Here is a 72,089-nt window from a genome sequence, read left to right as displayed (position 1 = left end):
CTTTACGAAAATAAATATGGTTATTACACAACTTCGGTGAGTAGAACAATAACCTAGATGTTTTACTTTTTTATGGCTAAGACTGCATACTGACGCCATTTTTTTCCAGTTGAACGTTACGCGCACACATTCTGAGGGCCGAATATAAATAATCTGCCTTAGGGCCGAATATTTATAATGACCCCGCAAAGGTGATGCTGGCATGAACAACTGTATAAATATGTTACTATATATAGTAAGGTATGTATTATTAATAATAAATATCTTATCGCAACCTTGCGTTCTATATAACCAATGTCAAAATGATGTATGCAATATTGCAATGTGTTATATGAAGTCTACAATTTGGATCATCGAATGCAAATGTTTGACAAATTGCTAAACTTGTTAGATCTGGGAATTCTGGCATGCTTGTTATACTCCTTTTACCCCCGAAACACAGGAGGTCACACATACAAATGTCGCAGTTAAGTCAAAGAAGACACATCATGAACGTAGAGTGAAGTCAGTTAGTTCCTTGTGTGAACGCCGCGTTTATGCGAAGAAAACTAATTTTCTTATTTAGTGGATAATCAATGTAGTACGATATTTGACGACCTATCGCGCAAGCAAGTTTATTGGAAGGGGTAGTGGTACGAAAACGTACAATGTATTAGTTTATTAATAGAAATATAATAACGATCGCTATACACAACTTCACCAAATAGCAGTACATAAGTGAATGTCAGCCGGAATAGCTCAGTTGGGAGAGCGTTAGACTGAAGTTGTTTACGCAACAGTCATCTAAAGCCCCCCCCCCCGGTTCAATCCCGGGTTCCGGCACGAACGGAACAGTTTGGCTGACAAAATTATTCAGTCAGGTTAATAAATATAATAAAGCTTTATTTTATGTAGACATTTTAAAATCCATTTTGCTACAATTCGACATTTTTTATTAAAATTAATGGATGCAACGTGGTGACAACGTTAATTAAAATTTCTTACATCACTTAAAATACACGTGTTTTTATATAAACAAATAAATGCAAACAACACATCTAGTATCCATGTATTTTTATGGTTGTCTATCATAGGCCTAACCCTTCCACATATAGGGCGCGAAAAGTGACACGTATTATTGATTGTAACAATGAGTTGCGATCAAGGAAGCAGCCGCTTATCAAGCAGGAGCTGTGTCCCAGAAACCCGTTTCCCTAGAGTCAAGCACTCTTCGGAGTTATTTTAGAACCACATATAGAGCGCGAAGCACGACACGTATTACTATCCAGGTGGTATGGGCCCTTTAAGCATTATCCGACCATTACGTCCATAGTTATCTTCCTTAGAAGTTGAGAAATTTTTGAAATCCTTGTTCGAAGTCCAAAATTTTCATCTGATTGTTCCTAAACTTTCACAGGTTTTTTTATTATCAATAACGACCCAACCCACACTCTATATGAGCAATATCGGACCATAAGTCCAGAATTATGTCTCTTTGAATTTAAAAATAAAAATGAAAAAACTGCTTGGTTAGGTGATTATGTCAACATTTTTCATCAGATTCTTTCCAAAATTACAGTGTCTTCATATCAATGAGCATTTTTACCTCATTTAAAATGAGAAACATCGGAACAATAAGTCCATATTTGTTCTATTAAATTTGACAAAATAAACAATTTCCACTTGTTTAAAAGATTTCACAACTTTCGTCTGAATCTTTCCAAACTTGTTAAGTGTTTTTATATCAGTATTACTCAAACCCTATTGAAAATGATGAATATTCGAGCAATAATTCTATTATGATCTTTTACTGAGTTTCACAGTTTTGTGAAATGCAGCTTCTTTATACAATTTACAGTTTTCATTCAATTTTTTCTCCCAAACTTTTACAATGTTTTTATATCAATGAGTACTCAACCCCTATCGTAAATGAGCAACGTAAGAATAAGTTCAGAATCATCTCCCCTTGAAGCTGAGAAAAATATGAAATAACGCTTACAAGATGAAGCAGATTTGTTAAAACCTACACAATTCTGTTCTATTAATGAAAACTGCACACGGATACCAGTAAAAAAGGAAATCAATGTAAATACAATGAACTATGAACTATTTGGGGGTTAAAACACAAAACATAGATAATGGTTATTTGGGGGTAATAACACAACATCATAAATAATGTTTATTTTGGGGTTATTACAAAAAATCATAGATAAAGGTTATACCAGTATCTTTTCGATTTTGTTTAAAATAATCGGCCAATATATTAATATTAATAGTAGAAAAAAATCGTTCCATGTAACTTCATTGAGTGCCTTTTACACTGAAATTACCGACGCCCTTTGATGATTTGCATCAATACTTATCTTGTATTATATATCTACCAGATGAATTACTCTACTGCGTCGTTTCGAACGTATTTTCCACTGTTCTTATTCAGGTAAAGGTTACTTGTTTAGTGTACTTGTTTATTAGGTAACTTGCAAACGAGTGTAATCCCCATTTCGAACGTTGAGTTGTCATTTGGTTTATGATTAAGGTTTATTTGAATTTAATGGATGTAATCTTGTTTTAGTTTGTAAACACGTCAAACGCCCCATAGTATTGTTGTAACGAAAGTGGGTTACGTAACGATGATCAAAACGTCTAACTGTTGGCTTGTTTGAATATAACTATTAATTTCATTCTGTTTTCATCGCATATCTTCGTAACACTGTCATTTATCTAATCAAATCGGTTGATACATAGGTTGGTAAAATTGTATCTTATTCAAATGCTTCTTTTAAATTGATTTTAAGTAGTTTATCCCCAATACGGCATGATCATTCAAACAAAGAGCTTATTAAAATGGAAAGCAATGTGGGAAAATAAGTATGCACAGTTACCTCATTTACGAACAAAAATAATTATTCTGGAATTAAATAGTTTCTCTATTTTATTAAAATTCAAATGTTTATATTTCGGATACTGTTTTATACTATTATCAATATATGTTGACCATCTTACAACTGTGTATGTATATTGGGTACGAGATGACTTTGGTTGACCAAAATGGGTTTGAGATGATCACAGTATGTGTTGAAGTTACCTAACAGGTGTCTTCAAACAGACACATTTAATGAAGATTTTTCTTGTATAGACTTAAATGGTAGATCGATCTTGTTTTTATTTGCATCTATAATGTGTAGGTCAGTGACCCAGTGAATGTTTATGGTTTGTCACTCAGGGGTCCTGGGTTCGATCCTCACGTGTGGTGCTGATTTTGTTCATGGGAGTTTCCTCTGGCGAGACTGCAGAGCCCTAGCCTAGTACTGATGAAACCCAGGAAGCATAAGTGAATCTTTGCCTTAATATAAGTTAAATACACGGGCAAAAACACCATACAAACAAACACATCAAGATGTTAGTACATGTAGGATAATGGGGGGGGGGGGGTGAAGATTTCCCATAAAGATGGTACTTAGATAATCAAAGCAGATTAGATCATATTTCTGTGAAAAATGTATAGAAACTTAGATCAGCAAGTGTAATATCTGACTAAGTAACAGTTATTATCTCTCGAATCTATGATTATACTACAAAATGGTGACTTTTTTATAAATAAAAAATAATGTACCTGAATACATTTGCAGATATGAGCCAACAACAAAGACCAGCTGCTCTTTTAAGGCAGGCAGCAGATGTGTTGAATGTCAACACATGTGACAGGAGAACACAATACCAGCACCTACACCAGTAACCTCTGTCAGAAGCTCTAGTACTGCAAAGGCAATTTTTGCATCCGACATTAAAAGCAGGAGGCATGGACATGCAAATACAAGAACTATGGCAGTGTCAACACTGGACTATTACACCTAGGTGTAATCAGGTAGGCATCACTAAAGAGGCCTGTGCTAGATATTTTGGAACTACAGTCTATACCACACTACTTCTTTTTTAATGTAAATATTTTTATTGTTTCATAATATTCATGCATATACATCTTATTTTACTGTGCAAACTTAAAGTAGTTGTTTATAATTGAATACTTCCTAATTATTGTTTACAAGACTTTCCTGTACTTTCAATTTGTTCTTGAAACTCCCTACATAATTAATGATTAGGAAAATGCTTTTAGCAGCGAACTCTAAAAAGGTTTATGGAATGAGTTCCATAGTTTAGGATATTTTAAGCACTTTTTAATTAAAACAAAATAATTCTTAATTGTACCCGTCCTTTTTCAATTGGGCAAAGACATTGGTGCAATACAGAAAATCAGATTCCACAAGACGGCACTTAAAAGTACTGTATACAAATTAACATGTGTATCTAGTTGAGTCAGGTTCAAACTGCACAGGTTATACCGGTAACTCTACTGGTATCAGTTATAGAATTACAATGTTTTTTTTGCCCTTAAATCCAAGTTTAATTACTATAATAAGTTGTCAGTTATACAATTGCATATACTTAACGTTTCTTAATAAGGCTTTAGCTCTTGCATAAATCAAGCTAAATATTAAATTATTTGAACCTTAACAAGACAAATGTGTTGCATTCACTTTCCTACTGTAAATGCAGGTTCCTGGTTACAACTAATGACCACCTGTTGAAGGAACACCAGCACAAAGGTGAATCAGATTTACTGAAGCTACAAGCAGCTTAAGAAAACCTTCAGGGACCAGTCTAAATGTTCTGATAATGATAATAGAGTATGTTATGTGTTTTATTGCTAAGAATTTTGGCTACTCTGTATCCAATATCTAAGTGGTATTTAATTAAGATTTAGAAAAAAATAAGGCTAATCTTAATAAGAAATATTCTGCTAGTTGGAACATATTGAACTGTTTATTCAATCATGCAGCAATTTGTTGTTTGCCATTTGAGAATTTGGCATGCTTAACCTCAACATAATATTAGAGAAATTGATTTATTTCACATACTTATTATATATATTTTACTTATATTGCAATGATTTTACAAGCATCTTTTTCACACATCTTGCAGATTAGTAAGCAGATATGTTTTTGCTAGATTTCAATGGTGTAGTTTTTTCTTGCCTTTCTATTTTGTTGTGCGGACATTTAGACATTAGTTATAGTTTGTTTGCAGTGAACAGCCTAGGTTAAGAAGACCTGGTACATGTATTCAATCAAATTGAGCCGCGTTCTAGGGAATTTTGCTTTATGCATGTGTATGAAGTGTCGTCCAAGATTAGCCTATGTGGTCCACACATGCTTATCTGGGACAACACTTTCGGCCTAGACTAGATTTTCCTTTTCAAAATACTTTCTTTGAACGAAAAATCTCATAAAACCAGAAAGTGTCTTCCCTGATTAGCCTGTGCGGACCGTACAAGTTAATATGCGACAACACTTTAGGAACATGCATCAAACCCCATTTTTCCAGAGCAAGGGTCAATTGTATTTATTTCCTTTCAATATTCACATGCCCTTTATTTTAGGATCATACAGATTGTAAATGGCTATTTATTGTAAGCTGAATATTCAGTGATAAACAAAAAGTGTCATAAGATCTTTGTTAAGACAGGACCCTGAATTCTAGCATTTAATGAGGTTATGTGCTTTTCCACACTTATTCTATGTCTTTTATAAGTAAAAGGTGAACACTAGCAACAATATAATTGGCTACCAAAAACGTTTCAATTTATATTACTTCTTTTACACGAAAGAAGTTAACATGTGCAAACAAAAGTTTGGCAAACACAATGACGGGTATTAATTTTTTGTGATTTTATGCATTTATTTTACACAAATTATATAACCATGATGAAGTATATGTAATTAACAAATATAAATCAGTTTATTTATTGTTCATTCAGGCATTTACATATAACCAGACAGTAGTGCAATCTCACATGTATATGTAGGTTTTTAACTTATATTGCACCAGTGTATCGATTGTTTTAAAAACAATTGTATGATCATGTTAAAGTTGCATATATCTAGTCATAAGCAGTATGTGTGGGATACACTAGCAACAGGACCAGAGTGATCATTTTGTTTTCAGATGATATTTATGTAATGTGTGTTTCATCCTCATATGTATTTAACCAGTATGTCATGTAATACATATATTTCCCAATAAAATTGTAAAAACGGTTTTTCAGTATTTAGATTATGTTGACACGCTATTTCATCATGGATTGCTTCATCCACAGTCATTACAAGACACACAGCAACAACATAATTGAGCCACGGTCTTGGAAAATGGGTCTTATTGCATGTGTGTCAAGTGTTAATCAGCGATGAAATTTTACCTAAATGAAATTGTTCGATAAAAAAGTCTCTGGCGGAAAGTGTTGTCCCTGATAGGCCTGTGCTGACGGTACAGGCTAATCTGAGAAAACATTTTGAGTACATGCATTGAGTCATATTTTCCCAGAGCCAGATTCAAATTTTAAAGAAATGCACTATTAAAAAACATATCCAATGATGAGCAGCAATAGTGGTTTGCAATTTATTGAAAATCTCATAATTGTTCAAATAAAACAGATTTATTCATTATTTACAACAAGATGCAATCATCTTTCCAAAACAACAACAAAGTTGGCATTTCATGTAAACTTTAAAAGTTTTCAAAGATAACAAGCTGGTTAATATTGTTTATAACTTGTTTGAAATGTGGTAGAATATACTTTTAAAGGGAAAATAAACCAAAAAACTACAAGAAAATTTAAAATCAGATGTACTTAAAGTAGAGGAATCGTTCGTAAAATGATTAAGGGCTAGTCTATAGATGCATTTTAACATTATTGTTTTCACAAGAATAGCTGGATGTGGATGTTCTTATATTGCAGTGATATATTGAATGCTTACTTAGGTGATCCTCACTCAATGCCGCATTGTCATGACAAAACCTCATAAACTTTAAAAACAAACACACATACAAGATACGCGCTCACCTTGGTCATAAGGGGTGTCCAGAACCCACTATTGGAGTTATTGCTGGACGGAGCCCCCTAAACGACACCATACAGGGCCTTGGTTTAACATTTTAGAAGATCAGCATCGCCCTGAACGCATGCTTAGAACATTGGCAAGCACCATTGGACACAGCCGGATCTGCAATAACACAGCAGACAAAGGATTTTTGATGGCATTCACAATTAGGCAAGAACATATCTAATTTACTCATCTCTTCAAAGTCTTTTTTCATGTTAAAGGGAAAAAGAAACAATACTTGACTGATTAATTCACTTGTTCAAATTTAAACATGTGGCATAGTACCTCATTTTTATGCTCCAGGATCGAATGATATATTGTATATATAGTATATTGTTTTTGGCCTGTCTGTCTGTCTGTCAGGTCTGTCAATACTATATAAATTGAACGCTGAAATTGCTTAAGCTAGTTTCAACAGAGACACGTTAAGCTTTTAAGTTCCAGTTATAGCGTAAATAAATCACAAAAAGTAGAACTTACCTGGGTATCATTTTTCTCAAAGCGTTGCATCATTTTTCTCAAAGCGTTTACAAAGGTGTCGATAGTGGGAATCCAAGCAAAACAATAGGCATTATGTCTACGGGTAAGTTGTTTACTCTATCACCGCTTTTTACGAAGGATTTCAGAAATAGTCGATGTATCACGGTTGATACCGGAGATTTTGATTTTGATGTTAAGAGTGATCTCCCGGCAATAGTAATTTACGCTAAAATTTTCGCTGGAATTAGGTTTTTTAATACTGGTTCCCCTTTCAGATTGTGAATTATTTATAATGGCGGTGTATGCAAAACCGAAGACTAATTCTTAATTAAAGACGCACTAGCAATCGACTTAAGAAGTAATATAGATCCTTAAAGATATTTACAGCTTGTTAAATTTAGTAGCAACATAGCCAAATGCACATAGCTTAACAAAGAACGCCGTTAGAATAAGCATAAATACAAAATCCAAAAGTTCAACTGCAGTTGTCAATAACACACACGAAGTAAAGATATATATTAATTAATTATAAACTTATCAACATTGAGATGAAATGTTTGCAAAGCAAATGTAACTAGGCAAAATGCAAAGACCGTGTATCAGAAAGCATATGACAGTAGTTAAGATGAGAATGTCATTTAACATCATGCATGGACTGGCGGATATTCCCTTCCATACAGTCCTGTATAACGCGGTGTTACTGAAACGTCGTAAAGGTTTGCGCTGATAAGCTATGCATTATGCGTAACATATCAATATTGAACAGTGTTTGGTGTATCTAATTAAACGTTATTTTGCATAATATCAACGTTCAGCTATTCTTTAATGAACGAACTAACGTCTTATTTATCGGTTGAAAAACATGCAAATAAATATTATTACAATAAAAATATGCTGTCTCCTTTGTATGTCCCCCACCACTATAGTGGGGGACATATTGTTTTTGTCCGTTCTGCACCCGATTGTATAAACAGTTAAACCGGCGGTTAACGACATACCGGCGGTTAAAAGTCGGTAACTTGTTGGTTACTGGTCGGTAAGCGTTTGCATAAAAGTTGGTTAGTTATACCGATCGGTTAAAACCCAGTTAAAACATACCCTGCTTCCCGAGGTGGGTAAGAACAAGTAACCGAGAGGTTACTTACACAAAATGGCCGCGGCGCGCGACATTATAAAAGCTAACCATCGACGACCTTCACAATTTCGACGAGTAAACAGACAATTGCAGCGACTGACACTTTATTTAACTTCATTTACAGGGTAATGCGATTTCCGACTTCGGGCGACGACTTAAGGACGCACAGAACTTGTTTGTTATATTCTGTTTTGGGTATGCCGTGTGTGATCCGATGCATCAATGGCGCCCATGTTTAAATCATTTCTCCGAGAACAGGGAACGACAAAAGTACAAACAAAAACCAAAACGCGTTCGAACTAGTCTAGCATCTTACCTGTAATAATTTAAAATCCATAAATAATCCATTTTATTCAATAATTGACGATTTTGCATCTAGGGTCTTTAATAATTATTTTAGCATAGTTAAATAAAGACCCTTATGCCATCCTTTCACTATATTCAAATGAATTTATGAATTCGATAAACTTTCTTCTTCGTCACACGCTACGTCATGTAGTCTACACAAATGATCCGGAACAGTTTATCAAATAATAGTCGTTGGTAAACTCGGTTGCATTTGCAGATTTCTGCATACAAACATATGTTTAAACTTGCACACTGTTTAGGCCTATTTGTCTATGGTAAATGCCCAAATTGTACAAGAAAATAATTTAATATGTAAATACACAAAGAATGGAAAACATTCCAGTACACAACAGATAAATGAGTGGATAATACCCGTGTACACAATGGGACATTCCGAATTCCAGTGTGGTGCTATTTTTACCATCTTATACTTGACACATCTCTATGCCTAACGTGAATAAAATCGGAAAGCAAATATTGCAGAGTATTACTGAATTGTGCGATATTTGTATGGCTTGTTGTGCATTCTAAAATGTAAAAAGTATATGCACGGATTATAAACAATGCACATAGCACGAAATGAGGAAATTGTGATAAATTGACAATGCAAATATGTCGATATACAGTACATGTACATGTAAAATAAGTCGCGTTTGTAATAAATCGTCAAAAACACTCGCACTTTTCTCAATTGCAATATGCAAGATTTGACTATAGGCAGAGTGATTTTCTGATGTAATTATAAGTTAATTATATACTCAGCGTCGTGCTTTGAATATGTAAAAATCGTTATTTGGCGAAAGATTTTATTTTATAACGCAGTCATTAAAACGGGCTAAAGCTAAATGAGAAAATAGGCTAGCATGCAACGACGACCATGTATATGTTACATCAATTAAAACAACAAGAAAGCAGGCGTCTTTGCAAACACTCTCTCGCCGTTGAAAGAACCTGGGATTCCAATAAATGATGCAAATCCCGACATCATCATATTTTTTCCCTGGTCATATGTTCGTAAATACTTTAAACAATTTAATAAACTCATAGTGAAATTGAACACTTTATTTTATTGTGAATTCATTTGTAAATGAATTTGATAAAACAATACATGTCGCTGTTTGTTTTGTGTGTTAACGAAATCGAAGCGTGACACTTCGCGCGAAAATTACGTCATTAGAAAATGCATTGTGGGAATATTTTAGTTAAATTTACCGATGGTTGAATTCAACTTTGCGCGGTAAGGTTACTTTGTAGTAGATATTGTTTATACAATCGAGTTACCTTGAAGGTTACTAAACCTGAATAACCGCAAACTTACCTAGCGGTAACTTTAACCATCGTTTATACAATCGGATGCTGTTGGTTTGTCGGTTTGTTGCTTTGTTTGTGTGTTTGTTTATTTGCGCCAACTTTAACATTTGCAATAACTTTTGCAATATTGAAGATAGCAATTTGATATTTGATATGCATGTGTATCTTATGGAGCTGCACATTTTGAGTGGTGAAAGGTCAAGGTGAAGGTCATCCTTAAAGATCAAAGGTCAAATATATGGGGACATAGTGTATCATAAACACATCGCTTTTTAAATATTAAACTTACAGAGATAGCTATTCAATTGACTTATAGTTCAGTATATTGCGCTTGACATGAAAGTAAATATATATTATTCGGTCTCATGTGAAAAACCGGGCTAAATGCATATGCGTTAAGTATCGTCCGATTTTAGCCTGAGCAGTGTGCACAGATATATCCTGGATGCTTATTTCCGCCTAAACTGGATTTTCGTAATGAAGAGACTGCTTTTAAATGAAAACTTCCATAAACGCCGAAAGTGTCATCATTTATCAGCCTTTGCGATCTTATTAGCCCAGCTCATACCCAAAATAAAATTTACGATTATCAAAATACCGTAGTATAATTTTCACCGAAGTCTAAGAATATGATAACTTAAAAAATTCCGGACATACACTTTAAGAGGCAATACAAATGCCCTGTAATGTTTTGTTCAAGGACATTCTATTGCGCCAATGTGATGCCTTTTCACCCGAGCGACCCAGCAGGACTGGTTGATGCAAGAATGACGATGTCTGAACATATCGGGCAATCGATCAAATAAGCCGGGCTCTGTGAAAACTGGGCTTAATGTGTTTGCTTAAATTGTCGTCTCAGATTGACATGTTCAGTCCGCACTGGCTTATTAAGGAAGAGACTTTCCGCCAAGACTGGATTTTTGTGAAGAAGAGACTTCATTTAAACACAGAATTCTAGAGCAGCGAATAGTTTCGTCCTTGATTAGCCTGTGCGGACTCAATTGGCCAATCTGAGACGACATTTTACGCAGATGATTTAAATCCGTTTTCTCAGACCGTTGCTTAAATAATCATAACAATGGAAATCAGCAATACAAACATTTAACTTCGTTTAATCATATTTCTAAGTAGCTTGCCGAAACTAATTTGCATCTTGTTTGTGACATTATTGTTATTGTGATACCCGTAAGCAAGGCTTTTGCAAAACGTTGCGCCCTGGGAATCGTGACTGTATGCATCTGCGCCTGTGCGGACAGCTCAGCCTAATCAGGACTGGCCCTTTCCGACTTCATGGTATTTTTCGTTCTTCTCAGCTAAATCCAGTTTCAGCAGAAGGCGTCTCACTTGATTTGCCTATGCGGACTGCACAGGTTAATCTGCGACGGCACTTTACACACATGCGTGCGGCCTAGTTTTCAAAGAGCGAGGATCACATATAATCATAGATGTTCCGGAAGAATTTTACCTCCTATAGAGAGAATCCAAATCATTACAATATCACTAATTATACTCCTTTAGTTGACGTTCCGGCATAATGCCTTTATCAAAACAAAGAAAATTATATGTTAACTACATTTTTACGTCTTTTTACTGCGCAATTTACTTAATAAAGAAAATGTTTTTAAACGTCAAATGACGTTGTACATCATAAATAACGTTATATAAATGGCGCCAAAAAATTAAAACAATTCGCCAAAAATGAAATAACTTTAAACACTCACATATTTTGTCTCAATCTTATGTCAAATATGTGCTTTATATATTTAATAAATTGATATTTAGCAATAAAACAATCATCATCATATTTAATTATAATTTACCTAAACTTGCTATCATCAATTAAATAGGGTAAACTTATTAAATGAATTTAACTATTTCAATCCATATCAACGTAACATATTATTATGATATTTGATTAAATAATCATATATATTTGCTATTCTATATATCATATACACATTATGGATAAGATTACAACATCAGCAATATCGGTTCTAAATCGTGTTTTTCCTCTCCTAATCCTCCACTTAGTCTGTTGTTAGAGATCAATGAATTATTTTTTTAGAATGTGTGGACTGGAAAACCACGATTTACAAAAAACTATTTAACTAAAATAATATACTGAAGGCGTTTTGAAAATGATTGATCTTTGTTCTTTGTTCTTTTTTCAGTTCACTTGAGTGAACAGTAAAATTGATACTGGGATTGGAAAATGGATACACACTCCTATTCACGAGGTTAATGGAATGATAGCACAGATGTTGTTTATAACTAAACATTTATCTCACGGCATTGTATAAATGCATGCAAAACTCAAAAATAGATTTCAATGAAATGAACCACTATGACCATCTTCGTATTAGTCGTCTTTTCACAGGTCATATCCTCAGCGTTTCTTTAACAATGTGAACACATTTTATCTCCTTAAAATGCCTAACTATCGAAGTAAACCATTTCGGTAGAAATGTTCTCTTTTGTATACAAAATATCAACGTTGATTTAGAAGGTGGTATAGAAAAAATCGGCGCATAATTGAACGCTGAGCATAGCATCACAATCTTGAGTAGTACAAGCATTGTCCAACATTTCATGTATACAATAATTTTCAATCGAATTTACACAGTTCCTCCGCTTTGAGCACTGACTTAAAAGTCGTTTAAACTTAAGCAACATATCGTAATTATTATTGTCTTATTAACACACTCCAATAACGATCGGTTATTGATTAACGATAACCGCTAGTAACATGAAGGTATGTTTAAACGGAAAGTGACAAATAGTGCGAAACGTAATGCTTGGAAGCTTATTTACTTCCGCCAGTGATTGTTTACTGTAGTTACTCAGGCGTTCAAACGAAATATTGTTTTATTTAAGAACTGAAGTGTTAAAATGAAGTCAAATAAATCGTCGGATGTTTCATAGTTGTAATTTTTGCTGAAAGAAACTTGCTCAAATCAGGGTGGATAATTGCTTCGGATGACTTGCGACCATTAGGGACAGTAATGTCTAGTACGGATTAATGAGAGCATGGTAAGACTATCTTCGTCTTTGATATAGTGTTCTATATTTTAAGGATTTTATAACTATCTAACCGGCACGGTACTATAACATATAATTTGTTCTGTGTAACGTTAACGGAAATCAAAACTACAGCGTAAATTTAATGCATTTTGAATTTAAATTTGATGTAAAGAGAAAAACATGACACGTTTCCAAAGTTGTTCAAGTCGTTTCGATCCGCTGTATGTGTAAGTAAAGAGAGCTGATATAGATGTATTCAATTAAAACTTAAAACAACTTTTTTCGGTAATAATTTGTGTGTAACTAACATTAGAAATTGCATTACAAATCTTCTTTGAAATCGCACAGGCGAGCGGTTGCATATTTTGTATCATTTATTATCATATAGTGGTTCACTACTTATTATTATGTTCGAAAACTTGGCCACGCCTCAAATGCAGCTCAGTTTTTTGGAGCAGGCCGCTTTCGCCCTCACTCAACATCCGTCTGTGGAATTGAGCATTGCATTCCAAAAGAATTCGTTTTACGTTGATGAACAATTGACATAAATAATATCCGTGTATATGCAAGATTTTCTCTTAACCCCCGAATTTTATTTTTTAAAGATGCTGTTTGGAACAGATTTTTCCATTTTAATTATTTTCCTTATTATGAATTAGAAAACTAAGATGGTTATGTTAAGTGATATTCAACTACAGACAGATGCTTAACTGTGACCATAGTTATTTGTTGATACTAACATTTAAGGACTTTCGATGGAGGAACTAATTGATTCAGCCACTTAAATCATAAGTGCTTGCAGTGTAAAATATGCTATACGTATGAATATTCTATTCGTTATCGTATATATTTGGTTCATACTTACTTAAATATTAAATACAATTTGTGTATTCTTCATTTTATAATATTTTATAAAATATATGCGATAATTGTTTCGTATGTATTTCATCTTTACAAAGTTTGTCGTTTTAACTCGGTGAAAAAGTAAAGTTAATTCATTACGTTTTTAAACTGTATCGTCATTGGGCGTATTTCGCGTCAAGTACTTCGAACTAGTTAAAATCTTATTAAATCCCCCTTGTCATGCTTTGCATTGATAATTCGTTTGGCAATTTTCCCATTTCCATTCATTGATTTTACCCATTTTTTATACACGTGATTAAATGTGTGGCTATTAAATTGCCTTAAATATAGGACTTCGTAGTGTTGATCATACTTATCAAACTGGAGCTTTGGCTTCGATCCGCTATATGATTGCTTGCTGATTTGTATGTCACAAAAAGGCCAATATGAAATTAACGATTTACTTGTTAAAACTATTAAACTTTTTAATTGTTGCTTAACATATAGTTTGACCTCAACGCCCGATGCAACAATCTTTGTGTAATGTTGGAAAGCACATCGGTAAACTTCAATCGGAATTATAAAAAATAAGTTTTATTTATCGAAGTCTTCTCGGTGGTTTAAAGCTACAAATGAGATCATATTCATCAATTCTTTATTTTCATATTAACGTGTTATTGGTAGTTTCAAAATGCCTGTATGTGTGCGTGCATGTGCGCGAATGTGCTTAAGTTTGAGAGAGACAACTGACTGCAATACCAGTCATTTCTTTGCAATATATGTATGTCCAGGTGGCACTTCACAGATTTCTGGTATAAAGTATACAAGACAACAATCACAACAGTTTCCAATTTGTTTGTAATATTCAATGGTAACGGACGTATCGCATAACTATGTTTGAAAAAGTTAGTGTAAAAATGAAAGACGCTAAAGTTGTGATTGAAGCGGGTTTGAATACTGTAAAATCAAATGGTTTTTGTATGTAATCACTTTTCGCATGACCTTCATGATCCCATGGTCCTATAGAAGTAAATAGTCATAAGTATGAACAAGTATATTATCACGTGAATTTTTCAATACAGGAATAATAGGTTTCTGACCAACGTCCCCATAAAGGCTACTGTATGTTCATATTTACCAATATTTTCCAATATATAATCACACTTTTTAACAGCAATTGTGCGAATATGATTGATTATTGCTTGAAGTTTCTAAATAATTGAAATGGAAATCCATCGATTTGTACTAATAACAAGACGTCCTAGAGCTCGATTTGTATAGTTTGCAATACATATGTACATGTTACACAAGGCCACAAACCAAGAACGTTTTGCCTAATCAATATTGGCATTTCCACATTGAAAAACAAATTCACATCATTGCGAAGAAGGATAATATAAACGATATTCGATTCACTTATATAAATACTCACACCAAACGTGTGACACCCTGAGTTAAACTCATGTTAAGGACAATTTCGATTCTCTGGTGCATCCGATAATAAAAATATATTATCAGCAAACAGTACAACAGGACCATTTGTCCCAACGGTGATGCATTTTCCAAAGGTTTTAGACTGAAGTGCCAAATTATTGATGTACATATTTAACAGCATCGGATAGAAAATGTAGCCTAATTTAAAATTCCAATGACTTAATTGCATTACATGGCTTTTTTGAAGTTTTAAATATGTTTTAGAAAAAGAAGAGCCCGATTCACTGATACGCACACTTTGCGCAAGTCAATACAATTAAAAGAGGTCGATAGTGTACATTTAAGTGTGAATTAAGTGCGTGAGTTTTAACATTTGGTCGCACAAATTACAATAACATTTACCTTTCGGATAGTGTGTGCAAGTTTAAGACAATATTTGCAATTTATAAAAACGCTGTTAGGTAGCTAATTCAGGTCCTTCGTCCGTTCGTTTCCGACATGAACACAGCATTTCTAATAAGTTACAAAACAATGTTCACAATATACAACATTACATAATTATCTATATAGTGACAATAGCTGTCTGTCACTTAATCCACACAATTCACTTGTATATTGTGCTTGTCTAGCATTCACGGGCTTCCTCAGGAATAATCCTAAGATGTATGGGGGGGTAGAAAAACTTGTGAATAAGGCACGTTAATGGTGCATCATTTAGTGTATCTGGAAGGTTACGAGTCAATACCCCTTGTCGGACGTTCCATAACGGGAAAAACCACACGAGCAGCGCCTGGCATCATCAATCTCAAAAAAAATGCTACCAAGTGTCTTGCCAACACTCACATTCCAGAACGTCGTGTCTTCAGTTTTTATGAAAGTGCCTTCAATGAAAATGTTTCAAGGAACCGTGAAAGATTTATCTCTTTTTTAGAGAAATGTACTCTTTGGTATTGCACTAAGGTTAATATTCCAAATACGTCAATTTGAACAATTTGTTATCCTTTGTGATATTCTCTGCTTGAATACCGGTCTCCGTCCGACTGGTTCCGACGCCCACCTCTCCGACGGCCCCGATATTCCCTGGTCTCTTGGTAATCCACGACGTCTAGTGCATTAGGTGCGCTTCTCGCCCAAACATTACATCTAGCTGCTTTACCCTCACGCTCACTGACGTCCCGTAAACAATAACCGCATTTCGCCAGTTTATCTCCATACACATAAATATGGCAGTATCATACTATTTATCCGCGCATCCTGAATTGCTGGGTATGATCCCAAACAAACCGGATATTTCACTGCTTGGCATGTTTCAATACACCGAAGTTGTCATCGCTTTATATGTTTTCTGACACTCAGGGGTGTCACCACTTTGTATGTTCTCGTTCACACGGAGGTGTCACACCTGGGAATGTTCCCGTAAACCCGGAGGTTTCACAACTTGATACGTTCCCGTACACCCGGATAGGTCATATATAGGCATGTCCCGTCCACTCGGGGGTGTCACCGCTTGGTATGTTCCCGTACATCCGGAGGTTTCACTGCTTGGTATGTTAACGCACACCCGGAAGTCACCATGTTCCCGTACACCCGGAGGTGTTACCGCTCGGTATGTTCACGTACTTACGGTGTTGTGACAATTTGTGTGTCTGGACACAGTCCTTAGTTTTTGCGTTTTAGGCAGTACGAAATCTGACATGTAGTTTTTTCATAAACTTTCAAATAAATCAACTGGATAATATCTCAAACAATATTCTTTGGTAATTGTATGTGCAAAGCTGTTCTATAAAATAGACGCGCTTACTGACTGACATCAAAAAAAACGGACGTACAAAACTACTGATTACAATCCAACATCAATATAACACGTGCATATGTATGGTATTTGTGTGTATTATTTGTAAGTTCATTGCATTATGGTGATAGGTTATAGATTAGTATTTATCGCAATGCCAATTTATGATAGCTATACATACATATATAGGATCTGGCCAGAGTTGTCATATAATACCATATTTTATTAAACAAATTTAGGAATTGCGTTAGTAAGCGAGCCTTTCGCGGGCTTACTAACGGATTTCCTGGACGAGTTTAATAAAATATGGTACGAAATGACAACGACTGTCAGATCTTTTTATCACATTCTTTTAAATGAGCAAATTAAATAAATATTTACGCAAATCTAATGATGCATACCTAATGTTTACATTTCGTGACGAAATTTGACGCTGCAACGTCATGGTAGCAAAATAACAAAATGTGATTGGTCAATGGAACGAAAATAAGCCAATGAAAACGCTTAGAAAGTATATTACTTATGTGTAAGATTAAAATAGTCGTAATTGTTATATTACATGGGAAACAGGGTATGGCATGTGATAAAAATTATTTTCAATATTGATTGTATTTTACATAAGATGTTCTCTATCATTTTCGTAGCAATCAAGGAAGTACATATTTAAACATTTCGGTCTTAAGTGTGACTCGTAAAAAGACGTATACCTTCAAGTAATTTATCATAGTTTAAAGTTAACATTGTTATCGTAAACAAACAGATCGCTGATGAATTACCAGGTCTGATACAAACATTACATTACCCACACAGTAAATACAATTGGTAACCATTATCAGGCAACGTAAGTGGCATGTAGATAAGATAAGAATAATTCAAATTTTCCTCCATACAAAAACCTTCATTCAAACAATTGTTGAATCCAAAACCCTTTTCTATTGAGAAATTGGATAATATACAAAAACGACCAGGTAAGAAAACTAAGTGTGTGGATGAATTAAAACTTTAATTAAAAGAAAATTAAAATATCTTTATATCATATCTGAATGTGAAAAATTTCATATGAAACGATTTTCATTGATACTTTTTTAAGATTTTGTGATTGTGTGACTTTATTTTTAGTGATATATAATTTAATTGATAACGTATCGAATTTTAGACCAATTAAAATTAGTTTTAGGATATATTCAACTGTGATATATGTGTTATAATATTCCTTATGTTAACGAAATCCGACGATAAAGTATCGAGACATTATGACAAATGAAAGTGTCGCGTAAGAATTGCCTTTATGTTTACATGTTTACAGTGAGCAAGATGTCCAGGAACATAACGCGCGAACATCTGAATGTCCTGAAATGTATGATGAAATGTTTTTTATTTAGCTAAGTTTATAGTGATGCCATTTCAGTAAAATGGCTTAACAAACGTTTTTTTTATGGCGATAAATATCAATTAACATGAATTACAATAATGCAGCTGTCAATGCAAATTTCCGTTTTGTGCAGTCTAGTAAAAATTCAATAGAATTATGATAAGAACAACACAACCTACATAAATTATTGCCCTCTAAATTTTAACGGGTTAAATAAACAAATTAAATCAATATCATGTTCTTACATGAAGCGTATAAGTGACACGCAATCGTATACCCTATTTCTGATTAACATGTCGAAATCTTTTCAGATCGTTCCTGAAATTGTGTTTATACAATATAAGTTTGTTGAAATTCAAGTTATTGAATATCAATATAAAACTATAATTCTATTTACGGCACTCGAAAATGTAATTAATTTTTTTAGTAAGGTATGGTGAGATAAAATTATTAGAATCAATAAAGAAATCGGCTATATTGTTAAACAAGTCATAACATTTATTACGCTTCATGCTAGATATGTTTTTCTTACTTCGTAAGTAAATGCACAATCGAGCGTTTCAATTGAAAGCAACACATTCATGTCATAGGGTCATTAGTATTAAATGTACTGCTATGTGCAGGAATCGATAATTGTTTAAAATGGTTTTTAAATTGATCAATGTTGATATCATTACTGTTTGGAACATGTTTCTTTATGTTTTTATTAATATATCGCCACAAATCTGTTTAAATATTTTTGCTAGCTTAGCTAATGTGTGCTTTTCTTCATTGAAATATGTACGTTCAGTCTCCCTTTTAACGCGGCAATATTTTTTCTGGAATTTAAACATCTAATATTGTTAGCATCACACGGATATTGTTTATAAATTATTGTACATTCATAAAACTAGTTTTTGTTGAGTTTACATTCTTCGTTTAACCACATTGATTTCTTCACACATTCAATTTTGCGCTGGTTACCGCTCACGTGTACAGTTTTATCGTTCAGCTGAAAGGAGATATCAAAAATAGTATTTGATAAAGCATCTATACAGAAAACAATAATGTCATGGTCTGATTGCAATGTATTTGTTATTTCGTCGAAAATGTGTATTTTATGTATCGATCCAATCCTGTCGTACGTGGATGGTCACTATAAGATGGGAATACCTTGGCGAGCAGACGACATTATACTTCCGAATAGTTTTGGCGTTGGCGCACGCACGTCTTAACCAACTGAAGAAAAAAACTTTCACACGACAAAACATTGCATGAAAGGTACACCAAAAACAGTAACAGATTACACCGACACGGCATACGCGAAAGAAGTAGAAGATAAAGAGACAGACTGCAAGCGGATATGGTATTTACCGCACCACCTCGTGACCAACGTAAATAAACCGGGAAAAGTACGTGTGGTATTTGACTTTGCCGCGAAATACAAGGACATCTCGTTGAATAGTCAACTCTGCAGAACCCTGACATGATAAACAGTCTTGTTGGTGTACTTACCAGATTTCGTCAGGAAAAGATAGTCATAGCTGCAGATATAGAAGCCATATTCCGTCAAGTCCGCGTGAGTGAGGAAGAATGTGACGCACTTTGCTTTCTATGATGGCCTGGTGGTGACATCGCCATAAGGCCGGAAACTTATTGTATGCAGGTGCACTTGTTGCGCGCCACTTCATCTGCTAGCTGCGCGGCGTACGCATTGAAAAGAACAACCAGTGATAACGAGGGAACTTTCCCAGGCGAAGTTGTAAATACCGTTAATAGGAACTTTTACGCAGATGACTGCCTGATATCAGTGGATTCAGAAGAAAAAGCGTCGAAGTTAGCATCGTATATGCAAGCATTGATAACAATTGGAGGTTTGAGATTAACGAAGTGTTTCAGCAACAGCTGAGCAGTACTCAATACAATTCAGGAATCTGAACGTTCAGCTACGGTTATTACTCTCGACTCGAAAGACGCGCCTACGTGTGATCGAGCATTAGGAGTTAATTGGAACGTCAATGACCATGTAATAACATTCAAAATAAAAATAGCTGATAAGCCACTGACAAGACGCGGCATCCTATCCATAGTTAGTGCTATTTTCGACCCGCTCGGATTTGTAACCCCAGTGACATTGCAAGCAAAAATTATCATACAACAGCTCTGCAGAAAGACAATAGGCTGGGATGATACAGTACTACATAAAGAGCAAGATGATTGGCAATGCTAGATAGAAAGCTTACTTTGTTTGGATAATATTCGAATAAACTGATTTTACCAACCGAAACACTTCGATCAAATAAAGAAAATCACGACTTGCCCGATCAAGCAGTCATCTATACCCAGACTTGCGTTGTTTGGAGCCGTAGTGTCGTGTAGACTGTATGCCATGATCAAAGATGAACTTGACTAAGATTGACCAGGCAGTTTTCTTGACTGATTCCATGATCCTACTGGGATATATCAACAATACAACAAGCCGTTTTCAGACATTTGTTGGAAACAGACTTAGCCGTATTTACGAAATGACTAAACCAAAACAATGGCGTTATGTTGACTCAAGATCCAACCCCGCAGTACATGCTGCACGATGCATCGATTTGACCTTGTTTACCAAATGAACCGGAAGTAGCGGAAGAAGACTCGGAAGTCAAGCACGAAGTTGTAATCAGCACCACCGCATCGTACATCGCAAAAAATATCGACGACTTAATTAACCACTTTTCTGACTGAAACAAGTTACTCAGAGCGTTTGCCTGGCTACAGAGGTTCACAGTATTCTGCAGACGACACAAATCCTTAGATTCAGTAGAGTTAAAACGTGGAAATCTCGTCCCAGTCGAAACACAGAACGCTACTAGTGCAATATTACGACTTGTACATAGGGCCCATTTTATGCAGGAAATTGACGGCCTTAGAACAGGTAATCCAGTGATGTAAAATAGCAGATTAGCTGGGCTAAATCCAATTCTGGTAAACGGACTCATTCGGGTGTCTGGTAAAAAACTCCCCATAGATAATGAGTCAAAATTATCCTTCCCCGTGATGATCACGTGATAGAGCTAATTATTCGCCGTAACTGCTGGAAGACAGCATGTAGTTGCTGAATTACGAGCGAATTACTGGATACTATGTTTTCCTAGCGCTGTCAATAAGACGACTGGAAAATTTATTGTTTGCAATAGACAGCACGGTCCGTTAATGACCCAGCAGATGGAACCACTTACCCAAGAGCAGACGACACCTGACAAACCTCCGTATACATTCGTAGGCATGGACTACTTTGGACCATTGATGGTAAAACAACGTAGATCCAGAAATAAAAGATATGGTTGCCTGTTTTCATGTTTGACGACGAGATCGGCCCATATAGTAATAGCTCACAGATTGACCACTGATTCGTTTCTAGCGGCTTACCAACGTTTTACAAGCAGACGCGGATATCTTGAAACAATTGTTCAGTGATAACGGTACCGATCTAGTCAGCGGCGACAACAAACTGAGGAAATCAATAGAAGAGTGGAACCAGTCAAAGATCGGTGGATATTTGTTGCAGTACAACGGAAGTTCAACCCACCAAATGGAAGCAACATTGGTTGAGCATGGAAGCACATGATCAGGTTCACGCGCGTCATACTGAAATCTCTTGCCAAAGAACAGCTCTTAACAGACGAGAAATTATTAACACTGATTGCCGAGACCGAAAGGAATATAAATGACAGACCTATCACCACCGTCAGCAACGATCCAAAAGACATCTCAGCATTGAAACCAAGCATGCTACTGTTAATGAAGAGGAATCTCAGTATTCCAAGAGGAGTTTTCCAAGCAGACGATATATAAAGCAGAGGATGTTGGAAACAAATACAATACCTCAGCGACGTATTCTGAAAACGATGGGTGACAGAATACTTGCCAACTCTTCAAATTCGCCAAAGGTGGCAAAGGAAAACCAGAAAATTACAAGCCGATGACATAGTACTGGTCGCAGAAGACAACGTAAGGAGGCAGTGGCCACTAGGCAGAGTGCCCGAAGTATTCAAGGGCAGGGATGGGCTTGTACGAAAATGTAAAGGTCAAACTAGAAGCACAAATCTTTTAAGACCTATAACAAAGTTATGTTACTTAGATGGCACTGATTAAGATGTTTATATGAACAATACTTTTCTTAGATTTGGTTTTATGATATTTAGAATTTTAACATTAACGTTTTTCTATTGATCATTTTATTTTACCAGACCTTTTGATAAGTGTATTTTTGTATGGCTTTTTAAAATTTTGACTACTTTTTATGAGATGAAATTAAGAGATTTCATGGAGGGCACTGTAAGAATTAAATATATTGTAAATTCTTAGTTTTTAAATGTTAAATGTTTAAAATGTTTACTTGATATTAAGCGCGCTCTTAATTTTGGCGCTAAAAAGTATGGCGCCGCGTTAATGTCGCCGCCTTTTTTACGTCGACGTCACACATAATAAACTTCGGCAGTAGGAAAAACAAAAGTTGACGGCAGCGGCCGATTGATAAGACAAACACATAATTATTCAGGATTTGAAGCTAAATACATTATAAGACACCAAAGTTCGCTAAGAGTTTTTATGTATTTTTTATTATACACGCATATTTCTTTTTTTTGTAATAATTAATTACATACGATAGTTTAGTTTTATCTACTATAGGATATTAGATCTACAAGATTCGAAAGAGTAAACATTTTTTAACATATTATCTATGTGTTTGTATTAGCAATTGTAATTTGATAACGATTCGAACCTGGTATTTATTATTTTCATATCCCTATTTGTAGAGAATCACCATGTAACGACATGAATAAAAATATGGCAATGTTTTGCCATGATGAATAAAAAAGTTGAAACCGGCGCATCTCTCGAGTGTTGTACTATAATAAATTGACGATCCAAAATCCCGAACAAGCCCTTTTGATTTTTGTTTGTTTTCACAAATAAATGCCTTCATTTTCTATCGCAAACAACACAAACCTGATAAATATTTCTCATTGGTTTCACTCTTCTTTGTTCATAACATTACTTTTTTTATTACAATTCCTTAAACGATAATGCACATTTAAAAAATCAAACTTGTAAAAACAAATGATGCTGTTCATAGTTAACCTAAAAATCTGAGAAATGTGCCTGGAAAAAAGGTTGGTTGGCATTTTGTAGACATGGCTCCTTTTTATGTTTTTTGGTATCTACATACCCTCTGCTGAAAATCTACAAATCTAGGGATGTCACCTTCTCTTGTGCTTGACATCCTTTTAATTAGGTCAAAGGTCAATGGGTACAGTTTCAGTTGTTTAGGAGATGAAATACATCTCATTTTGATTGATAACCAAAATTGAAACGTTTAAGACAGTGATATGGTTTTAAAATGAGCCTGCTTGGATCTATTTTAACTATTCTCGTGTTCACTTATATAGGTCAAAGGATCATTCAGTGCACTTTTATGCCAAAATAAACATGACAAGTGGCATTGAAATTGAACATCAACAGAATAACATATTATGTTCAAAAAGTTTATATATATATATATATATATATATATATATATATATATATATATATATATATATAATGAAGTACAACGTACGCTTAAAAAAAACTGAAACTCATTTGTGTATAAGAAATAAGTAGGCATGTTGGACAGAAATACACTGTTATAACTGCTGACCAGCCATTATACAGCAAAGGCAAAGAAATATTATGGACAAATAAAAAACGTTACAAGAATATTATTTTCATGATGGAAGGACTTCATGTATGCTTCAATTTCCTTCGCGCGATCGGTCAATATATGGAATGTTCAAAATTGGAGGACGTATTTCTTGAAGCAGGTGTATTTTGACCAAATGCTGTTACTAAGGTTATGGATGGAAAGGCATATTATCGAGCGGTTAGGGGTCTTATGCTTGCATATCAGGCGATTTGGAGGTTTAAGTTAAGATATTTAAGTCTGTTGTTAGAATCTAAGGAAGAAGAAATCCCAGAGCTTGAACATGAAGTTAGAGAGTTAGAGGTTGCTTTTGAAATGAAAAGTCGCTTGAACCAAGATGATATTCGTAAAGCAAATGATAATCTTCTTGAAGAAGCCAATGAGAAAAAGATAGGTGAATTACAAGATAAATTCGACAAAGAGAAAAGTGAAGTAAAGAACTTTTCTTTCTGGAATTCCTACCTACATTTTGTTGACATACTTATGAAGTTCATTAAAGCCCAAAGAATAGTCTATTGGCTATTGCATATTGAAGCCTTTTCCGAAATGCTACCGTGGCTAATGGTGTACGACCACACAAACTATGCCCGTTGGGGTCCTTTATATCAAGCAGACATAAAAGCATTAGAATATGCAGCACCTGAAGTATTCAAATAGTTTATTGAAGGTCACTTTGTAGTCAGGCTGAAGTAAAAAGCATTCAACGGCATACCCGTCGACCAAGCTACTGAGTGGATAAACAGAGTGTGTTAAACGACAGGGGGTATAATTGGAATAACAAGACAGGACCAGGCAATAGATAGTTTTTGTATTACGTGGTCAGTAAAATCTGAGGTTTACAATAGTACCATGAAATTGTTCAATCAACATGATAGTGACGAAGATAATGGAATATTCAAGAATAGAGCAGATGGAACTCGTTCGAGAGTTTCTTCAGAGGAAGAGTGCATGAAGAAAATGATGCAACTCTTTGGTTCATATGATATATTCGGAGTGCATGAAAAAGGAGAACAGACTGTTCTCAATAGAATCTAAGGACGTTGCAACTAATGATATCAGAGATGATTTATTAACCTGTGAAAGTCGAGGTAAAACATTACTCAATGAATTTTTAGAAAAAAAGGCTGAAAGAGCAGAATATTGAATTGTATGCTCCTACTCAAAATGTACATTCCAAAACATTTGCATATCTCTATAAGGGGACAGTCAGTGAAAAGCAGACAGTGAAAAAGATTTTAAAGGCTGACAGAAAGCTATTGTAAATACTTTTCAACGCAGCTAATTCAGGGAGAGCCGTAGAAACAGCATCTGTACTAGAACATGAACTTTTTGATGTGCCATTATCATTTGCAAAGGTTAGTGGGAAAATGCATGAAACCCAGAAAACAAACTACTCCAAGTGCTAACAAAGGACAATGATATAGTGACGCCTCAAGTTGTTCCGACAACGACTGATGCAACATGTGTAATAATTGATGGACACGTGCTAATACAGAGTTTTGGTAAGCCTAAGGACTGTCAATCATTTGGGCAATTGCCAACTGTTTTATAACATCTGTTTTAAGGCATTTTCGCGCAAACACTACCCGAGTTGATGCGACTTCTAATGGATACTTTAGAAGTAAATCTATCAAAGAAGCAACTAGAGTAAAGAGGAAAGGAAAGCGTCGACCTATTAGGAAGCTCATAACAATTCCAAACGTTCCTCATCCGCAAATATAAGAACTGTATATCACACTCGATGTCAATAAAGCAGACTTGGCTGAATTTCTCTCAAACGAATTGCTAAAACAATCAGAAAATCTAACATCAGGATCAACTATAGTTGTAGGAGGTGGATTTCCAGGTGATGTTGATCCATAGTCGAGTTCTTTTGATGCGACAAACCTATGTGTAAATCATGAGGAGGCAGATACGCGGATGATATAGCACTAAGGGACGCTATTGATAGACGCTACAAGCGTTTAGAAGTATATTGTAGAGACACTGACGCTCTGATCTTGTTAATATACCACCTTGGAGCTCATGCCGAGGTATATATGATATTTGGTACAGGCAAACAAAGAAAATGTTATCTTGTGCACACAATATCTGAAAAACTAGGTGGCAATGTCAGAAGGAATATTTTGGGGTTTTACGCATTGACAGAATGCGACACCACGTCTGCTTTAAATGGAATAAGTAAGAAAACCGCCTGGGTGAAGTATATCGCACAACCTGATACATTGGAGAGTATTGGTAGAGATGGTGATGCTCTAGCAGTTTCTAAATTTCTGTGTGTGCTGTATGGCTGCTGTCAGGACCACCCACCAAACATTGACACATGTAGGTATCGTTGATTTTGGAAAGCCATGAATAATTTGGATTTCCTACCCCCTACAAATGATGCGCTTGAACTTCACATTAAAAGGGCAAATTATCAGACAAAGATATGGCTAAATGCCACAGATAAGGATTTTCAGCCTGATGATCATCTTGATACTGGAGCATGGAAACTTGCAGAAAATTCATTGAAACCGGTATGGGTGTGGAAACCAAAGGTCCCTGCTGCATAGTATCTTGTGTCTGTCAAACCAAGTGTAGAACAGCACGATGTAAGTGTTATTGATCTGACCAAGAATGCTTGTTTGAATGCGCATATGAAGCGAATGGCTGTTTAAACCCTAGATAATTATTTTAAACGATAAAAGATAAGGAGAAACATATACTGCGGTATTAATTCGTGTTTTGAAACAAAACTGTAAATTTATGTAACGTATGTTAAAAAAATTATCACTCAAGACCGACAATATTTTCAGCATGATGATACAGTAGGTCATAATAGTACATTGAAGTCAGATGAAAATTTGTTTTATTTTATAAATGGTACTTCAAGATTTTGAAATATATTACTAAATAGATCACTGTTTTTGGTAAAATAATTTCTGTTTAACAGTATTCATATCTATTACAATTAATACTAAGTTGTGAAGTAAAAATAACTTATATTGCATAAATATGACATTATAGAACGTACAGTAATAAGAACTTCATTAGAGTATACCATTTTAGCTGAAATCTTTTATTTAAAATATTATTTAGCATAATATGCATATACAACAATATATACTTGTAACTATATTGTTTAAAGTCTTGTAATTGTATTGATAGGATAATGCAGATATAATGTTGGTTCTTATTATCAAATGTAGTTATATTATAAAACGCAATAAGTATTAAAAGTCTAAAAATGAACATTGTTTTCTTTTAATTTAGGTTACGTAATTTGGAAAGTTAGGAACATTCCCAAAAGATACAACAGATACATACTCTTTTCATCACCAAAGTACCGATCCCTCATTGAAAAGTTACTTACAAATATATAATACATGGATCCTTGGTTGGTTTCAACAAACACTGCAATTTACGTCCTATACGGGTTATAAAGGTGCACTTGATGACCTTTGACCTACTTAGGAAAAGCCAAAATCAGTTTAAAATGAGAAAACCATTCATGTATCAAACATAAGTAAGTTCAGGAGTAAAATCAGTTATAGTATCTGATATTTCACAATTTTGGCAATGTTACCTCAATATTTAAATCAAAATGCACCCATTGACCTTTTGGCCTAATTACAGGGTCGTCGCGCATCCCAGAGGGTGACATCCCCTCTAGACATTTTTAAAAAGTTATTTGAAATCATTATAACATACAAGGAAGCCATGCCTAAGAAATGCCATCAGATGTCAGATTTCAGGAAATTTTAGGCCAACTATCACGCATAATTTCAACAAATCATTCATTCACCGTTTAAAAAAGGAATCCATATCAGTAATTTACAACTGCACATCTGAACCGTACAATTAATTTAAATGATTGTTATAACAGTCATACTAATTTTAGGTTGATTAAAAAAACATATTCGGAAGCAATATTTGTCCAAAACTAAATTCGTGGGAATTAACTTGACCAAGCGAGGTTTTCGAAATATTATATTGTTAAACATAAAATTACAACAGTTTAATAAGAAAATGTATATTATTATTCACAATAACTTAATGCTTATAATTTAATCGGTTCATTGTGAATATATGTAGCCTTTCTTTTTTTCATTTGCTCTAGTTATACAATTGCTGTTAGTTCATTTAAGTGAAAGTGATTTTGTCTTTGAAATGAAGTAGATATTTATTTTTTTAAAGTTAATAACTATATGTTATACTTGCATTTTTGTTTAGATAAAAACAGTTTACGCCCTACTTGTTTCAGTTAGTGGCAGATAAAAAAGTATGTTTTCTTGAACCTCGAAATGGTCGAACCGATAAATAGCTAGAAAATGAATATATCTCTGTAAGTAAAAGCTTACCTCACCTGTTGTAACTTGCAATTTTTTCAACTGGCATAACTGTTACGTCAGCTTGGTCGTTTAGACCTTTTACTTGTACTTTTGGTATTTTGTATTAAGGCATCACTCATATATATACTGCATAGGCATCTTGATTATTCAAACCGCTGTTGATCAAATTCAACGTAAACACGCCTGGAGTTGTGCTACAAAATACTTGTCTAAATCTCACAGTGCCTGGTTGTTCAAAATAAAATTAATATTTTGAGAGCTTACGTTCCTTTTGTAAATTGTACATGGTACGTCAACAGAGCTTGTCAATGTCTAAGCAATGAATACTCAATTAATAAACCAATCCATTTCAAACCATTGCAAACTGTACATGCATGATAATACAGTCCTAATAAAACTTGTGCAAAGCATACTGTTATATAAATAATATAATTATTGACTATTTATTGACTGTTTGCAAAACATTTCATCAATATACGGCAGCATACTTTTTAAAGTATAAAATAAATATTCAAAGTTACTCTAAACATTATAGCATTTACATTAATTACAGTAATTTAAGATGATTTTCACACTATCATTGTCAAGACATGTATTCTTTTATTTGTAACAATAAATAGTTTGGTAATAGTAGTATGTGTTCTACAAACGTACACACATCATTGTGACATAGGTGTTATCGAATTGAACACCATCACATTATACCGCATCATTTTTACAAAAAAAATAAGTAATGCCAATGATAACGTTTACTTCTCCGGTTAAAATTGAGGTAGCAACATATCAAATGTGTATAGTCTAACTTCATAAAACGATTGGTCTTCCGATATGGACTCGAGTTGCTGAACTTCATTTATGGTAACTACCCCTCTTAAAATTAAATCAAAAGTTGAGCTATACACTGTGTAAAAACTGTTCAAAATGTCAATAGTAAAAGAAGCATTTATTTTTTCAAAACAATGTTGCATCATAATTTTGTTTTCAACTTTTTACACTGTATAAATTATTTTACGCTGTGGAGGCATCGTGTTTTCAAGACCATTTAATACTAAATATTGGATTTGTATGTAGTGAAATTGATATGACCATACACAGCCATGCTTTTCGAACTGCATCATTATGTTGATGAATATCGTAAATCCTTCTTTACATTCAAAAATATGTCAAACATGTATAACATTTTAAGAATGGTTCGAGAATCTATTGAATTTACGAAGGCGATTACGATACATGAGTTCTTTCCCTTTTACCACAATCACAAAGTATGTTTAATTTCATTAGTTTAGTTTAAACCTATTTATTTGAGCTCGATTGCATCGAAAGCCTCAGGCTTATTGAAACGCTCTCGAGTCCGTTTCCTGGGCCTAGAACCAGTACTTGGTGTCTTTGGAATGCACCGTTTTTGTTAATAACAAGTACTTTTAAGAATTATTATAATTATTTTTCAGTAATATGGTGATCTCAGGAAGCCTTTAAACGGCACCATTTGAAAACATTGATGTGTTAGAGTTGACGTAATTTCATTCAGTTAAAAAGTACAGTTTGCCTAAACTCAGAGTGCCATCTAGGTTTAAAACACGCGTTATATATACGTATGTGCACTTGTTATAAAAAGTGAACAATATGGTGTAACTTCAGTAAAAATGCGTGGTTGCTTTTGTGAAAATATCAGAGCTCTGTAAAACCATTAAATCGACAGCAATCGTATAACCACGAACTGTAAGTAATCAGAGGGTTTACCGGACAAGATTTATAATAGGAAACTACACTGAATTTAAAGCATGATATTTAATCTTTTATAAAAAGTCATTTTAATTAATATCTTCTGCAAATATTTTTTTAAAAACGATTCTCCAATATTTTATAGATTTAGCACTGTTTAAGTTTATTTCATACGTGTTTAACAGCTCCATGCAAAATGAAACATGGATTGTGCAATTAAGTGTTTCGGGCTTTATATCAATACCTAATTTGAGGCGATTATCTAAGTATATTCCTGTACCTTTTGTTCATCTATTTGTACTTAGTAGCTTTTATCTGAATATTATCATGTTGCCGATAACACGGAAACACGGACGTTGAGCGTCACACTGTTGTATGTAACACTAAGACAGTAAGCAGTTGAACCAGTTTCCAAAACAGTCATCGAAATACTGATAAACAGTTGAAACAACAACACTTTATTTAATTAATCACGTAATGCAGCCTGACCAATCAATAGCGAGCTAACTGTTCACGTAATGGGGTGGTTTTTTATCACGTGATGTGAATGTAAACTGCTCATTTGTATTGCAATCTGTGCTTGTGGTGCAATCCTCATAGTTATTTTGAACATAAAGTGAAAAAATAAAGAATTCACGATATCATCGTTATTCGTAAGTATATAGCTATTGTTTGATACTACTAGTAGTTGGTTTATTTATTTTATTAAACTATTATGAGTTAGTTGTGTATATTGTTTTAATAGCTATGGTCCTTGGAAACTCGCCAATTGCTCTGGTTGTTTGTGATTGTTAAGGACAATACTGTTTTATTTTTTATGTGCGAACGTTTTCGCAATTTAATATGTAATATTTGAGTTAATCTTTTTAAGGGGATATTTGCGCGTTTACACTTGATAAAGAAAGAAAACGGTACTCTTCAAGTAATGGTATTGACTTATATTTTATCGATAATCACGTGTGTACATGATTGAATACCAATACGTTCGTACTTATGCATCGTTACGGATTGGTTCCGTTTGTTAAGTGTTGTAACTGTAATAAAATGTAACGTGAGTTGAGACATTAACATTTTTACATTCAGACACATTTTTTAACCAAAAAACCTTTCCATATTTCAATAAGGTTGTTGCAATCATATCGTAAACTATGCATGTGGCCTCTGACAAACGGTGTAAACAATGTCTAAACATTAGTCACCGCCCAGGACGTGTCAATGCAGAGCTTTCAGCGTTGCTAACCTAATGCATATCCCACTAATATTTCATAATGCCCGAATTTGTAAATACACATTTACCACGTATAATAAGGTTTGAAATAAGATTACAATTAAATTAAATTGTCAAATTTATAAAAACAAATGATCAAATGAAAAACAATTTAATTGTTTGCTTAATGGTTAAATATTTCCCGAATTGCTGATAACATATTCAGAACTTCCCCATGGATGTTAATACAAGTACTGGTATCAGACAAGAACCAGTTTTTAACAACTTTTGTTTTAGCATCCACATTTGCATTTTAGCACCAGGCTATCGCTTTTAAAACATGAACCTAAAGCGATGTTCGTGAAATTCAAATAACCTATACATATGTTCACGACACATTGTAGCTTAAATCCTATCTAAAATAGTGTAAATAGATAAAAAGTAATGCTACTATTTAATAACAACCATGACAAAGGAATGTTTAAATGTTTATCACCTGCATTATTACATGGTGTGTCAGTCACTTTTATTATCTCATGGATATAAACAATAAATATTTTTACAAATTAACCTTTTCATAAGCAGTAAATTAACACTTTATGACGATTTCAATATGGTAAAACTTTCACTGGAGTCGAACAGCTTAGTTACACATGTATGTTTTACGTATTTTATTGTTTATTAATTTAGATATTTTGGAATGTTTGTTTTTGTGAGCAATGTATTTAAAATATCAATTTTGTTCATATATTATTAAGTGTATGTACAATATTATTGTGCATTCTTTGAAATGATAAATGTAAATAGTATAATATAATCTAAAATAATAATAAGGTTTGTATAGTAATAATAGTAATAAATCAATTGTGAAGATGGCATATTTCGAGAAGTGTGGGCTTTTAGTCTCAGATAAGATGAATTTGACGTTATACTAAATTTAACTCTGCTCAATAATTTTATACAGAAAATTTCAATCACTGGGTGTGGAAATATTGAACACAGCCATTGATTTAAGCAAACTTCAAAAACATTCACTAAACGATTTTTAACACAATGTTTTACCACGGTTTAATTTTTTGCTATACAAGTCTTTATAAATCATGTTACCACTAGGGCGTGTCGAGTTTTACACCACTGCACGGGTTTGAACAAAAATCTTAAAGGAACACTGTATGATATAATTCTTTACTGCCAATTGCGTACGTTACCTTATGACAATGTGATATTAAACGATACATTACTGACCCATGTTGTCTGTCTGTCTGTCTGTCTGTCTGTCTGTCTGTCTGTCTGTCTGCCTTCCTTCCTGTCTGTCTGTCTGTCTGTCTGTCTGTCTGTCTGTCTGTCTGTCTGTCTGTCTGTCTGTGTGTATGTCTATCTGTCTGTCTGTCTGTCTGTCTGTCTGTCTGTCTGTCTGTCTGTCTGTCTGTCTGTCTGTCTGTCTGTCTGTCTGTCTGTATGTCTGTCTGTCTGTCTGTCTGTCTGTCTGTCTGTCTAGCTCTCTGTATTGCTTTCCGTCTGTATGTCTGTCTGTATTTTTGTGTGTCTGTCCTATCGTACCTCCTAACGTTCCCTCTTCGATTGGTCGGTCTGTTCGTTCGTTCCCATGTCTGTCTTCATTGACATCTGATGAATATTTAAATGATTACTGCAACTCAGATGATATGTAAGTGTTAAAGGTCAATATAAATGATTCGGTTTGGCTGATGTTTATTCGTTGTTGTCGAATTGTGCTAGCATAACTTCAAACGCATTTTAATACGAATGTGCATTGTCTTTGTTATAACTATACCCACATAAAACAGTCAGTTGATGCTCCCGTTTTAATTGCTTGGGCATTCTCCATCTGTGCTGATATTTGCGAAAGGGAACAACATAAAATGTTTCCTGTATCAAACAACTTTTACATTTAATATATGTGTATGTGACTGATGTAAAAAAGTAACACTCAAGCATCATCAGCAGGAGAAACACGTTAACATGGCATTATATCCTTTAATAATGACTTGCTAAAAAAACTGGGATCACTGCCTTGAAACGTTCAATGCAAAGGTCTGTATGTTTATCAGTTTTTAGGAGTGTTAACCCTCACATTTAGCAGATAGTCATAAACAAAACTTGTAAATAAAAAAAACAGAACTCTTCTGTTACGAAGTCTAACAAACCAATGATCACGTGGCATCTGTGGCTTATTTAGATAAAGGTAAGGGGGAACTTTAAAGATCTTACAAATGACGTCTCTATTGTTTTCATATACCTATTATACTTAAGAACACAAAATAAAATACTCTTGACATTTATTAATGTCCAGGTTCCAGCACATGAGATCGAGGTTGGAAGGAGTGTAATGCTTATTTGACCATGGCCTAAAATAGAATAAAAAAACGAATGTAACAAGATTTGTATTCTTGATAATTTTCTTATTTAATTATTCCTGTATTTTATGTCAGCGCATTATCGCATTACGTGACCAATAAATAAATGTTACTCTTCCTGACTCATATAAGTCATATTGTGTGGATATTTCTGGTTTTAATGCTTTTCGGATTATAAATCTCGTTCTGCTCACTAATATATGTAAATTTCGACTGACTGTAACAATTTAACTTGTTCCATTTTATATAACAAAACATACACATACCCAAACAAGGTTTGTAATTTGACATTCTACAAGCTTATTCTGGCTTCTTGCTCAATTGAATGCCCAATATTTGAAGCTTTTAAATTAGACGAAATATAGTTGATGGTTTTGATTTTTATTTCATCGTTAATCCGAAAGTTACCATTGTGGTACTCAGGTTCGTATTTAAACATGTAGTAGTTGACTGGTAATTTAATTAAAATGTAATGTGGTGAGGTTATTTTTTATTGACATTTAATTGATTTATGAATATTTTTGTGCTGTGAGATTTGGAGATCCTAGAAACAAGTTTTAGCCCCTAATGTGGTTTTGTATTGACCTCTCCATGGCAGTGATCCTAGATTGGTTCATTGCATTTACCGTTCCATGTTAGTTACATGTTAAGTAAAGTGTTATATAGATATGCTACACAATCTCCATCGCCCCCGCCGATCTTATTGCGAATGGGAGATTTTTTTCAACACGAGCAAGCTATCATAAAACTTTCATTTGATTCGAAGTCGTGAAGTTAATGTCTAGTAAAAAAAAAGTGTCAATTGGTCACATAAGCGGATAAAGCTATATAACTGAACATGTTTATGTATCATTCCGCGCTATGTATATCCTTATGATAGTGGTATATTCATATAATCACTTAAAGAAATAAATACCTTTATTTATGTTAATACCCCCTTCGAAGAAGAGGGGGTATATTGTTTTGCACATAACGGTCATCTGTCGGTCCGTCCACCAAATGGTTTCCGGATGATAACTCATGCAGGCTTTGGCCTAGGAACATGAAACTTCATAGCTACATTGATCATGAATGGCAAATGACCCCTGTTGATTTTCAGGTCATATGGTCAAAGGTCAAGGTCACAGTGACTCGAAACAGTAAAACGGTTTCCAGATGATGACTCAAAACGCTTAGGCCTATGATTATGAAACTTCATAGGTTCATTGATCATGACTGACAGATGACCCAAGAACGCTGAGGCCCTTGACCATGAAACTTCATAGGTAAATTGATCATTACTGGCAAATGACCCCTATTGATTTTCCGGTCACAAGGACAAAAGTCAAGGTCGCAGTTACCTGAAGCAGTAAAATGGTTTCTAACTTATTCACACAATGGCGCTTCACTACAACTGACAGCCCATTTGTCGGCATGCGTGTTTTACAATCAGACATTGTTCAGAGCCTTTATAAATATCAATTAAATAGGAAATATTTGGGATGGACAGTTGGTTACAACATTCATATCCGCTTCATGACGCCTATAAATTCTTGTTAAAATGTATCGCATCCTTAAACCGGTTTCTGTACCTGAGGGGTTATTGTAGTATGAGAGTATATAACACAACACAACGTATATATCTTTAAATAGCGCTCAGCTGAATGCAGTAAGTCGTAAAACCAAGAATGCGAATAAATAATTAATGTATATTTAGCACTAAGCGTGTACGCAAAGGTATATTACAATTGTTGTTGCGTTTTATTTTGAATTATAAATAATTGTACAAATGCATCTCAAATTTGTCAGTAGATTTTATTCAATCTAAAAATTGATTTAACATTTGTCTTTAATTTCAATGGTTTCCCAATTTAATATTTAGTTGTATATACGTGTTTGTATACTTTAAATAATTAGTGTATGAGTCATGTTTAAGTAAATTTCTAGTATTTAGATTATTCATTTATCTATTGTGATAACATGTTTTGATATCTGATCGGTTATTTAAACCACATATATTAATACTGATTCAATTTATGTCAAATGTATCTGATAAGTTTTACGTAATGGCGTTCTAAACAAGCTAGTCATGTCACCTAAGTAGCGTTTGAAATATCTGGACTACGAGAAATCGTGTGACCATTTATCTTTGTCATTATGTGGTGTATGAATATCATTTAAGGATAAATGTTTAGTTAACGTTTAAACAAATCATCCACTTTCTTTATTGTAAGAATAGTTTGTTGCAATGTCTAATATACAAACTGCAGAACGACAAATAACGAATCGCATATTTGCACACCTATCTGTATGACTACGATATTTTACATATTTGTATTCCTGAAAAGGAAATTATATTGTCAAATTACAGGCAAAATCTCATGCACATACCAAGATTTACACGTTTTTTACATGTTCATACAGTCATGAAATACGACATGTTAAAACAGTAATGGCCTTCTGGTACAACCTGGTATTTTTAGCCGGTAATAACGCCCAACATTCAGTCTGATTTCGGTTACTTATCAATTAATATATGATACCTGCTTCAAAAACCATTTTAAAGACTGATGTGTTTCTATTTAAAGTGATTGACGTTGAAAAATGTGTATGATCCTCTTTGTTTATTCGTTTGGCGGGACGCATCTGGATCGAACTAGCTGCAATATGAGTGTAGCAATGTTAAGTATTGAATTAGCGCAAAATGTTGCACTTTCGTAAATATGTCGCAAGGTTGAAGCAAAAGATCGCAACCAACTAAAAATATCGCCAAACCACTTGACGCTGTATGTAGCATATTTAACTCTAAACAATGCAGCTAATTGAAAAAACAGTATATATGTCGCAACATAAACGGCAAATGTCGAACATAGATTTCGCAATACATTATTGTGCATCAATACCTGTGGTGCGGAGGATTTTTCTTTATAACTACTTGTCCTAATCTCAAAATCAGTTTATTAGAAATAATTGCTGATGGACGGAACCGCGAGAATAAATCATGAAAAAACCTTCCTCACTTAAATTTTAGTGTCATAGCAATTAAATAAATAGCATTGCGTCCGTACTTCTTGCTGTCTGAGAATTGATAAAAGATTACATTACTTTGATTATCGCCCAGTTCGAATATATCTTTATATATTTATATTTAAATAATAAAAATACCTCATATACTTGACTTCAACAGCAGAGACTACTTAAGGCTCTAAATACCAGTTCACGTTCCGGACGTATATTTCTCTTTGGATTCCTGTCTTGATAAGGTATTTTACTAAATACAGATATATGTGAGTGTTTTTTAACGATGTGTGTGGCTTGTTATTGTGTTGCGATGTAAGTGATAGATGAGGACACACCAGCTGGGTTCATATGTGTTTAAATCGTCTCGGACCTTTCGCAAAAGGTGTCGGAAAGTTGTGTAAGCCCTGAAATTGCATTTTACAAATCTTCTAACATGATATAAATAAACAAGATAAGTATTGATGCAAAGCATCAAAGGGCCTCGGGAATTTCAGTGTAAAAGGCACTCAATGAAGTAACATGGAACGATTTTTTTTCTACTGTAAATATTAATATATTGGCCGATTATTTTAAACAAAATAGAAAAAGATACTGGTATAACCATTATCTATGATTTTGTGTTATAACCCGCAAATAACCATTATCTATGATGTTGTGTTATAGCCCCCAAATAACCATTATCTATTATTTTGTGTTGTAACCCCAAAATATTTCATAGTTCATTTTATTTACATCGGTTTCCTTTTTTTACTGGCATCCGTGTGCAGTTTTCATTAATGGAACAGAACTATGTAGGTTTTAAAACAATCTGCTTTATCTTGTAAGCGTAATTTCATATTTTTCTCAATTTCAAGGGGAGATGATTCTGAACTTATTCTTACGTTGCTCATTTACGATAGGGGTTGAGTACTCATTGATATAAAAACACTGTAAAAGTTTTAATGTGTTTACGAACCTCCCTCCCCCCAACCCTCTCACACATATATTTCATGGGCATTATAAAAACAAAAAATGGTTACAATAAAACAGCATATTTATTTAAACTAAAATGTCTACATCGAAACGAAAGTTAACATAGAACACAAATAAAATAATTTGATTCAACTGGGGCTCGAACCTTGGGCCTCTCACATGTGAAGCGAGCGTCCAACCACTACACTATGGAACCGCTTGAAAATCACCTTTTAACTAAGATATTAATAAGTGACTGTAGTGTAACGGTTATCAATAAAGCAATCATTCTATCCATAGATGGTGACGTCACTACGTTATTGTCAGTAAGACCGGTGTGTACATAATGATAAAGCAATAAACTGTGTTATCGCTGTCGTCTTGTAAAATTGAAGAAACTACGCGTTAACCAAAACTCGAACAGCAAAAGTCTGCGCTATTGTTAGAAAAACTACAAAATAAATATATTTTTATTATGTTTTGTTTTTATACAAAACCAGAAAGTTTCACCGGTTCGCGTATTTGCCCAGTCCCTGTGATCTTTTATTATTGCCCAGTCCCTGTGATCAGTTATTAATTAAAAGAATTAGCTTTGCATTATTGGCAATAAATGTTTTAGTAAATGTTATAGGCACAAAGGCAGTACTTATTTACACAAATTATTAACATACATACATTATTAACACAAACAATTCACCACTATGCAAGATATTCTGACAACAAAAATATATACATTGATCCGTAAATTAGCTTGTTACTACAATTTATAGCTTAGGCGCACGCAGACAGTAAATACCGTGATAAGTGTTATGATTGATCATTGTGTAAGAATATGCAACATAATTCTGCTATCTCGAACATTCCAAAGTCAGAGGAAATAACGGAATTTCTCTAATTATTACAATACCGAAAAACGCACTGTTTATTGCAATCTGGACAAATATTTCAATAAAACAGATTTCAATCACAACATATATTTATAGAAATACAGATACTTCATATATATGACCTGTTTTGAGATTTTTGGTAAAACGGGGTACATTGACGAAATTGAGTAATTCACATTTTCATAAGCTTCCATGTATGTTCAACATGGAACAATTAAGGTTTTTGCAATATTTCTTAATTTAAGGTGAAAAAGACTGATTTTGAAATTTCTATTAAAACATATGCATCGAATAAATGAATACATTTTTAATAAATCTACAAGTACAGGAATAAATCAATAACATAAATGGTTTTATAATACAATATAAGTAATACTAATCAAAAATAACAAAATATTATAAACGTTATATTGGTTAACATGGAAACAACATAAATATTCAATTGATTTTGAAATTATGTGCATAGAAAGACATTTTTCAATGTTTTTGTTAAAGAAGAACATATTCACATGTTCAATGCAGATACAAGGTCAAAGTGTCTATCTAAATAGATATAGACCCTTGTGATAATTTTCTCTAAATTAGTTTGCAGTACATTTGGATCAGATAAGATAAATAACAATAATCTCATTTTAGCAAAGTAATGGATATGCAACATATGTCTAAAAAACTGGGGACCGTTACAATAAACATCGCAGTACACATTTACGATACGATACATTTTTCGAAGATATATAATTGCTTAAGTCCATATCGTATAATTATAAATGTTCAATACTTAATTAATTACATTGGCATCTCAAGCGCCGTATGTATTTGACGAGCATGGCGAGCTTGTTCGTCTACTTATTAAGATTACACAATTCTCTTGTATGTTAAAATTGTCGTACGATCGTTTATAAAACGCCCCCCTGGACCATTATATTCAAAACTTTGCATCTACTTTTCCAAATATAATCCTTGATTGTTTAAAAGAAAGCTCAAGGATTTAGTTATCCTGTCACAATGGAAACACATGTCTATACACAAAACAATGTATTTAAAATAGGTGAAACTAAAATGAATTATTTTAAAGATGTGAACATAAAATATAGTGGTTATTAGGGTGGTGCGGTAGTCGAGTGGTAACACTCTTGTCTACCATTCCAGAGGTCCCCGGTTCAATTCCTGGCCGGGGCACTGGAAATTTCAGAAATACTTGAAAGTGTTTCCCACCCAACTAGAGATGTTCTGGTATGAAAGCCAGGTAATTCTCGCGTGTATCGGTGCTATACACTGAGCACGTAAAAGAACCAGGGGCTCTATTCGCAAAGAGCTAGGGTATCGCACCCGGATTCCTTGTATATTAATACTGTCTCTTCGGCTTGCTGTCTCTTCAGAAAAATAAAAGGACTCCATTGGTAATAAGTGCTTGCACTTTCATGGGTTATCCTTGACTGCAATGTCAAAAAAATACATACACACATTAAACCTTACAAACAATAATACACAATAATACACAAACTAATAAAAAATTGCATTTGCAATCTCTCAGCAATTCAGATAATCATATAATAGCAATGTAATTTATAACAAGGGCACCGCATAACGGGTGCCACGCTCGGCTGCGAAAGCTTGTCAGAATTGTTTTATTTATTTTTTAGAGGTCACAGTGACCTTGACCTTTGACCTAGTGACCCAAAATGGGTGTGGCGTGTAGAACTCATCCAGGTGCATTTACATATGAAGTTTCAAAGTTGTAGGTGGGAGCACTTTGATTTTAGAGGCAATGTTAAGGTTTTAGCACGACGCCGGCGGACGGCGGATGGCGGACGACGAGCAGGCTAAGACAATAGCTCGGGTTTTCTTCGAAAATAGCCTCGCTGATAATATAAATTTATGAAGAATTCAAAACATATCCCAAAATTAAGTACATACATAGAAAAACATACTTTTCTCATTGTTTTTAATTTCCAATAATGGTTCAGTTACAGTTACACATTGCTATCTTAAACCCTATCAAACATCAATTTAATCAGGAATCGTCAATGGTAAACAGTAAGTTACATAACAATTATTAAAGCTGTGTGGTTATCACGGTAACCATTTTAAAATGCAAAACGTTATTTTATGCAGTTATGTAAAGTAATTTTTGCAGAATATAAATTATTAAAGTAAAAATGCATAATAAAATTAGTAAAATTAAAATATATTTGAAATTCAAACATATTCCATAAATATGATTGAGGTTGTGTGGCATTAAACTCTAAAATCTATCATGGTTAAGTATATCATGATTTAGCACATTACCATAGACTGCACAAGATTTTACTATGTTATGGCAACTGACTGTAATATGGGCTGTTATAAGTCACTTATTGTTTGCATTTTTTATCTTTTTTAATAAATATAAACACATAAAATGTATTCATATATATCAACACAAAGTCAAGGTGATAAACATTAAGCAGCTGCATGCATGCAGATGCATACATTTTATACAAGATATGCTAATATATACATGTTGTTGACCTTTTGTTTTCCTTTAAAATTAACAAATTATGTATGTGCATTTGATTTGCTTTGGTTGTTTGTGATAGGTGCTAAAAACATAAGTATAGTTATAAAAGATGAATTGCATTAGGTGGGTATAAACTACAGGACTGAATTATGAAAGTTTAATGTGGGTACAATTATGCTCAAATATATGAAGTGTATTGTTGTTTAGGGTTTTTTCTTGTTCTATTTGAATCTTAAATTCAAATAATTGATAAAACAGTTCATAGTAGGTGTTTGTGTGCTGTATTTCATGCTGAATATGAAATATTTCAGTAACATAATAACGTAATTCACAGCGGTAGAGACAGTTTAATATTGAATTGTTGTTTCTCTAGAAAGTTTGTAAATTGGTTCCATATAGTTAAAATATGATTACACTCCCAGAAAAAAGTGTTAAATTTTTCCAATATGTTCACTACATTTATCCCAAAGATTTGTATTAGATAGGTTGCATTTAAACAGATTAGATAGGTTGCATTTAAACAGATAATTGGTGTAGCTATGATTCTCCGAATGTATTTATATTGAACATTTCTCAACGTGCTATCAGTAGTTGCTTTATATGGCATGATAAATATTCATTTCAAATTTAAGTCATTATATCCAAGAAGGTTTTGCCATTTGATTTGAGTGTTGAAGGTTTCTGATGGGTTTTTAATGTGAAGTGTGTAAAATATGTTGTTCTTTTTGTTATATTTTGCAATTATGTTTTATACAAATGGTGTTTGAGTAAAATGTTTGTTATTTGTCTTGATTATGGTTTTAATATGTATGAAAAACATAAATAGGTACATTTATTTAAATGCCCACACACATTCGTATTCAATAAGTAATCTGTCACACATTGTTTGTTCCTCCTGTCGTAGACCATGATGTTTATTTTTAAAGGTATTATTTTCGACTTTTTTTCGTTTATAGAGGGATTCGAAAAATAAACGTTTTTCTTCTAGTATTTGAATTCTGTTTGTTATTTCTTCGCCATTTACTACTAATTTTTATACAGTTTGTGTTCGCTTCTGTAATGTTTAATGTTTGCGAAGTATTGTGTGTTTGATGCAATTTCATGTTCAGTGGTGGTGGCATCTTTTGTGTAAGTTTCATGAAATTATTTTTCTCAAGTGTATCAATGATTTGATGGTTTCAGTTTGAAGATTTTGTATTTATTTTTGTTTAAATGATGGGTATCTTATTGTTGTGTTTGAAGTTTCGTATAGGTCTTTTAATTATTCCCCATAAGGGGTTTTGGTTTGCATCCGTATTATTGTGAACTGTAATATTTCCTGTTTTATGCGTGTTTGATATTGTGTATCTAATAAGATGCTATTATTAAATTTGAAGTATCCTGGGTCTCTTTTAGGTTGTATTTTATGAAGTTTAAGTTCAACTAGGGAGTAGTCAGTCATAAATCCTGGGTTTTTTTTGCTAAAAGTATATAACGCCGTCTCTGGTCAACTATGACGTTACGATGTCTGCTTTTTTTCTTTCGAACGCAAGCAAACACATGTACGTTTAATGTCGTCAGGTGCTCATTGACGTATAGATGGTTTGCTCGTTTCCTGAGTTGCTTTGCGTGCCGTAGAATGTGGCTACTTTTCATGCGTGATACCATTTTCAATACAATGAGTCTTAGTTTTGACTTAAAGTATGCTCCTATTATATGGGTAACATCGATGTCTTCATTTCTAAGGTTAATTTCTGGTATGATTTTGTTTACGGTTTAGATGACCTGTTCAGGTGTGTTGTCCATGTTTTCATTTTCACTGTCTTATAATATTTCTTCTCTCTCGATGTTGCTCCTTCTCATTAAATTGAAACTCATTTTATGTTTCTTGCAGTTTAAGCTGCTTTCTAAGGATTTTATTCTTTTTTCTTCTAGTTCTGTTTTAATTGTATGAATTTGTTTCGTCATTCTAATGTTTTCTTCTTCCTTTCCGAACAGATCACTTTGGGCTTTTTCAAGTCGTATAATTACTGAGCCAAGCATTTATTTCTTCAATTTCATATAAATATTATTGAAAAAAGATCTTTCAATTTTGTTATGTCTTAAGTGAGTACATAATACAATTTTATGCTAATATTTTAACGCTCTGTCACAATGGCTATATCATTGTTTTCAATTTCTTCTATTGTTTGCTCTTTATTTCCATTTGCCTTCTGTTTTTCTGTTTAATCATTTGTACTTCAGTTATTCTGCTGTCAGCTTCACTTACGCTACCGACGCTACTGACTGAGTCTCTAATCCGTTTTTCGCCTGCCTGTAAGCGCTCTGTGTCCTCAGATACCATTATTGTTGGCATTGTTACATATGCAAGTAGGACAGACGTGAAGTGTTTATTTGGCACAGCGTTCTAATTGTTCCTCATATATCACAGGCATTGAGCAGGGAGGCTAATATTCACTATTGGTTTGGTATGCTGAAAGTTATCAAATTTCTTCTCAAGAAGGTGATATATTTCCTTACATCTTCTGCAGTTACCCTGTCTGGCTTTTAATCTTCCAGCTGGCCTATCTGATGTTATTTTGTTGAAAAAAGTTGGCATAAAGTTAAGCAATTGAGGTCATTATACTGTCAGGCAATACATAATAAAAGAATTTTAAGGGCTACAGCATACGCACTTAACATTCAAATATACAATAAATAAAGTGAAGACCTGAAACAAGACAATAATATAGCAATTATTTGTACACACATACAGATTGTGTATCAATGTACCTTTCAACTTGCAAAACGTCTACTATATACTCAGCAAAAACTGTCCAATATAGCATTTTTAAAATTAATATATTTTCTCTCCTCCTATGAAAAAATTACATCCGTAAAACAACCTATAATAAATAAAAATAGTTAAAATATATTAAATAAAATTATCATTAAACATTGCTTCATAATAGCATTGTATATCCATCTTGGAATTTCACACTCATTATTCTTTAAAATTCTAGGCGATATTAATGCTTCTACAGCATTGAATCTGCTATCAAACGGTCTGTTTACTATACTAAACATATACGAATCCTTATATTTCGCTGGTGGTTATATTTTACATTCTGATTTTTCTTTTGTATTGTACTATTAACAACTTGTTCTTGAAATTTCTTGAGTTATTTCATGTTCTGTGTCTCAATGTCTCAAATCTTGGGCTCCGTGGATTCATTATCAATGTTCTATTATGACATATAGTTCTTCTTCGTGTTTGTCGGCATGTTTATATTTTATTTCACCAACAGCCATAATCTTCACCAGGTCATTTTTTCTTAATTCTACCTTAGCTCCCCTTAACTTACGGTCATAGTGAGCTTCTTATGTTCCTGTTTATTAGAAAAATACTTTTTATACAATCTATCTTGTCGTATTGATTCTATGTATTAGACCTTGAATATATTCTTGGATCGTCTTAGTACGTGTGTGTTTGTGTGATCATTAAATTAAGTGTCAATGAGAAATGTTCATTTCAAATGATGAATATTTCTTTGATTCATGAGGCCTGCAGGTGAATGAATAAACTAACGGATGGATTTATTTCTGCAATGTACATTTCTTTTCGTGTTCCAAAGTTCAAATCATGTCTAGAAGAGTTCTATTAATTATTAATATTCCGGCATTTTCTTGTGGATGGTAATATAGGTATATGTGTGTTCTTTATGTTTGTGATATTAAATAATTATTTGATGTAGTCTGATTCACAAGTTAATTCTTGATCAGAATAGAGTCTTGTTTTGATACTGTCATGAACAATAAAATTGTTGAATTATGCTTCTCATGTGGTTGTTGCTGTCTGGTTTTTGGTCGGAATAGCTAGTAACTTGATAAAGTGGCCAGTAATCACTAATATGCTGTTGTATCCTTTCATGTGAGATATAATCAAAACAGCTTTAGTAGAAAGGTTGTGTGTTCATTTACAGTGTGTTCATTTACATGCGGTGTTCTTGTAATAGTTTATGTTGTCGTTTTTTAACACCAGTCACACTTAGACAATATTGCTCTGATGACATTCCTGTCCAAAAAAATATTTTCTGATCTATTTCAACGTTCGTTCCTTCCCCGGATGTCCTACTTCTCCTTGAAGACATTCCGCAATATCAGCTTTGTAAATTCAGGGATCAATTTTATTGTCTAATATGTATGCCTCGATCTTGAATATCTCCAAACAAAATACCTCTCGTGATCATCAAGTAAGCAAAGTTCTTCTTCATATGAAGGTCGTGTTTACTGTATACTTGTTTCGATAGCATCTTTTCAATTACTGCTCTTCTCCATTGTTCGACTGACGGATCAGATCTCTGTTCTTTCTGAATGTTGCACATGTCTATCTGTGCCAATGGCTGTCTGAAGAAATCGGCTTTTTCTACTACATTTAACGATAGACAATGCAGCGTCTCAGAATAAACGTCAACACTCTGAAGGGAATTACATATAGCTTTTTTTGTGTTGTTTGTGGTGTTGTTGTTGTGGTGATGGTGGTAAAATAAGTGATATCATTGCTTGTAATTTAAGTTGCAGAAAAGCTTGTGTTATTTATGTTCAAATGCACTAACCCTGTTTGTTTCTTTTAAATGTGTTTGGTTTTGATTTGCGTGCTATGTTTATGTGTTGCTTTGTCATAATGTTTGGTTTAGCAATTGGTTCGTTGCCATAACAAGGCATAGGTAAAATGTCCAAATTTCTTTCGGGAAAAACTATAAGTAGAAATCAATTAAAAGCATTATTCGTAACGTGTTATGAGAAAAATAATTATTTGCAGATGTAAACAGAATGGGCTAAGGCTAACTTAGCATGTTGTTTTTAAAGTAAGGTTTGTGATAGAGGTTTTTCTTGTAAATTATTTGGTGATTAAGTAATATCGAACCACCAATCAAAAAATGTTGATGTGTATTCTTTTTGCAGACGATACATCCAGCAAATCGAAAATTGCTCATGAATGTAAACTGCAACTTAGCCAAAGATGTTCCGCGTGAACAAACAAGGACAATTATGACTATACGCATTTCAAAGACTTATCAAACAGTTGTTATTGCAAATATACTTTTCATGAATTTCTCATCAGTGTTTCTTATAGGTTTATATACAAAGTGAAATGGAGGAAAAGTTCAGGACAAAAGTGGAACAGAACTGGCTAAAATGTTGGATTGCAAAGGATACGATTAGTGAAGTGCTAGCAGAATTAGCCGACATCAGATTTAAAGCGTTTTATACCCATATAAGAAATGATATCTATTCAAATCACGGTATTCTTCAAGCAGAGACATGTAGTACATGCAGTGACCCTTCAACACAATGTAATCTGTGTTCAAAAATAGTTACTCGCATTTGGAACTACCATCGTTTTAAAAAAGCCCGATTGAGAGGCCCGTCATGGAAAAATACGGATATAACCAAATGGTGTACTGAATCGTGGGAGCTAGCGAAGTGCTACATGCCTCCCACGGGTTACAAAGAAAAGGCAAGTGCCGGAGAGACAGACTTCAATGGAATTATTGGTGCCATATACAATTGTTCATGGATGCAGAATTATTTTACAGATGATCTCAGTCAGGAAACTAACATCTGCACAAAGGTATTTGAACAATAATCAGTCAATAATTGACTTATTAAATATAATGTGTGTACAAAAAACAAGAACATGTGTGTGAAAAGTTTATTATTACATTACTTATCTTTCAGGCACGAGATGTAGTTAACGAACTACGGCATACAAACGGCATGAACATAGATGATCGGGTTATGTTCAGCTTCTTCGATTGTCTGCTAAATCTCCTTAATGATACAGCGTACCTGAATAGCTTCCAGCCGGCAGTGGATGCACGCACTTGCCTTATTCGGGTAATATTTCTATTTGCGTGAACATTTTTGATTCACCAATTATGTATTATTATAATGCTTTGGTACGGATATCATTAATACTAATGTGGCATTTAGGGATTCTTATCCTAGTACTGTTATAGGTCTGATCATTATTATAGAAACATCCTAAGAAGTATTTTGGTTCGAGCAAAACAGCAAATGCATTTTCAGCGTCGAATAAGTTTCGTTTCAGCTGCAGCTAGACAAAATGCCATTGACTGAAATGGAGGTAAATGACACGTTGCAAAAACGCTATAAAGACGGTGAGATTACTAATTATACTGTTTACCAATGTCATATTTTCACTGTTTTTTATGTTTTTTAACGCAAATAGTGTTTTTAAAGAACTGTGTCTTGACTAATTATTTCCCATGCAAATATTACACAGTCAGACGCAAAACCAAATAACAATAGGTACGTTTCTCTGCTAAAAGGTATCTACGTAAATTTAAGTCCAATTAACAAAAACAAAATGACCGTTGTTCGAATAAAAAGTATTTGTCAATATTAAAGTTATATAATAAGGCTATAACTGTACCACTCAGTTAAATATTAAATGCCATTTGTGAATAAGATCTGCTTTGAATACTTACATTTTCAGCAATAGTTTAAACCAATTTAACATCTTCTACCATAATTAATTACGTATACAAGGATCATCATTCAACCCTATCAAGAAGTGAGCCTCCGGTTGCTCCAGCAGTATTGTATTACTATTATACACACATTCATGGCCCTTTATTTATGGCAAGTAGGTCTAACCAACTGTCAAAACAGTTCGGCACAATACGAAACAACATAAACACAAATTAGAATAAAGCTGGGGTCAACGCATTGGAACGGTCAATGCTAAGCACTGGGGATTTAAACCGGTTTTAGAGCGCTCAACCTCACACTTGGCCCAGCAATATCCATGATACATATATGTGTCAATAAAGTTAACCTCATAGCATCGCAACTCAAATTAAACAATTATAAAAGGCAATTACAAACGCATTCAATTTAGTTACCATTTAATTACCCAATGGTTGGAAGGAAACCAGATCAACATAGTTACAACTTTTTGAGGAACGGTGAAATGAAATTATGAACAAGTTTCAACTACATCCCTTCTTTGTACAAAAGATTCAGAATTGATGTAGTTAATAGTTCAGATCATCATCGTGCTATTACAGGAATAAGCAGCAATATTGGGTGTAAAAGATCCATATTACATAGCTTAGTTGTTTATGTGACTGTAATATACTATGACAATAAATATAAATAAAAATGAACGTAATACCAAATAAGAATAACCGTATAAACTGGGGCGATAATTTATCAAAACGAAAATTATATTAATAATGATAAAAAGCTGTGTGATGTATACACGCGTATATTATTCAAAGTAAATAAAACGAAGCTTAAAAATAAATCGACCGAGAAACGCCCGTCAGGGAGAAAATATTTCAAAACTTGAACGATATAAATCCGATGACCTATGCATGTAGCTGACACAGTACAAGTAGATCAAATGACGTAATGCAGAAGCGATGACACGATGACACGATGACGTCACCAGTAACGAAATCAGCTATTATTAAAGGGGCAGTACTGAAAAATCGAATTACCAATAAAACCAGCTGTGTTTATTGACCATTCTAGAAGAAAACATACAAAAAGGCCATTCCATTAATAATTCCAAATTTTACGAGAAGAAACATGTAGCAAATCGAAAACAAATAAGCATTTGTGTTTAAGTACGTTACCATCTCTTTTTTACTTTTTAATCATGTGTAAAGAGTTATCATTTGAGAATTATTTTCTATTCTTGCATAAGTATATTTAATTTTGTACATAAAATGAGTGTATAACAACATACTTTAATGTTCTTAAATGAATGATTATGTATCACTCTGTTTGACATGTTTTCATGTAAATGCTGAATTTTGAGCCAGTGGCCTATATTACCAAATAAACATGTCTTTGTCTATGTCTATGCATATGTCTATCATATCCTTTTGATAAAACTGAGATAATTAAATTAAAACGTTTATTAGAAACATTTGCTTTTGTTCGTCTTAATCTTGAAATAATTGCCATAAGCTAGCTTGTTTGTATAATTGCGTCTTTTGTTGTGAACAAATTGCCAAAACATGTATCCCCAATGAGAATTTTTATCTTACAGAGGGGTTAGTGCTGGTGTCGAGGACTGAGTGGTACGCCCAATCCTCCAAAGAAGCTGCACAATATATGACGATGCCAGTGAGCCACGTGTTCATACACCATACGACGATGAATGAGTGCTTCTCGCAAGAGAAAGGGGTCATAGAGATGCGCAAAATACAACATATTCATCAGGATCTAAATGGTAAGTGTTCCTGCTATATCATATGATCTCATTTGCTCATATGCTATTACTAAACTGCCTGCTAAGGGTGCTCATAACAATATAGTGATGTCCCTGTGTATGAACGTACGTATGTACTTAATACGTATGTTTGTCAGTATGTTCGGATTGTTGTCAAGACAATAATCTAAATTGATAGTGTTTCACGTATTAGGGCTTAAAACATAAACGTTATAAGAGTCAGGCGTCATGTGAATGGCAAAGTGCCACGCTGATGATTTTGCTTGGGTGATTTTATATCATGTTGCGTCATTGATTTACTTGTTTATATACAACATTTAAAAAAGATCAATGTCCAGTTGAACTGTTTCATATACGCAACAACTTTTCTTACAACTTAATTCTTTTTCAGGATGGGCCGATATCGGTTACAACTTTGTGATCGGACAGGACGGTAAGGTATACATGGGTCGAGGGTGGGATCGCGTCGGGGCACACACATTGGGCTGGAATAATAAATCCATTTCATTTGCATTCACGGGAAACTTTACGGAAACATTGCCCACTGACGATGCCTTGAATGCTCTTGAGGCTGCACTTGTCCTTGGTGTAAAACTCGGTAAACTCACGCCCGACTTTAAGCTGCACGGTCACAGGGACGCAAGGCCGGAGACGAAGAGTCCAGGGCAGAAGCTGTACAATCAGATTTGTAAACATAAACACTATGAGCCTATTGGACCGAACATTGAAACTTTCTCTCCGCAATCTCGTGTATGACATTTTAATATATGTCAACTTTTTGTATCGTTGTCTTGCACTTTTTTGTTCATTGACATTATTTGTTTTTGTTATTTTAGTAATGTTTGCCTGATATATAAACACATTGTTTAGACTGTATTGTAGATTGATCGTTATCCCTCTCTTCCACAATATCTGTATATTATGTGAATGTAAATTTTATTTCATGACATTAGCTTTATGTGTTTGTTAATTATACCATAGAAATGTGAAACTGTAATTTCTATAAATATATTAAACTCAGTTCATGTTCACCTCACGTCTATTAGGCGAGATAATGTCATGTTGAAGAACACGCCCTCGTCGACCTGCACGCGGTGGTGCGATCCCCAGGCGTTGCTCAGGAGACGGACGAACTTGGGGTGCTTGCCCCCCCCCCACCTATGACGTACTACTTGGGTCCAAAGTCTACAAGGTAAAAAGAGAAATGTACGTCGACGTACATTATGTACGTAAAACTACTGTTTTGTACATCGACGTACAAAATTGTACGTCGAGGTACAGTTTTTATCGACCCTTGAGTATTAATCAGAAGTCGCCTTGTAAAAAAATGGCGGTTTCCATACTATCATTCGGTTCTGGAAAAAAACAACTGTTTGCCAACAATTATAGTCCAATAAACTAATGCCAGTCAAAGAGAACATGAGAAATTATTCTTTATATCGGGTTCGTTTACTTATCGGTAATGTCATAGTGGTTTTCAATTGGAATAATGCTCTATTCTACGAAATTTCCCTTCGTCCAAAAATTCCCTATCCGAAATAGACGAGTGTTTTGATTTGCTGTTAAGAAAATGTGTACGTCGAAGTACAAACATGTACGTCGATGTACAAATTGTTTTCGGAGTACAAATATATACTTCGAAGTGTATTTCAATTTGTACTTCTAAATACAATTTCTGTACTTCGAAGTACACTATGTCCTTCGAAGTACAAACTTATGTTTACCTATAAGGCTACATAGACTTCCGATCCAAATGGTACGTCATAACGCCCACCTTAGATACAATGTAGACCTCCGCGTTTTTGTCTACCATGAGCGTCTCGCAGTGGTTTTGGTCCCAACTTGGATTCGATCAAGAAGCATAAACATGACAGACTTAAAAAATGTTGTTGAAGGATACGTGCAAGGAACTACATTTATTATTGTAAAATGTCAATGTCCAACAATATGCCCGAAATATGTCATGCCACGCTAAAATACAGTTAACATTGCATACTATGAGGTCAGGTTTATTAAAAAGCACTATTTTTCATGTTTTCGTTTTTAATCGGCTTATGAACATCTATTTCTTAATCGCGTATACTTAAGATTGCTCATAAGCCTGTAATCCACGTTGTATCGATATAATAATGAACAGGGTCACTGTTTTATTTAAAATTCCATCGTTTATTACCGAATAAACTAATACAAAACATCGATTTGTTTCATTCCATTTTATCAGTACCATTTAATTAATTATGGAAGATTAGAGGTTTTTTCCTCATTGAAAAAAGTTTTACCTAAACTCTAGTATCGATTCAAGCTGAACGTGAATCGTTCCCCCGGTGGCTTGGGTCAAATCGTCGTCGGGCTCGCGTATCTTGTAGATTGTGTTCGCGTCGCCGCCGGCATTGCCGCCGGTATCGGCGATGTAGATGCAGTGACCGGAAGTGCTGTTACACGGTTCGCATGCGATGTCCTCCTAGTCCTATATAAAACAGCATATAAAACATTGTGTTCTTACCTGTTACCGATATGTCTTTAGACACAACCACATTAACGCATTTTAGAATTGGCGTTGTCGGCGTCATTGTTTATGGAGACGAATTAAAGTTGACAACGTGATGTGTAATTTAGTGTTTTCTCCTGCTAGACAGAATCAGGTCCGATGCCAAATGTATTTTTTTTTTGGCTAACACATTCTTTGTAATTGAGGGTAAAAGTGTTGTAAACATTCAATGTGCTTGGGTTCATCTCATGAAGCTGAATAATTAGATGAATTGAATGTTGCCATTTGCACACACACGCGCACACCCGAGCACGCAAGCACGCTCGCACGCTGATACATTTCAACTGTAACAGCAGATAATTAGATCCATAGTTAAAAGACTGCGTATGTTATATTAATATTATTTTATTTACCTGCTCTATAATTAGTTATATCTTAATTACTCATTATTTCACGCATGTCTGAATCTATAATAATATGAATTTGTTATCACGATAAGCCGTAATGTGCTTAAGTGAATACAGTATTTTTGCTGTTCTGCTATGTATGTGTGTAAATGGTTTAACCTGAAAATCCACTTTTAACACTTATTTGATAATCATGATGACAGTCTAGCGTCACACAATAGCTACATAGAACACATCAGTAAGCATTGAGCCATCCATTCAGTCCAGCAAGTAAGTTCTGCATAAATTGCAATTTATGGCCAGACCTTGGTATTAAAGCGACCTTACCTTACACAGATTTAGTAGAGAACGGTCCTTGAAACTACGCTTTTATATGCATCGGTAGCGAACACAAGGCTTTCCATCTAAGTATTTACAGTCAGATAATATGCTCCAGATGCAAAGGTAACATACTATATTGTGCATGGATAAACAATGTACATTGTATTATAAACATATATTAAACATGTAAATTAAATACCTTGGCATTTTTCAGTTCTCATCAGACATTATATTACACAAAAACACGGATGATTATCTTAACCAAACAAAGTGATACATACGGAATATATCATGACTTTGGTGTTCCGCTAAATTGTTTGCTGTATTCCGCGAGCCTATAAGGCGATTTGTATACAATATCACAACAGCAACGAGTGCGATACAACACACCGGAAAATCTTACTAGTGTTATACTCAAATCTGTATATGTCTTCTTACGAGCGTTGCTGTTGTTTCCAATATCAGTAACTTAGTTAAATCAACGGAAATATTTCAGGTACAAGCTACTGCAAGACATATTTTAAAACAATAATATTTAGTTAGTTATAGTTACACAACATCAAACACTCTATAAGAAAAACATGACACCATCAACACGTGATTGAAATATAACTAAACCAATGACCAAAGTATGACTGATATATGACTGAAATGCCACACAAATGACATAAAAGCTGAGTCATTATCGTTGTTTAAACACATTAGGTATGTTCGTCACGTATTTACCATGATTATAGTGCATATTTTTATGGAATATAAGAACAATTAATTATAACACGTTGGGTGTGCTTTATGAGCATCAATCACGACCTACATAAAAAAGAGTAACAATTATACCTAAGTAAAACAAATACAAAAGATCTTATTATTAAATATGTTCTTAGTAAAATAACTTGTTCACATCAATCTGCAATTCCATTTCTTGGTCCAGAAGTGCCAAACATCTTTGGGGACACTTTTCTAATGTCCGCGATGTTCTCTCCTGTGCGTGTTTTCGTTTGGCGCTCGTTTAACTCGAGATACCCCAGACTATTCGAGTCCACTCGGAGGCGAACGTCTCCCCAACTAACCAGATTCAAGATACAAGAATCTTTATTTTACGTCGGATATGAACAGCAACAAAAGACGGCATTTAAGTTGAAGCGGATGTACTTAGTGAAATAGGGTGCAAAAGACTGTTTTCTTTGCATTGTAGGTGTCCCTTGTGAGTGCAAATTGAGCTCCAGTCCCTGTCATGACTGAACATCCATAGCGATGTCGCTTCAGGTACCTGTCAACACTAGCGATGATGCCACGGAGGGAGCTTGGTTCGAAATCTGTGTCATTTGACTTTTAAAGGGACAACATGAAAGTGGCCAAATACTCATCAAGAAGAGTTGGTTCTATGTTGTGGGATTTTTTTCGTTTCAGCTTTTAACACCAGAAACCGTTTAAATGTGTTCATGTCCGACAGGGTCTTCGCTACAGACTTTTTATTTTCATCAGTGAGGTTAACATCTAAGAACTCTTTATTGTAAGGCATGTCTGGAATTTGATTTAAAGTTGGGGGAATGACAATCCTACTGGATGGTGCATCAGAACCGAAGTTGTTACTGGGGATGGTTTCATTCTCAGTTGTCAATTCATTCTCATTTGTAAACATATTAGATGGATCAAACCCATATTGTTCCTGGAACTGGCTTAGTGTTGATTCCATTGTTTCAGTTGCTTGCTGCTCATTTTCATCATTTAATTCATCCCAAATTAATGAGAAATTGGCTTTGTTAAATTCCTAAGACATTTTGAGGTGGTACAATTTCGCAGACGATTGTTTTCTACGGTCAAAGGGGAGCATGTCGAACTGACTCCGTCAAACGTGAGCAACAACAACAGAACTTTTTGCAACATAGTGTCAAATTTACCTAATATTAGAGGTTTAATGACAATAAATGACAACAAACACATTTTCTACTACTTTGATTTGTTTTAAGGTCATTAAAATTGACAAACAGTTTTGTTTGTATTATTAATGCACTTGGCAAATACAGGTGACAAGGTGCGTGGGAAAAAAGTAGTCCCGATTCGGCAGTAGATGACGTCATTTCGTGCCGTTGATTATAGCAGAAATTTAGTCAACGGGGCTTTAATCAACCGAATTCGCTGTAAAAGTGGGATAAAAACTGTTATATCGTTCACGTTAAATATATATTTCAAAGTTGCATTGTTTGATATATTGCTGAAAAGTTCGACTTGTGCATACGAATGATCATTGTATTATATATATGATATAACAATATACAAAGCAAAGGTTTGTGAACATTAAATAAAATATACATGGTCCAAAAATATTGCTTTTTTAACTTTTAACTGACAAATGGTGTTTGAAAATGTTAAAAGTATGCCTTTTAAATTTACCTTTAAAACGCTCTACACTGCCTCCATGTTTTTTTTATCGCCCGTAACAATACAGTCTATTGTTTATTAGCGCCGCTTTAATAACGTCTTCATCGCTTTCGTAAAACTGTTCGAGGGCGAAATGGAAGGTCAATGTCATAGTGGCTGGTTCCAATGAAAACAAGAACCTACAAGCTAGATGCAGAGATATATGTGTGTTAAACACAAGAAGCTGGATACTCTAAAGTATACTCGTAATCAGTTTCGCACCATAAACACAGTATTAATCCGTTAAAAGCCATTATAACATATGAATATTTATTGAAGAAAAAGTATATTTTTATCAATAGAAAATGGACATTATTTTCAAACAAGTATATTGATTCCTTTGTATTATTATCGAAAATATGTATAATATACTTAACCGGTCAACAGTTATTTTAAATGTTGATCGGTTCGTGAAGTCATCGCATTCTCCAGTGAACCATGAATCGGTATATCTAGATTTTACACTGTTAATAATTAATAATGATAAAGTAGTTTTGACATTAAGATTTCGTGATTTGTAGGAATAATTTATTATAGTATACAAATGCGATGCGAATTCAATGTTCACCTACGTTAAGGTATTGGCAAGTAGTGAAATACGATACGAAAATGTACCATTAAACAAAAATGACGTCAACTAGATACATGCACCAGCAAATGGAAGTTATGTAAGTCCTTTAGACTGTTTAAATACGGCAATTATCTACGTTGATTTGTAATTGCAAGACTGAAACACTATTTTGTCATGCAATCGGTGTATGTTTTTAAGCGAATAATAAGATTACTGGTTGAGCATAACGCGAATCTATCGGCGGTCAAATAATAGCAGTTATCAAGGCAATAATATAATCACACTGATGAAGGAGATTATAAAAACAAATAGAATTTTGCGATAATAAAAAATGCAGGCACATTCGGTAATAAAAACGCACAGGTAAATGCAATCAAAGAAACACACAGGTCAATAAGGTTATGGAATCGCACTTATCAAGGACGTCATATAATCGCTCTTGTCAAGGCGTTCATAAAATCGCACTTTTAAAAGCGGTCACCACACAGAAGGCGGTATAAGAAACGCTCAGGTAAAGGCTGTATAAGTTCAACCTTATTCAAGGCGATCAAATTATTGCTCTTGTCCAGGCGGAATATAATTTCATATAATCCTACATGTTAAAGTGCCGAAAGAAGCGCACAGGTCAAGGTTGACGTAGAATCGTACGTTGACCAAAGAGCACCTCATCATTATTTAAGTACCTTGTATTTCTGCGTGAGTGGCTTCACTAAATTCACTTCTTTTAAGTTGACAAAATAACTGACCGTGTCATAACCTGCGGTATGGTTTGCCTTTTTAGAGTTTACATTTACGGTAATTATCTTATTAAGGAAAAAACTCAGTCGATACTACCAGTCATTAAAAGTAAATATACAACTAAAGTTTAACAATATAACGAATAAATTGCATGCCCCGATGAATGAGATAATATAAGCTACATCGTTAGTAACTGACGGTGTATGGGATATACACCCTCAGTAATTTAATAAATTAATACCATACTAGAGCTTCTTACTGAGGGTGACTATCCCATACACCGTCAGTAACCAACGGTGTATCGTTTATATATCTCAATAACTACTCGATTAATCGGTGTGTATGGAAATTACTCTGGTTGTATGGAAAATACTGCATGGGCACTTGACCACTCCAAGCCAATCGGATTAGGTCATGTTTGTAGGAGGTGAGGCATATGCATATTCTTCTTGTAGTAACATACAGCAACAGATGCAGCTGCCAATTTTCTCATTATCATATATCAGGCACAAATCCAGGTCTTGTAATATATACACTTTCCCTATATATTAGTATATAGCATACTCTGATCATGTTCAATGCAGAACTGTTCCTGATTATACATACGAAATAAACACACATATTTCTCCGCAGTTTAGGCACTATAACGTTTAGACGTTTTTTTTTATTTACAGTTCTTTCGTAAACTATTTTGCGCTTGATAATAAACGAAGCATTAAGGCACCAAAAGCGGACTATCACAACTCGTAGGCATCAGTTTTAAAGTCACAATAAAATTAACGGAATCCATATACCAGATTTGAAACGAAATGTAACTAAATACAAAATTAAAACATACATGAAATGACACTTTCGTTTACAAAAAAAGAAGTAGTTATAGCCATGTCTCGTAAGTAGGTTAAAAACTAAAATATATATTACAGATCCGAATATTTTGCTTTGGGGGTCTTTAGTAACTATGAAATCATTTCTGGGTGGACCCTTACCAATAAGCGTGCGTGTAAATAAAATCTTAATGCCTATATGCATCACTCTCAATATGTTAAACATATTTTGGAGAAGGTAACGACAATTATTTCACAGAGTAAGTGTTACATTTATGTCACTGGTGCTGCATAATGTTAATGGGACCATCATATGTATACATGTATTTATCAACACTCACACATAGCCCATAATAAAGCACAGACATACAAGTGTACAATAAAATTAATATCATAGCAGTGTTTTTCAAATAAAAAAGCAATACACGAGGATTAAAATGATTTATTCCATAATTTTTTAATATTCCACAGACAAACAAAACACGTTTCTGATGCAAAATTAAATGAATTAAATTAGCATATCAACTAAATTACTTGTGGTTTACACGATTTCAGAAATTAGCATCATATAGCTTGTTCCTTTAATGCTGCTGGAAGCGGTCTCATAAATAGCAGTGTGTTCATATTAAAGTCTAAAGGCAGTGTGTTTTAAGCAGTTGTATTATTTCATCGTAGGCATGTTAAGGTCCTAAAAACGGGAACCAATTACAGCTATGTTTTTTTAAAAATAATGATGACACAACTTACAAATACCCAATAATCAGTTTCGCTCATTGGACGTATATATAGTCTGTAGCCGGATCAATCAAATAATAACAAAAGTATTACAACAACGTTTCCAATTCAAGGATATGTATTAATTATTTTCAATATGTATTTGTATGATGAAATTCACTGTTAGTGTTAGTTTTTTGAAAACTACTTGAATCCGGCTTGTTTACCAGATAACAGCATTAGTCAGTGAACCACTAATGGGGTTTATTAATCAATACTAAAACTATTTATGGATTTATCAAAAACAGTACCGACGAACGGACGAACTAATCAAACATAATATATATTGTACCATATTTGTGTAATACAAATATATATCCATCGAGATTTAGGTCTAGAAAAAGTAACATTTTAAAATATACGATTAAAATCACTCAAAATATTCAAATAATATAGAGCGATTAGTTTTCATTGCATTTAAGTACAAAACAATGATCTGATGAATTCCAAATGATATACATGAATTAGTATTAAATACATTAAGAATGAATAAAACTGTATTGAAGCATGTATATCACATACTTAAAAGTACTTAAATGTACAAAAATGCAATCTATTTCGTTAAAAAACTGTTAAGTACATTTAGTATATTATAGTTTTGTCTAGAATGAAAAATAAACATCACCGCGTACTAAATTAAATAAAGCTTAACCTAATAAAGGTTAAATGTTGACGCAATATCATAATCTTCCTCAACCTTCGAATAAGCGTAACGCAAATATATATCTTTAAAGTTTGTCAATTATTCTCACACTCGGCTAGATGATCATTACAATAAAAACAAGCGTAAACTTTGTCAGTGGATTGCAGAATTCACAACTTGACCTCATGTTCAGTATACAACGTCAACAATTTACGTTTCTGATCTGTCAACATTGGCCGGATGTGTAGCCACGTTATTTGAAACGCGCATGCGTAATGTGTAGGATAGTTCATGGAGAAACACTTTACATGTAGACAAAGTCCATTTCAGATTTATGTACACTATACAGGTAGACAAAGTCCATTTCAGATTTCTGTACACTATACAGGTAGACAAAGTCCATTTCAGATTTCTGTGCGTTTTATTTCGGCTTCTTAAACTCAACACAACGTTTTTAAATGTTCGTAAAATTCAAGATACAAGCGAAGACCCCCAACGGGCCCCGCCCGCGACAGCAAGAAATTATGACCTCTTCTATCTAGCTGTTTACGTGATACTGACTATTTACTAAAGTCAAAATACAGATATGAAACGATAAAACAGTTGATTGCAACGCGTGTAAATTCTGACAAGCCGTGTGCAAAGACACGTGTCTAACAATTGCAACGTAAATATGACGTATGCAACGGAAACATTACTTATACTTACGTAATTGGCCGATGTTTCAACAAACAAGGTAAACAAGGAATCTTGTCCGGTGTTATTGACGTTTGATACCCGAAGCAATGAAATGTTGATATAGGCGTGACTGCTTATTGAAGATTGTATGAAATTTGGTTTATTGCGTTTATACACATTTCCATGTTTATAATAATTCAATAATATCCCAAATGATCGTTTCGTTACAAATGAATGAATCAACTTTGTATCCGAACGAGCAGAATCTGCGAAAAGTGCATCAAGGTAAGAGTTAACTATTACAGCGAGCATTATTTGTATGAAACCAATGTACAGAGCAAAGATCGATTAACCGTACCGTAAGTTTGCTTCCAAGAAGTCAAAGCAATTAGTTGTAACCCTTTTGAATATCCTAATTCATTTTATGTTCAAATTTGTCCAAGCTTAACTCTAAAAGCTATTATTAATAAATGTATCTAGCTCGTGGTTCACAATAGACAGTAAATCGTGCCCTCTAACGGTTGGATCGACAAAATACTGAGGCAAGTGGTCGCACTAGACAACCACATATTTGAAATAAAATATAGTATATATATCACATGAAATACACAACAAATAATTAGCAATTGGAACATTACTAAATAAATTTAAACGTTGGTATAAATGTATTTACGTCCATATTCATACCATATATTTAATATCTGCATCAAATGTTTATATGTGAGATATTGCCACCCATACTTTTATTTGAATTATCGGTTTATATTTACATAAGTAAGATAATATTAGACTGCTATCCATCTGTTGATTTGACTTTGCATGTGCGATACAGCCTGGTCTGTTTTGCATAAGTTTTAATATGACACATGTTGTCATAGCATTTCACACCATTTCAATCCAGTATTGAAAACAATCTTACGGCCGAGTGGTTAACGCAATGGAAATCAAAACAGTATCGGATTCCAGTATATTTTGCGTACAATTAAAGGAAAGAATATAGATTTTCACAAAACTGTAATTTAATGTCATATTTTAACAATACGCAACATTTTTTTAACACAAAGTCCCTTAAAATGGCTCACATTAACACATTTCGATGTAGGTCCTTATATATCCATGTTAAATATAATATACTTAATTTCAACGTTTCTTAATGTTTCCGTTAAGAGCGATTCAAAACATTGTATCAGTGCGAAGATAGGCTAGTCTTTTAAACAGGTCTAAACCCCGAATGTTTTTTATGACCCTTATATGGTAATACACCATACTTTAATCTTATGAATCGTATTAGTAGTATTTGTTAAATGTATTACTTGTGTCGTCTTATATAAGCAGAAAGTAAGCAGAACAGTTCCGGAATTTCATGAAAAATAAACACGGACAGGATTTTTCAAAAATAGGAAAGGTTTCAAATCGCCTTAGTGCATGCATAAATTAGTAATGTTTTTATACAGATGACAATGACCCTCTTGTCGTTGTTAAACTTTAGAGTCACAATACGTTTGAGAATAAATTGTAAGAAGGTAACATCAGGAACATTTTGAACATTTTTACGAATAGCTAAATACATATTGTTTAAAGCAATATTCGTAATTATATAATAACCGACATTTTTGTGGATTTATTGCGTGAAAAGACTTAACGTTAATTAAGTATGATTTATTAAAATGTATGCCACACCCTGTTTTTACTAAATCTTCAATTAAATCGCATGCACAGGTTGTCATACAATGGCATGAGCTCTGGTCTGGGCCATTCTAATGCAATTTACATTGCCGTCTACATTATCTGCTCAAGATTGCATAAAACGAAGATATTTTTAATCTGCATTGCCTTAAATTCCTTGGAGAGCGCACAATTTAGGCGAACTTTCAGTTTGTTGAATCGGGCGCAGAAAACTGAACAACGTCTTGGTAAAATCATCGTTCGTAATATATTGGAACCTTGTTGTTTTAAGGCAAACAAAATTGCATCATGAAACGATTCGATCGGGTTCTCTTTAACGCACTGAACATACTGGTCGTCGCATTCGAAACAGAGCCATCTTGTCCCGTTTGTTTACGTAACGATTATCAAGCGAGATTATTAGACAGACTATTGAGTGATGAACTGGACTTGAAAAATATGCTACAGGAAATTAGGGAGACGATGTCCACGGTAGAAGCTGCCTTGAATGAGATGAATGAGATGGCGACCAAAACCTCAGAGGCCATACCACTAGTGGATCAAGAATCCAGGAGTATGAAAGGTAACCTATGGATTTAGTTGTGAGTTGGTGTTCAGAAATATTGGAATGATCTATTTATTAATGTGTTGGGCCTGTTGAGGTGTTACGATGAGTATCATTGCAGATGCAGTATAATAATACTATTTATAAAAACGTGTAACTGTCAAACAAAAGACGTTTTTGGTGCACCGTTACGCAATGTACTGCTGAAAGCGACATCCATTAGCGCAAAAGTATTTCACAAAATAAAAATAAATTCAACTGTTTATTATGTAGTGTACTAAACCACTGTTGGCTTTGTTTTTAACGAATATTGTCTGTGTGTATGTCTAAACATATTTATTTCAGACCGCTCTGGAAAACTTTCAGTGGAATTGTGTGGAAATTCAATCAGTAGTTTCTTCTAATTTTATTTCTGTACAATTTTAAATTCGTAAAAAAATAATTATCTGTAAAAATGTGAGCTTTTATCACTCATGTTGTGAATTTTGACTATCTTCTGCACATGTTTCTTTAATTGAATTCAGAGAGTTTATCTAAATTTTCATGGTAAAATATTCAATTAAATAGCTCAAATACTGATGTTTGCATAGAAACAATTAAACACAATTTAAATAATCAAAGTGTCAGACTTAATAAATAATTAATTGCTACTAGCCCTGAAAATGATTTCCTTGCCCCAAGATGTCGGGCTCATTTTAAATTATGTTGTTAATGTTATGTTTTTTTGTTAGTATTTATAATTTATAATTCAAACTTATGCTTCCTAGTATGAAATTACTTTATTTTTCGATTTACAAAATGTTAGTTATTCAAACATTTGTTTTACAATTTTTTTAACTGCTACTTGCGTATAATTCTAATAATACCAAACAATTCTTTACTTATAATCTTCACCTAAAGCACATAAAATAAAACATTTGTCTTAGTTTTTGTATTAGATGACAAGTTTATCATGTTTCTTCCACATTTCAATGCAAGCAATTTTCCAACAGAGACACGTTATGCAAAATGAACCAAGAATACAATAGTGAATTCTATGTATAGACAGAATGGACGATGCAGTTAAAGGAGGACTGATGCAAATTTCTGAAGCAGTGTCTGCGATGACGACCAGGACATCGGGGGCCATACAACAGATGGAGAAAGAAACCAAGATCTTGAAAGGTAATTTAGGTAAGAAATTCTGTTCACATGAGCGTGACCCCATCGTCCAATCGTAAGCTCATTTTGGAATGTTGTATTGCTTTGGTCGTGTTTCAATTCTACGTTAGTATCTTTAACAGTTGTTTAACACATGTTAAGTTTTCTGCGACATAAACAACATAATAAGTTGTGTATTCCGTATGTTATTTAATATGATTGTAATATGTCGCCCCATTGGTGAAAAAATGTATCATGTGTCATTGAAATTAGAAGGCACATGTTACCTTTTTCACCATTGGGGCGATATATTCTTAAATATGGATACGAAACCAATTCAGAACATGATATATGTTTATTCCAAGCGATTATGAAAATTTGAGAGCAACATAATTTGTTTACCAATTTTTTGAACGATGTCCGCAAGTAGATTTTGAAAAATACAAAAGTTGTAAGTGGGAAAATGTTCTTGCATACCCGGCTATATTTTTGTTAAGTAAATTGATGCGTTTTGGTGGCAAATCACTTGCAGAATACATCTTTGCATGTAATATAAACTAACAGTGCGTGTTACTTTCAAGACGACATGAAGGATGTACCGTAAAGCAAAATTAAGTTAAAGTGAATACCCTCAAACGCCTATATCTTAAGACAATATATGAAATAATGCAAACTTTGTACTAGACCAGGCTGGTTGCATTGTTTTTAAGCAAACATTTTATGCTTGTGCATCTATAGATATGTTTAAGGTATGACGATTAATTTAGAAAGTCAATCATATGTTACTGATAATAATATGTTTTCAATACATATAAATAAAACAATAATAATTATTATTATTTAATTTATATGACCATTGATAACTACTGCTGTCAATGCTCTCATGGACACCAACGCAATCTTTGTTCGGAGTATATTTTGATTTGTACTATTATTGAACATGTGAAACAAACGTGTGTTCAAATTCACTTTGTTGGAATTCAGAGATTGAATTTCAGTCTTCACGGTAAAGTATTCAATCCACTTGCCAGAATAATTATGAATAATTATTCTTTTACAAATACAAAATATCGCTGTTTTATAGAAACAGATAAAATACGCTAAATTTCCGGACAAAATAAATAATAATCGCTAGTAGTCCGAATAATATGTCGCTAACCTCTGGCTGTCAGGCTTGAAATTAGCGAAGATACTGTTTTGCAAACCCATGCTTTTAATCATATGCTGTTGTTGTTTTAAGTAAATAGTTTTGCGTGTTCTTGCTTGTATGAAACACACATGCATCCTCGTATGAATGGTCATTATTTTGCTACTTACGAATACCTCTTGTAATACAATTCAACTCGTTACCTATAATTTCCACGGGTACGCAGTAGGTAATTATTATCATAGTTGTTTAAATGGATGCGAGACGTTCTCATGTTCAATTCAGATTTCAATAGCTTTTATTTTTTTGTTATGCAACCATATACTTATTGTGCCAATTGAACAACGAATACTATTAATAAAACGCTTTTTATTTTACAGCCCAGTTGGTCATCCCTACGATTTACTTCTACGCCCGAACACCAGAATCTTATTCTGTAGCAGAGGGTCAGACTGTCGTGTACACAGCGGTGGAGATCAACGAAGGTCAAGGTTATGACCCGGCAACCGGTAGATTCACGGCGTTTGTCCCAGGACTGTATGCGTTTGCAGTTCAGTACTGCATGCCATATGGAAAGGGTGTATGGTTGGAAATCGTTAACAAAAAGGAAACGTTTCAAAGGGCTAGCTTTCAAGACAATAATAACAATGCCTCATGTTTGTCCATGCAGGCGTTTATTAAGGCAGATGTGTCAGATCAGATCTGGGTGCAAGCATTAGGGAACATTGAGTTGTTTAATGTTGAGACTTACAGACACTCTTCGTTTTCTGGAGCATCGGTACACTTGTAAAGATAGGATGTTCAGCAGGTTAAATGGCGTCTCATTGTGTAATATCGTGAAATGCAATTCATTTAAGTACCAAAGATTGCAGTGATGTCCTTATCTGGTCATGACTAAAGAATTGACATTCTCAGTTATATCTTAAATTTTGTATATGCTTTTAACTTAATATGTTAACGATGGCTTACCGAGCATCTAAAATGAAGGCATTGACGCAACTAACATTACCATTTATTATAGAGTTGATGTTTTCGATTAATATGTTGCCTCATGAAATATGACAAGCCTTACAACAATAAATGTACTCATAACGCGTCGTGTTTGTGTTGATGTTTTTCCCAACAAATCGTGAATGCGACAGTTTGAGTTAAACCATATACGTTCACACGTGCGTTTGGTTTGACATTTTAAATTATCCATAGTGTATGTGTCGAAATATGGACATAAAGTGTGGGTGTTAATTTAGTATATAGGAATAAAGAACGTCCATATATATTCAAACCGGAGAGTATTGTTTATTACCCAATCTTTTAAGTCTAGTAATTTAGGCACGTGAACACATTTCTAAACAATACAGCTCGATATATACACAATTACATACAACATAAAAAAGTTTAAGATGGGGTCACCGACTTGGAATTGTAATCGCAAAGAGTTCAATCATAAACTCGCTCATAAGACGCGTCGAACCTAAAACTTAGCCCAAAATAAATCACTAACATACACATGTACATACAAATTAAGATCATACCATTGTAAATAACAAAAAAAAGAATAACACGAGAAATTAAATTTGATTTCAATGCAATTTTATTTACTGAAAGATTTAATTATTATCATAATTGAATGACTCAAAAGTATGATATACATCAGAGCAACAGAATAATGACTGTCTGGGGCACGATGAAATGAAATATAAGCTCAAGTCCTTCTTGTTTACAAGATTTAAGAATTAGCATATTCGTTGTTATTTGTTGTGTGGCACAATATATTCCATTTTAATTTCCCGAAACGAAATCTACATTACGTACTTAAATCGATAATACCACAAAAAATACTGCATCCAAGATAAGACGAGTGGGTAACTATTTCATAGGCAAGGGAAATAAACATGAAGCTGCCTATCTTGTCCGACTTACAAAAGTTAGTGTTGCTTGAGTACTTGTAGATATGATTTCGGGTAATATTAATGAACGTGCTCTTTAGGAACGACTCTCCTTTGTACTGTTTCCAACATCTAACAGATGCTAGTAATGACCTTAATTTCCTACCATAAACGCATTCAATCTATAAACCTCTTTGAAACGTGAACATAATATAGAACTGGTCTGTGAATTCATGGAACAAAAGTGAAATAGCCATTGAAAAAAAAAGAATGGTTTTGCTGCAAAAGCGGTTCATATTGGTTGCATTTAAAACCTATTCCTCTATCATTATTTTCTAGAGAAAAATGAACGAACGCATTAAGATTTCAATTTGGCAACACTAACACCGTAAATACATAGACATATCACCAGTTCAACACATACCAACTATGTATTGCATACACACTTTTATATAACCGTTTATAAATATCGCTTTAACCCTACAAATCTGCCTAACACATTTAGAAGGAAACCTACAGCGTAGCAATAGTCTCATGTCTCAAACTGGTATACGTTTAAGTATTTCAATTCTTCTCAATTCTCAGAAGTCCGCTGGACCGTAGACAAAGCCAGAAAAATTTCCCAATGTCCAAGAAAAACAATCCAGAATACCTGCTCTCTTGCCCGGTGCAAAAATCAGGTAACACCATTATGTTTTCACTTAGCCAATGAATTGAAATCTAGTTAATAATAGTAAGGAGATTACCGGACCTTGTGGCAAGTAATGTTTTCTTATTTTTGCTGGGAATGTTTAATATTAAATTAAAGATTGAAACCGTTTTTATAAATGACTATTTATACCACGTAATATTCCTTGTTAAAATGGCAAATTATGTGTTGGTATGATCAATAAGCTTAGTCTCAGATATCAGTAGTGAGAACTAAGTACTTAGGTTATTTAAAGTAATATAATAAGATTTAAATCCCGTAGGTGGTTTCAGATAAAAATCTTTTGTAAGTCATAAAACAAATAAACCTCCCTTCGCTTGCCGTGTTTGTGAATCGAAATAAATTTGCAATAATCTTTTAGGGTACCTCTGAAAACCGAACTTCAAGCAGATAATACAAACTGCAGACAGGTCGAGGTGGTAGAAATATGTAGTATTTATTTATTAAAACTCGTATATATTGATGTACATTAAAGGAAAAATAAAGCCATTTCAATGCCGTTTTAGGGTATTTTGCAGTGAGTACGACTTTTTTCAAAAGATTTCCATTAAAATTCAATTTTTGTATCGTTTATACGAATCTTCCACATGATATTGGTCAAATATACAATATATGATGTTATTATTATAAAAGGTCTTATGTTTCAATCATTCAACTGTTTGTTAAATTGCATCAAATACTGTGTCATTGTAATGTTATTCATCCCTATGATATAAAATCGTCCACAACTTACACTTCAGCTGTACAAGTTAAGAGTGCTATTAGTTCGAACCCGATCCAAATATATTTTTATCAAAATTAATATTTATCAATCAATGAACAAACCCTTCTAATGATTCAATCCATTTAACTCGGAGAGCCATTCGATATGAATTAATAAACGGTCAAATGACGTCATAGATATGTTATATCAGTACATATTACAGTTTTAATAAATGTTTGACTTTTTTTAAACATAAATATTGCAGCTCACTTAAAACATAGAAGTATCGGACATCACTATAGACATCTGTACAATCATCATTCCAATGTTACTAAAACAAAATATTGTATAAAACTGTTCGAAATGCATATTCAGATTCAGCGTTTGACGACAATATAACTCGACACGATCTGAGTCCGTCTACTGATATAGATATAGTGTTTAAGGAGAATGTCTACAGAATATCATTTAAATAAAGATATATAATGAAACAGTTCAAATTTGCAATTTGCAGATAATTAACGAGCACCAATAGTATATTATGAACTCGTTGAGAAAAGTATAAACAATCTACATATTTATTAAGTAAACGGTTTAAGTTCAAAGCAAATATACGCCATAAATAGTGCTCTCTTCAAAAGATAAGTTAACCATAATAATATACTGGAATTAATACAGTTTATTCATGTACATTCGTTACATTTTTTATATACCTTATTCACCTTTGTTCGCAAAAGTGCCTAGGAGACTACAGTTAAGAAGTATAATAAATATTTTGCCAACCTCGGTGCTGTGCAAGTAATGAAGTAATTAATACATACGTAATACAATGTTATTTTTATTTGGAAAAAATATAGTACTTGTTTGGCTACCGATGTATCTCTTTAAAATGATGCATGAAGTGATATTTCAATCGGCATGGTGTAAAGTTACTCATAATTGAGAAACCAAAATAAACAGTAAAATCATTCTATGGAACAATAAGGACATAACTACTAACAATAAAACGTTTTTCTATAAACATTGGTTCGAACGAAACTTAAAATATGTAGATCAATTGTATGACGACAGAATAAACGACATTTATTCTTTTGACAACTTATGCTACATATTCGGAATACCCACAAGTCTTTTCCTGAAGTACTACACATTGATCAAAAGTATACCAATACATAGTAAAGCTGTTACCAATATAAATAACACAACATGTACTCTAAAAACATTCGTAGAAAACATAATTGCAAAACAAAACAAAACGAACAAATCTTTTACACACTTCAAATTAAAAACCCTGCCGAAATCTCTAAAGCTCAAACTAAATGACGAAACCTTCTTATGGAAAAAAAAATTAATTGGAAACAAATATTTGTCATGCCATATAAATCAACTATTGATAGCACACTGAGAAAAATTTACAATATAAATACATCCAGAGAATCATAGCTACAAATAAATATCTGTTTAAGTGCAACTTTTCTAACACAAATCTATGTGATATGTGTAGTGAACATATTGAAACAATAAAACACCTTTTCTGGGAGTGTAAACATACTCAATCTCTATGGAATCAATTGAAAACCTTTCTAGCGAAACAACAATTAAATGTTAAACTATCTCTCTCATACATCAGTTTAGGGGTAAATAACTTCAAAATACAAGAGGTTAATAACGCTGTGAATTATATAATTATATTAATGAAATAGTTTATATTTAGCATGAAATACAGAAAACAAACACCTACATTGAACTGTTTAATCAATAATTGAAAAATGAAGATTCAAATATAAAAAGAAATAGCCCTAAACAATGATACACTTCATATATTTGAACAAAAATGGAAACACATTAAATTTCCGTAAACAGGTCCAGTAGGCTTTCTACCCACTTTATGCAAATCATCCTCATTCATAACTATCCTGTTGTTTTTCTTTAAAAAAATACCTATCGCAAACAACCAAAGAAACAAAAACATATTAAGCTTTTTTTTTTAATCAAAAGGAAACCACAAGGTCAAAAAAGTATATACATGTTTGAACATTATTGCTGCTACATGGTATCACTTTGTTCTATGATCATATACATGTATACATTGTATGTCTTATATTCAATATAAAAACAATGGCTGAAACACTCGTCGGTCCACAAGAGCCCCTACATGCGGCCGTTAAACAACGAAAGCTGGCTTTGTTTGGACACGTCAGCAGGCACGACTCTCTGTTCAATACTCATCTCCAGACCACCTTAGATGAAGGTCGAGCAGAAGAAAAGCTGAATGGACTATGTTAAAGAGTGGACATCCTTTCCCATGGCTAAATTACTCTCAGCAGCATACAAAAGACCTGACTGGAGGAGAATTTACGTATCGTAGTCCCTCATTCCCCCTACGGCTAAGCCGAGCAAGGGAGAGCTGATGACGACTTATTAAGCTTAAAATGCGTAAATGGTACTTGAAGTACAAGAGTTGTTGTGAGCGTGATTGTTAACACGAATACAAAGATAATTTGGATTTGTGTTAGTTTGGCAATACATGCTTTAAATTTAAACCCATCATTCCCATTATAACAGAAATAATATATTTAAAGAACGATGGAAATACAATACAACGATTACGCATCATGGGTTCGAACTAGTGATATTTGTATTTAAAGGTTATCGCACTCGGCTATGCCGTATATATTATGGTATGAAGTGCATATGATATATTATCGACCTACGTGTAGTATTGTAACTAATGATAACGAAAGCAACAACACATCTTAAACATATTTAGTGGGTTCGCGCTTGTAACGCTTTAAAATGTTATCAATGTCTACTAGTTTACCTCTTTATTAGCTTATCAATTTCCAATAATGAATACTCATTAACGAGCATGTATTGTCAGTACAATTCTACGGCAGTAGGACTACAAGGCGTATTTCTTATTTGTATATTTTGGAGCTTTGACAAACGTTGGAAACTTGTTATTTGGGCACTCATTGAACAAATTATTATAAGTGAAACTAATGTACAAGTATCAGCTTTATCCTTGTCATGATCAGTATCTAATCATACCTGCTTCGCAGTTCATTGTATTGTGATGACTTAGTATATAATTAATCATCATGTATAATTGTGGACACATGCTTAAAAGAGCACACGTGGATAATATGTCTGACAAAGAACTTTTACGTCGTTTTTATGTAAGCAACATTAAACAAAATTTAAAATGACCGTCATTGAATATTTATATTGCAGAATCATAAGGACTAAATGTATGAAAAAGATAAGAACATATTAAAAACGACCGTAGTTGCTAGTCTGTCATCAATTTAGAATATATTGCTTTGATGAATATTTTGCAGTGAATCCCCACAAAACTTGTTTGCATTTCCCACGCTAATAAGTAAATATAGAAATGTCTCTAAATTTCCAAAGCTTTCATGTGACAACTAGACTAGTGTGCAGAACATTGAATATAAGGACACAGGCCGCTTGTATTTGCATGATTTTTGCCGTTTAAAACTATTTATCTTAGATATATGTACTGAAAGTTGAAATCGAACCGACAAAATCTCCTTTTGATTAAGTCAATTGAATAAGAATAGCAGTAAAATATTTTCTAGCAACATATACAATTTGTGTTTGCTTATAAGTACGGTGGTCGTATTTAATGTAAACATGTTGGAAATATGTGTCAGCTCTACATATGGAAATAGTGGTCTATAAAGAGATTGTAATACACAATGTAACCGTCTGCATTATATAGTTTACAAAAAACTAGTTTTATAAATGCCAGGCCTGAGAGTTTAATTATGAAGAATTTACATATAGTGTTTGTTAAACCAGACTCATAACGCTGAACCACGTCGGGACGAAATCATCGATTGATATATATTGATTTATTTTAAGCCAAAACATTTTTATCATGAAAATACTCAATCAGGCTCTGTTTTACGCACTGACTATAATGTTTGCCGCCCTCGCCAGAGAGCCTTCTTGCCCCGCGTGCTCGCGGTTTGATTACGAAGAGAAACTACTAGAAAGAGTATTGCGTAATGAATTAGCCATGAAAAATATGCTAAAAGACACCAGAGGGACCAATACCAAGATAGAAGCTGCGTTGTAACTGATACAGGAAGGCAAACTGACTTAGCCACTGCAGTGACGTTAATGAAAGAGACCCAACTAGAAATTAAATCGAAACTAGACGACGCGATCCAAGGGGGAATGTTGAATATGTCTTACGCAGTTGCTAAGATAACGAACAATTCGTATGATACTATAACAAAACTGGAGAAAGAAAGCAAGGTGTTCAAAGGTACGCAATTAAATTAGATGTGTTGGTATTCGGAAAAATGTATAAAAGTAACATTGACTCGCGTGTTCAATGTTTAGCGTTTTAATCGTTAATATAGTTATGATTATGACTTGGTTTTGTTGACATGAATGTTTACTAGTTATGCAGTTGTCTTAAAAATGTAATGTAAAAGAAACATGAATGATGATTTGAATACTTGTTATACTCAAACGACGCTTAAAACGGCATGTTAGTACAACACACGTGAACAAATATACTCGAAATGTAAGGTATTAGTTTTAATGTAAAATAATATATATTAGATACCAAACAAATTGAGTACACGGCTTACTTTGAATTCAATCACTTAATAACCATGTATAATTCTTAGAGGAACTTATAGATTTTGGTTTGGGTTTTTTTAACACAAGTTTTCCTAGAATTTGCCATATTTAAATTGTAATAGTGACAAGAGACTCAGTTTACCAGAACAATGTTTCAACAAATCACAACTATTTTATTATGCTTGAAAATTTTCCGCTTCCAGTCAGTTTGAAATCC

The 72,089-nt window shown here is 33.8% G+C and overlaps 3 protein-coding genes across 5 annotated transcripts in view; all 3 read left to right on the top strand.

Annotated features, from left to right (window-relative positions):
- Positions 1-12,895: 12,895 nt before the first annotated feature.
- LOC127833352 (peptidoglycan-recognition protein SC2-like) lies at positions 12,896-50,601 on the top strand. Of its 3 annotated transcripts, none has more exons than XM_052358545.1 (6): positions 12,896-13,221; positions 46,266-46,935; positions 47,043-47,201; positions 47,416-47,485; positions 49,390-49,572; positions 49,964-50,601. In XM_052358545.1, exons 2-6 carry the CDS (start codon positions 46,456-46,458, stop codon positions 50,326-50,328), a joined length of 1,257 nt encoding a protein of 418 aa, XP_052214505.1. In that variant the 5' UTR covers positions 12,896-13,221; positions 46,266-46,455; the 3' UTR covers positions 50,329-50,601. The 3 variants fall into 3 exon arrangements, with proteins under 3 accessions (XP_052214505.1, XP_052214506.1, XP_052214507.1); XM_052358546.1 differs by lacking the exon at positions 12,896-13,221 and adding an exon at positions 30,932-31,075; XM_052358547.1 differs by lacking the exons at positions 12,896-13,221; positions 46,266-46,935 and adding an exon at positions 30,983-31,075.
- Positions 50,602-61,561: 10,960 nt separating this feature from the next.
- Positions 61,562-64,920, top strand: LOC127835608 (complement C1q-like protein 4). Its single transcript, XM_052362045.1, has 3 exons — positions 61,562-61,685; positions 62,712-62,831; positions 64,335-64,920. Exons 1-3 carry the CDS (start codon positions 61,562-61,564, stop codon positions 64,742-64,744), a joined length of 654 nt encoding a protein of 217 aa, XP_052218005.1. The 3' UTR covers positions 64,745-64,920.
- A 6,481-nt stretch (positions 64,921-71,401) lies between these two features.
- LOC127835607 (uncharacterized) overlaps positions 71,402-72,089 on the top strand; it is a 1,793-nt gene continuing 1,105 nt past the window's right edge. The window contains exon 1 of the mRNA XM_052362044.1: positions 71,402-71,549. Within this exon, the coding sequence (XP_052218004.1) occupies positions 71,402-71,549 (148 nt within the window). The remainder of the gene's footprint in view (positions 71,550-72,089) is intronic.

Source organism: Dreissena polymorpha, chromosome 6, assembly GCF_020536995.1.
Source record: "Dreissena polymorpha isolate Duluth1 chromosome 6, UMN_Dpol_1.0, whole genome shotgun sequence".
NCBI lineage: Eukaryota > Metazoa > Mollusca > Bivalvia > Myida > Dreissenidae > Dreissena > Dreissena polymorpha.
The sequence above is the reverse complement of the archived record's forward strand: the minus strand, read 5'-3'. Positions and strand labels throughout refer to the sequence as shown.

Coding starts and splice junctions, on each gene's coding strand:
- LOC127833352 (XM_052358545.1), top strand. CDS start 46,456: ATGGAGGAAAAGTTCAGGACAAAAGTGGAACAGAACTGGCTAAAATGT. Junction 47,202..47,415: donor CACGCACTTGCCTTATTCGG/GTAATATTTCTA, acceptor GTTTCGTTTCAG/CTGCAGCTAGACAAAATGCC. Junction 49,573..49,963: donor TATTCATCAGGATCTAAATG/GTAAGTGTTCCT, acceptor ATTCTTTTTCAG/GATGGGCCGATATCGGTTAC.
- LOC127835608 (XM_052362045.1), top strand. CDS start 61,562: ATGCTACAGGAAATTAGGGAGACGATGTCCACGGTAGAAGCTGCCTTG. Junction 61,686..62,711: donor AGAATCCAGGAGTATGAAAG/GTAACCTATGGA, acceptor TTCTATGTATAG/ACAGAATGGACGATGCAGTT. Junction 62,832..64,334: donor AGAAACCAAGATCTTGAAAG/GTAATTTAGGTA, acceptor TTTATTTTACAG/CCCAGTTGGTCATCCCTACG.